This window comes from Triturus cristatus, chromosome 1_1 (assembly GCF_964204655.1).
Source record: "Triturus cristatus chromosome 1_1, aTriCri1.1, whole genome shotgun sequence".
Taxonomy (NCBI): Eukaryota; Metazoa; Chordata; class Amphibia; order Caudata; family Salamandridae; genus Triturus; species Triturus cristatus.
Window position 1 is genome coordinate 4,057,809 of NC_140579.1, and position 72,089 is coordinate 4,129,897.

General features: G+C 51.4%; 1 protein-coding gene across 6 annotated transcripts; it reads right to left on the bottom strand.

The window, feature by feature from the left end:
- Nucleotides 1–8,865: 8,865 nt before the first annotated feature.
- LOC146869058 (G protein-coupled receptor 4-like) lies at nt 8,866–40,338 on the bottom strand. Of its 6 annotated transcripts, none has more exons than XM_085653263.1 (3): nt 40,267–40,307; nt 13,907–14,012; nt 8,866–11,213 (listed from the first exon to the last, which is right to left on the bottom strand). In XM_085653263.1, the coding sequence occupies exon 3, from the start codon at nt 11,011–11,013 to the stop codon at nt 10,057–10,059; it is 957 nt and encodes a 318-aa protein (XP_085509389.1). In that variant the 5' UTR covers nt 11,014–11,213; nt 13,907–14,012; nt 40,267–40,307; the 3' UTR covers nt 8,866–10,056. The 6 variants fall into 6 exon arrangements, with proteins under 6 accessions (XP_085509389.1, XP_085509408.1, XP_085509398.1 ...); XM_085653282.1 differs by lacking the exon at nt 40,267–40,307 and adding an exon at nt 38,916–39,017; XM_085653272.1 differs by lacking the exon at nt 40,267–40,307 and adding an exon at nt 14,429–14,549.
- Nucleotides 40,339–72,089: the final 31,751 nt, after the last annotated feature.

Below are 72,089 nucleotides of genomic sequence, written 5' to 3' on the forward strand. Positions count from 1 at the left end.
CAGTCACACCGTTTTTTTACTGATAAAGAGGTCACAATCTATAATGTATGGAAATTGGGTTTAGGAAATAAGTATGCCTTCATTTCTATTGATTGTATCAACATCTTTGTTTTCATTACACTTCAGAATTGCACGAAAGATGCATCATTTGAGCTCACCGCACTGCTGTGAAAGTCTGAAGCATTTATGTTTTAGTATGTGATAGAAAAATGACAAACACACACATGCATTTACACACACATATGAACATATACAAACACACACAGACATGCATAAACATATGCATATACATGCACACCAACACACCAACCCCACATACACATATAAACAAGCACGCACACCAACATACTCAAACACATATACATACACACAAACATGCATACACAGACATAGGTATACACACAAACATGTGTACACATCCATGAAGACAAATGAACACAATGACACACCCATACTTGCACACCAACACACACATGCATACACAAACATATACACATACAAACACACACACATGCATACACACAGATATATACATATAGACACACACACTATGCACACACACGCATCTCCCATACTGTCTCAGGGGAAGAGTTGGTGTCAGCTGTCTCCTAGAGGGAGATCTCGCATGAGACAGTAAGACTCAGAGACATGTGGCGGTGGGGAGAGACAGACATGCCTCCCTTTCATTGTGTTGTTGCAAGATGGGGACTATCTTCTGCCACTGGTGCATTCAGATAAGCGGCAGGAAGTTCGCCGGACACATGCACTGGTTTCAATTTCGAGAAAGTGGGGTGAACGTTTCACAGATCGGGAGTGTGTGTCAACACGTGTTTCTCCTTCACGGCAAGGCCAATCAGTACATTTTGTTTAACCGTGTGGTCATGAATCCTTTAATTGCATAAGTGAGCGGGTATGGATGTAAACAAAAATTTAACACTAATACCACATTTTCTGTCACTCTTGTGAACAGGTTTGCTGTGAATGTATGAATGAGAATGGCGTTTTAGAATACATTGCATGGAAAAGGGTCAACATGGTGTATACGTGTTTTTGGGTGTTTTTTTTATTTTATTTATTTTTTATAACATGGTTAACGTCATGATATACCGGATTCGGATGCTTCATTGCAGATCAGTTGTTTGGCCCGTGGTTATTTACGAGTTTGGAAAATACTTTTGTATTGTTTCGATTCTTTTTGTATCTGCCCTATCTATTGGCTGCGTCCTTACTCTCTCCCATCTTCTCTCTCCACCTCTTTGCTACATGTTCTCTCGTAATGTTTTCATTTTCCCCAACTATCCTCTTTACTCTCTCTAATTCTTTTTTTGCTCCTTTTCTGTCTCTGTCCCTTCTCTCCTCTTTCTCTCCCCACCTGTCCCTTCTCTAACCCCACTCCTCTTCCTCTGCCCGCCCCCCCATCCCTCTCTCTCGCAGTACTGCAGCATAGGCAGCACCAGGTCTCTGATGCCTTCTCAGTGTTGGCCCTGGGGGTGGATGAGGTAAGTCAGCCCCCCAAGTGAATCCCATTATCAACAGATAGTGAACCTCTATTTACATACAAGTACGGAGCGGTCTCGGGTGACGGCTGATGCGAACAGTGATCTGCTCTCTGTCCCGGCAGGGCCTGTGGGGTGGGGGCGTTACCTTACACTAGGAGAGGAAGTAAAAGTGATATCCTCCCCTCCCCCCAGTCCACCACTGTCTATCCTCATCCTCCACCCCTCTCTCTCTCCTCCACTTCTGAATCCCTTTCATCTCAGTCTCTCCTTACCCTCCACCTCGGTCTCTCCTTACCCTCCACCTCGGTCTCTCCTTACCCTCCACCACGGTCTCTCCTCACTCTCCACATTGGTCTCTCCTCACCCTCCATGTGTCTCTCCTCACCCTCCACACGTCTCTCCTCACCCTCCACACGTCTCTCCTCACCCTCCACGTGTCTCTCCTCACCCTCCACACGTGTCTTCGTCGGACACATGCACTGGTTTCAATTTAGAGAAAGTGGGGTGAACGTTTCACAGATCGGGAGTGTGTGTCAACACGTGTTTCTCCTTCACGGCAAGGCCAATCAGTACATTTTGTTTAACCGTGTGGTCATGAATCCTTTAATTGCATAAGTGAGCGGGTATGGATGTAAACAAAAATTTAACACTAATACCACATTTTCTGTCACTCTTGTGAACAGGTTTGCTGTGAATGTATGAATGAGATTGGCATTTTAGAATACATTGCATGGAAAAGGGGCAACATGGTGTATACGTGTTTTTGGGTGTTTTTTTTATTTTATTTATTTTTTATAACCTGGTTAACGTCATGATATACCGGATTCGGATGCTTCATTGCAGATCAGTTGTTTGGCCCGTGGTTATTTACGAGTTTGGAAAATACTTTTGTATTGTTTCGATTCTTTTTGTATCTGCCCTATCTATTGGCTGCGTCCTTACTCTCTCCCATCTTCTCTCTCCACCTCTTTGCTACATGTTCTCTCGTAATGTTTTCATTTTCCCAAACTCTCCGCTTTACTCTCTCTAATTCTTTTTTTGCTCCTTTTCTGTCTCTGTCCCTTCTCTCCTCTTTCTCTCCCCACCTGTCCCTTCTCTAACCCCACTCCTCTTCCTCTGCCCGCCCCCCCATCCCTCTCTCTCGCAGTACTGCAGCATAGGCAGCACCAGGTCTCTGATGCCTTCTCAGTGTTGGCCCTGGGGGTGGATGAGGTAAGTCAGCCCCCCAAGTGAATCCCATTATCAACAGATAGTGAACCTCTATTTACATACAAGTACGGAGCGGTCTCGGGTGACGGCTGATGCGAACAGTGATCTGCTCTCTGTCCCGGCAGGGCCTGTGGGGTGGGGGCGTTACCTTACACTAGGAGAGGAAGTAAAAGTGATATCCTCCCCTCCCCCCAGTCCACCACTGTCTCTCCTCATCCTCCACCCCTCTCTCTCTCCTCCACTTCTGAATCCCTTTCATCTCAGTCTCTCCTTACCCTCCACCTCGGTCTCTCCTTACCCTCCACCTCGGTCTCTCCTTACCCTCCACCACGGTCTCTCCTCACTCTCCACATTGGTCTCTCCTCACCCTCCATGTGTCTCTCCTCACCCTCCACACGTCTCTCCTCACCCTCCACACGTGTCTCCTCACCCTCCACGTGTCTCTCCTCACCCTCCACACGTGTCTCTCCTCACCCTCCACACGTGTCTCTCCTCACCCTCCACACGTGTCTCTGCTCACCCTCCACACGTGTCTCTGCTCACCCTCCACACGTGTCTCTGCTCACCCTCCACATGTGTCTCTGCTCACCCTCCACACGTGTCTCTGCTCACCCTCCACGTGTCTCTCCTCACCCTCCACACGTCTCTCCTCACCCTCCACATGTCCCTCCACACGTCTCTACTCACCCTCCACACGTCTCTCTCCTCACCCTCCGGGTCTCTCCTCACCCTCCACGTCCCTCCTCACCCTCCACGTCTCTCCTCACCATCCACGTCTCTCCTCACCCTCCACGTGTCTCTCCTCACCCTCCACGTGTCTCTCCTCACCCTCCACGTGTCTCTCCTCACACTCCACGTGTCTCTCCTCACACTCCACGTGTCTCTCCTCACCCTCCACGTGTCTCTCCTCACCCTCCACACGTGTCTCGCCTCACCCTCCACACGTGTCTCTCCTCACCCTCCACACATGTCTCCTCACCCTCCACACGTGTCTCTCCTCACCCTCTGCTGCACGCCGCTGCATGTCACAGTGCTGCATGCCTCACACTGCTGCACGCCGCACACTGCCGCACGCCGCACACTGCTGCACGCGGCACACTGCTGCACTCCACACACTGCTTTTATGCGAGTTTATGCTACTGACATTGTAAATGACAATGCCTTTTATTTGTTTTAAAACCAAAACATAAATAAAAGGCATTGTAATTTTACAAGGCTAATAGCTCAAACTCTTATAAACGCGAGACCTATTGCATTGCAAATGCTTGTTAAGTGAGGGGCACTGTTTTGTTTCATTTGAAATTTAACTTAAGATTCCTTTTTAAGAAAAGAATACCAATTGATTATTCATATTCTTTTCTATCTTTCGGCATGTGCTTGGAGTGTTTGTTTCTTTCTTTGCTTTATCGATTCACTTGATGCTAAATGTTTTTACATTGTTTGACTGGCATTTGTGTGTAATTTTTTGCACTTGAAATTTCCATTTGTTAATGTATAGACACGTAAAGGTCTCAAATTTGGACCGTGGTATAAAACAAGCAATGGAAGTGTTGGTCCAGCCTCGTATTTTATTGAAGCTGATGTTCTAGTACTGCTTTTTAGAAATGATACATGTCTAAAAAGGCACCAATCAAGTCCATCAACAGCCACCAAAACCCTTCAAATGTGCCCAAACGTGGTCGTAACTGACTCTTCTCAAAAAATTTAAAGTCTAGAAGTTCATTTCAAATTTGTAATATGTTACTTAGAGCTACTTGTTGTGTTTAGTTCTCAAATAAAATAGAATTGTGTTTATTATTCCAAAATTATGATGCAAAATATTGAGCATCTTCCAATAAATATTCAGAAAATATGTTTCTTAAATGCTTCAATGGCAGCTGCTTAGGCAGGTCGCTCCCCTCGCCGCACAGCACCACCAGGTTTGTTGCGCCCTTGAGCCCTGCTGCCGCTCTGCCGTGAGATCGAGGCCCTCCTCCACCCGCAGGCTACCACCTGCAGGCTACCACCTGCGCCTTATTCCTGATGGCCAGTGGTAGGCCGCAGGTTTGCTTGCTTGCTTGGTTTGTTGCCCACATTGTATTGTAATTGTGCCCGTATTATTTTGCAATTGTATTCTGTACTCGTGTGTCGCCCCTTAATTTCCCCTATCTCTGCTGTGCCCCTCTTTTTCCCTTCTGTACCCTCTGCCGATACCGCTTTCCCGCCGCTGCGTCCCCGCCCCCCCGCTCCCATTCGTCCGCTTCCTCCCACCTCCCAGCTGTCCTCGATCCCACCTCCCCCTTCTTATGGCGTCTGCTGCGCGGTGAAGGCAGCGATCCCTTGACCCTGCTTAGGCAGGTCGCTCCCCATGCTGCACAGCACCACCAGTGTGTTGAGCCCTTGAGCCCTGCTGCTGCTCTGCCGTGAGATCGAGGCCCTCCTCCACCCGCAGGGTACCACCTGCGCCTCATACCTGGTGGCCAGTGGTAGGCCGCAGGTTTGCTTGCTGGCTTGGTTTGTTGCCCGCATTGTATTGTAATTGTGCCCGTATTGTTTTGAAATTGTAATCTGTACTCGTTTTTCGCCCCTTTATTTCCCCCATCTCTGCTGTGCCCCTCTTTTTCCCTTCTGTACCCTCTGCCGATCCTGCTTTCCCGCTGCTGCGTTCCCTGCGTCCCCGCCACCCCGCTCCCATTCGTCCGCTCCCTCCCACCTCCCCTTCTTATGGCGGCCATGCCGCTGGCGTGCCCCTGGTGCGCCTAAGGCAAGCCCGTCTGCGCCTGGACCGCGCCCAGCGCAGAACCCCTGGCCCCTGCGAACGCCATGACACCCGTTTCTGCTACAACTCCAGCACCCTACACGCACTCAATGCCGGCCAATCACGCACCTGCTGCCTGGCTGTCCCGAAGCGCACCCAAGGACCCTTCTCCTGGCGAAACTGCAGCTTCAGCAGCATCCGACCCGCCAACGCACCGACCAGGAAAGAACCCAACTACCTCAGCTGCATGCTTCTCAACACCCGCTCCGCCCGCAAACACGCCATTGAACTCTGGGACCTACTCTACTCTACCTTCCCAGACGTCGCCTCCCTGATGAAGACCTGGCTGAACCCCTCCTCAGCACCCAACATCGCCATAGCCATCCCGGAGGGCTACAGGATCCCCCGCAGGGACTGCACCAACAGAGTAGATGGAGGAATTGCCATCATCCACAGAAACACCCTCAGAGTCTCGACCAACACCGACGGCACCCTCAGCACTGCCGAACACCCGCACTTCCAGATCCACACCGAACCCAACACCACCCTCAGAGGAACCCTCGTCTACAGACCCCCCCGGACCCTGACCACAGTTCAGTGACTCCATCACCGACTTAGTCAGCACACACGCCCTAGCCTCCACAGACTACATCCTCCTCGGGGACCTGAACTTCCACCAGGAGAACAACAATGACACCAACTCCACCACCCTGATCGACAACCTAGGCAACCTCGGACTCAGACAACTTGTCACAACACCCACCCACTCCGCCGGCCACACATTTTACCCCATCTTCTCCGCCAGCCCCACGTCCCCTTCAACCACACCACCGAACTCCACTGGGCCGACCACCACTGCATCCACTTCACCTTCAAGAAGCCCACCGCGCACCACCGCACCCAACAGATGCCTCGCCGCTGCTGGAGCAAAGTCACCGAAGACCAGATAACCACCAACCTCGCCCGGAGCCCACCCGCCGACACTGCCGCCCGCAACCTCAGACAGTGGATCGACGACTGTGCCAACACCCTCGCTACGTTCAAGAAACCCCCCAACAATCACACCAGCAATAAAGCCAGCTGGTTCACAGAAGACCTCCAGGCCTCCAAGCAAACCTGCCGAAAACTGGAGAAGAACTGGCTCCGCGAACAAACACCGGACACCTACGCTGCCCACAAGAACACCACCCACAGACACCATCACCTCATCAGATCCGCCAAAAGGGCATCCTTCAAAGACCGCCTAGACAACAACGCACACAACAGCAAAGAGCTCTTCAACATCGTGAAGGAACTCTCCAACCCCAGCTCCAACACCAACGACATTCCACCTTCGAAAGACCTGTGCGACTCGCTGGCCACCTTCTTCCACTGCAAGATCGCAGACATCCATGACAGCTTCAATGCCTCGACCGCCCCAACAACCACTAACATCGTGAAGGAACTCTCCAACCCCAGCTCCAACACCAACAACATTCCACCTTCGCAAGACCTGTGCGACTCGCTGGCCACCTTCTTCCACTGCAAGATCGCAGCCATCCATGACGGCTTCAATGCCTCGACCGCCCCAACAACCACTAAGACCTCCGGCCTAACGACCACCACCCGCACCAACCGCATACTCTCCTGTACCAACATCAACGACACCATCAAGCTCATGAACACCATCCACTCCGAATCTCCGTCAGACCCATGCCCACACCACATCTTCAACAAAGCCAGCACAGCCATCGCACCCCATCTCCGGAAAGTCATCAACATCTCCTTCGAGACAGCAACCTTCCCGGAGAGCTGGAAGCACGCCGAGATCAATGCTCTACTCAAGAAACCCAAGGCGGACCTCAAGGACCTCAAGAACTTCCGGCCCATCTCCCTGCTCCTGTTCCCGGCGAAGGTCATCGAGAAGACCGTCAACAAACAACTGACCCGCTACCTTGATGAGAACAGCATCCTGGACCCTTCCCAGTCCGGGTTCTGCAGCAACCACAGCACCGAAGCTGCCCTCATCGCCGCCAAATATGACATCAGGGCCCTGCTGGACAATGGAGAAACAGCGGCCCTCATCCTCCTGGACCGGTCAGCCGCCTTCAACACGGTCTGCCACCGCACACCAAGAACACGCCTACAGGACGCCGGGATCCAAGAGAAGGCCCTGGACTTGACCACCTCCTTACTCTCTGGCAGAACACAGAGCGTCCGCCTCCCCTCCCTTCTGCTCCGAAGCCACTGAGATCATCTGCGGCGTACCCCAGAGCTCAGCCCTATGCTGTTTAACATCTACATGGCACCGCTCGCCCACGTCGCCCGACTGCACGACCTCAACATCTCCTACGCCGATGACACCCAACTGATCCTCTCCCTCACCAAAGACCCCCACACCACCAAAACCAACCTCCACAAAGGAATGAAGGTCGTCGTGGAATGGATGAGGAACAGCCGACTGAAGCTGAACTCTGACAAGACGGAGGTCCTCATCCTCGGATCCACCCCTTCGGTCTGGGACGACTCCTGGTGGCCGACTGCACTGGGAACTGCTCCAACACCCACCGACCATGCATGCAAACTAGGAGTCATCCTCGACTCCACCCTCTCCATGACTAAGCAGGTCAACGCCGTCTCTTCCCCCTGCTTCAACACCCTCTGCATGCTCCTACACCGAAACGAGAAGAACGGTCACCTAGGCCCTCATCAGCAGCAGGTTGGACTACGGAAATGCCCTCTACGCAGGAGCCTCGGCCAAATTCCTGAGACGGCTTTAACGCATCCAGAACACCTCGGCACGCCTGATCCTCGACATCCCTGGCCGCAGCCACATCACACTCCACCTGAGAGACCTGCACTGGCTCCCCGTCAACAAGAGGATAACCTTCAAGCTCCTCACCCACGCACGCAGGGCACTCCACAACACCGGACCAGTGTACATCAGACGACTCAGCTTCTACACCCCCCCCCCCGCCAGCTCCGCATCCGAAGAACGACCTCCGGCGGCAGATCATTCTCCCACTTCGCCACCAAGACCTGGAACACCCTCCCCATCCACCTATGGCAGACCCAAGACCTGCTGACCTTCAGAAGACTCATCAAGACCTGGCTTTCAAGCAGTAGCAGCACCCCCCAGCGCCTTGAGACCCTCACGGGTATGTAGCGCGCTTTATAAATGACATGATTGATTGATTGTAATCCATGAGGCAGATTTCTGGACATATACTCTGCTGTTTGCTTTGCTTTTCCTCAAAAGGTATTTTGAAGGGTTAATATTCTGTATTGAACAGCTGTGAGTATATGGAAATAATTCCTTCTGAATGTGGTGAAAGGCAATGTTAATTTAGCATAAAGACAACAATAACATCTTAAAGTGTCACAGCTTTCCTGGCTGTTAAACATACAATTGTTTTCTATAGGAAAAATTGTATTTTCACCATTGTGGTTATTACATTATATGAAATGATTCTATTGTTTTTCTTAAGAGTTCTCTCTACCATATTTTTATTTTTGAAGTTTTGCTAAGTTGTTTTGGCAGTTGTTCTACAAACAAGTATGTTGGCACAGCACTCTCAAAACAATACTACTGTGAGCTCTAGTTGCCCTTTTTTATCATACTTATTTCTCTTTTTATTCCAGTTTTTGCCTATGTTCAGGATAGCGGTATGCTAAATTCCCGTACCTTATGTTGTTGCTTATCCTCTTCAGTTTTCTTAGAAGTACATTTAGCATTCGCACAAAATTTTTGCAATGTTATAATTTTCTCAATAATTTTTTTTGCATAAATAAGTTAAGATTCATCTTTGTTTGAAATTATATCTATGCATTTAAAATTTAATTTACACAAATATACAAATATTTAATAGCCTATCACATGTTTTCAAATATTTTCTTTGGCTGTCTTTGATATAGTGAGATACGTTACTGTCACCTGATTTCTTTACTTGGCACAACCTCATCCATTTTTCTTCCATTAGCTGTGACAACTGTTTACTCACCTGTCTAATTGACAGTTTAGATTGTTCAACACTTCAATTAAAAATAAAATCTTACATTGTGGTTTTTATTAGTAATTTATTCTTGTCATTTGTTTAATTAAAAAGGTAAATGTATTATTTCTTTGATTTTTATTCTGATCCTTTTTCATAAAGGTTTTTCTTTTCACAATGTAATATACCCTTTCCGGTGATTTGTATTACAATTAAACTCTTATGTACAATTCATGTTAGATTACATTTGTGGAAAGATGTCACCTAGAATCTCTGAAACTATACCAGGGTGCTTTGTGGTACATATATACCACAACACACTCTGTTATACTGCCATGGAGAGCTACACTACTTGTACTCTAAATTGCCGAAACCGAGCCCTCAATCCAGCCCATTGCAGAGATTTAGGATTTCACTCTTTAAGCATTTACACAACTTTTACAATGAACAGAAGCAGAAATAATGCCTACTTTCTCTTAGGACACAAACACCCAATTCTAAATGCAAAAAACTATTCATCCTTTAACAGGTTGAAAATGACTTCAGTTCATTAGAACAGATAAATAAACTACAGAAATAATAGAAAAAAGTAATAATAATAAGTGCAGTGTGTGAAGAGTCTTTGTTTTAGGATAGTCCTTCACCTCTCCTTCCAATACAGAAACAGTCTGGCAGCCAGTTGAAGGGGTTTGTAAGCGTCTACAGTCGCATCTTTGCTGAGCAGGACATATACCAATGGGTTCACAATGTTCCCCAGGGTTGTCAAACCAAGGGCGATCTGGATGTACAGTAATATAGATGCCTCGAGCCTGCAGAGCTCTCCTTGGTTGTTCATATAGATGATTTCCATGAGGTGCTTGTAGAAGCTGGCGACCTGGTAGGGCCCCATGATCAAGAAAAATGTGACAACAGTTAAGATTGTCAAAACAAAGATCCTTTTTTTCTCCTCCGGCGGAATGGACTTCACCTTTCTCAGCTTCAAAAGGATGCTACTGTAAAAAACCACCATTAGGAGTGATGGAACAACAAAAGAAAGCCATACTGTGGATAACTTAAAGATGGAATAGTTCTTTCCAGTGGGATAGCCCTCATAGCACAATGTGGAGTTCTTGTGAACAGGGTCGTTCCTCAAGATAATGTAGGCAAGGGCGCACACCAGAGCTACTAACACCCAGGCACAAACACTGATTTGAGCAGCTCTCAGCAGAGTGTTCCAGCTGCGGTACCTCATCACGTGGACCACACCAATGTACCTTTCCAAGGCTATGAGGCAAAGAAAGCCTTGCTTGGTATAGAGGTTGGTGACAAAGCCCAGGCCCACAGAAGCACAGGCGGCTGAGCCCAGATCCCAGACGCGACTATGTTGGAAGTAGTGAATCCAGAAGGGCAGTGTGATGAGTTGCAGGAGTTCCGCCAGGGCCATGTTGGTCATGTATACAAAGAGCACTATTTTCCTTCGGATCCCTGAGATGAGGACCCACAACGCAAGGCAGTTGAGTGGAAGTCCGATTGCCAAAACCAAAGAGTACAGGCTGCTTAGAAACACATCAGCAATGGCAAAATCCAAGTCACAGGAGGTCACGTTTAAAGTATTCATGCTTTAAATGTCAGCACAGATGCGATGTAGCTTGTAGTTCTGTATGTACTGATTGAAGTTCTGCAAGGCTTCTTTTTAAAGTGGATGCTTTTAAGTGCAGTCTGCCAACGCAATACCGCTGGGGGTTCTTATTTTACAATCTCATGCAAGCTTTCCCTTGATAGTGTTTAATTATGAGAACTTTTCCCCAATGAAGGGATCTGCATAAAAGAAGGAAAAAGGAGAAACATTAACTGCCTTTGAAACACTTTGTACAGATGCATTCACCATCAACCCATGTGAGCATCCAAAACAAATAATGTACAGATGTTCTCATCACCAAGAGTAAACATTTCTCATTCCCATAAGAAACATGACCTGTAAATGAAATCAGCTTTCCACTAAGTCTCACTGAATTTGATAAAGACTATAATGATGCTTTGGCTACGAAACGTCTGGAAATGTATATTAAAGCCTTAACTCTCTGTATCCAAACTTTGGTCTCATCACTCTGCTTCTTAAACAAACCATATGCTGACCAGTGATCCTATCGCCTGTTCACTCCAATAAGTACCAGTAATAGGCTGCTGGCAAGAACGATACTAACTCCAGTAAAAGCCAAAATTGATCTTTCCGGATCAGCCTCATTTGATTCCGGGATTCGCAACACAGTAAATGTACCATGCACAAGATCGGTGTAGGGAATTATTCTCTCACTTTTGAAATTCCTAAATAGTGCCACACTTGCAGGATTCAGGACTTTTGGAGTGATTTACAAACCTCTCACACTGTAGAGGAGGGCTAGATAGGGTTGTCACCAATCCACTCATTTTTGCTGTGTCCATACTGCCCCTTAGCTTGCTCAGTGTGCAACAAGCATATATACAGAGGTATTAAATCCATCGGCATGAATCAATATTATAATCATATACTGATACTCTGTAATGGACTCTTGAAAACACTGATAATACACTCCCCAATGTGGGTAAACATGAAAAGTTAAGAATTACAAGTTATCTCTTCCCAGAAGCAACAGACTAGCAGAAATACCCTACAAAATGGGGTATGGTCCACTCATAGGTCTAGTGACATTACTATCAGAAGAATTCCAGAGGCACCCTTGAAGTGCTGAAAGTCATGGTACCCACCTGGGTTTTATTACATGTAGCCTTGATGGTTAGACTCCTGAATCAAAGGGATTCCTCTTCCCTCAACCCGTTGCCAACATCCTTGGTTAATTATTTAGGGGCCTACGCTCTGCTCCCCTTTCCCTCACTTTCATTGAAATCCGCTGATCCTTCTTCGTGATCTGAGTGACCTTGCGTTTCGGGATCATGAGACCTGTCACTGATGGCTCAATGCGCTAAATAGTGAATTCACTATTAAGAGCACCTCTGCCTTTGGTTTTAGGGTGGACAATTCCTTAAGGGTTTACTATGTTCTATAGGGTGATACAACTCATGATGATCATAGGTATAGCATAGCTTAGTTGCTACTAGAACAAATACTGTGACAAATGATCCAGAAGTCTGTAATGCTTCCCCACATAACCTTGATTTACTCCTTGGAACCCACATCATCGTGACCTTACATCGGAATCTGCATTTGTCATTCTTAGGGTAGGTATACAGTCCTGAGGAAACCTGTTAATTAATAATAGATTATTCTTTATATTTCTATGTGTTGTTTTTGGAACACACTAATGCAACCAGTGGAAGCTGCAGAGTAGAGGATAGCCAAGGAAGAAAGAACCATATACCAGGTTGACAAGTCATTCAAGTACAAGTTGTTGGTGGAAAACGTAGGTTTCAGGTATTTGTTATACTAAGTGATGTCTAACAATGCTAAGGGGCCAATTACGAGGGGGGCGTGGCTAACCGCCGAGAATGGCAGCCGCACACTGACGGAGCTACAGTGCGAGATCCGCTTAATCCAGTAATTACTATGAAACCTGGGGGCAATTTCTACCATTTGCATCCCCTTTTCGCACCGAGATGCTGTGGACAACACTTGGTCTGAGTGTCGACCCCGGAAATCCAAATCTGACTGGTGGAGCCGTGAGCGAGTTTCCCAACGAGCTGCGTAGCCCGGTGGGACAACTGTGCGCGGCCTTCCTTGGCCAACCTGACTGCCACCCTGAACCGCCGGCTTTCATCAACATGGTCTGTCAGTCCGCGAGGAATGCGCAGAGATCTACCCATGCCCAACACTACCGCCCATGCCATGGGAGAGCCTTGAAACGGAAAACAGAGGCCATCGGCTGGGCCCGTGTTCGGCTTGGGCCTGGGCTTAACAACTATCGTGGAAGCGGAGGAGAGCGGAGGGCTCCCTGAGACGGCACTGGGTATCGGAACATCGGCGCTGCTTGGAGTTTGGACAGAGGCAATCTCTAATCTGGCTAGCGGATTGCTTGGATTGCTGCCAGGACTGCCCTTCTCCCCGATTACACAGTGAGGACACGGAAGAGGCCTAACTAAGCCATCGCTGGCACTGAACGGAGGCCGGTGGGAAAAAACCTTGACTGGGTCTTCGCATAAATTGGGCCGGTCTCCAGCAAATATCATGGATATAGAGGTGATCGGGGGGCCCCCTGGCGCGATCCTGTGACCTGGTGTGCTGATACTGCCTGTGGCTCAAGGGGGGGGGGGTGCCCCCCGGTCTTACGGAGGCCTTCGGGCCATTCATTCTGGCCCTGCATTTGCTTCTCTCCCTGCCTACATACCAGAACACTGGGGAAGCCTATCTGCGCCACACTCATTGAGGGGTGAGCTTTGTCTCTTACCCTTCGGCTGTGTCATTTCTTGGGGTTGAGGTTGGTTGGTGCACCCCTCCCACCATTGTCATTGCTGTATCCGGTGCCTGCAGATCCCCCTTTCAGTTTACTGAACACACACACACCAATAGAGGAGCTTACCTTGTGAACTGAGTGATACCGAGCCACACTGAACTGCTCCTGGGGCCTTTGCTCATGCTGCAATCGCAGTCAGGAAAACGGCAAAATATATACCTTGGCTGGGCATCTAAAAAAAGATTTGTTTTACTCTTTTTAGGACTCCTACAAATACAGTGTATACTCCATACTCTATGTTGTACAACATGGGGCCATTTCCATCTATGCAATAGTAACTGATATTTGTCCTGATACATTGCATTCGCTTTGATTTAAAACTTGCGGTTGAGCGAACACTTGAACACCGCAGATACGACCCCCTTTCCCCAATATCGTGTAGACGGAGATTATCGGTCGTGGACCTCTTACTCAGTGAGCCGCTGCCCTCGATCACGAGGCCCAGAAACAGTGGGCCAGTAACTACGCCGATTTCTAAATTGAACAATTTCACACAATCGCAAATGTAAATTGGCTTCTATCGATGGCTTAAACAACAAGTCAGTCACTCTACCCTGTGGCTATACCCTACGTGGCTCTCCCTCTCACCTCAAGTTCACCACACGTACTGGAATGGGGCACACAAAAGGAAACATTCTGATATGCCATCAGCGGAAGTGCCAACCCAGGGGGTCTCCGACTCAGCCTCTCAATCATCCTCCATAAGCTGTGTCCCACCGATATATTTACCAACTGTTCCTGATAAGCTGGATCAAATTCTGCAGGAAATAAGAGACTCACGTCAATCCATTGAACACCAAATTGGCATACTACTAGAAATAGCACCACAACATAAAGACCATGCGTATCAAATATTGCAAATGCAAAAACAACTGGCCACCCTTCTCGATAGAGCCGATGATGCAGAAGGTACAGCCAGACGTAATAATGTTCGCATCATTGGAATGCCGGAGGGTTCTGAGGGCACAAACGTGACCCAATTTGTGATAAAATGGCTGAAAGAGCACATAGCCCCAGAAGGCCACTCTGCCTATTTCTGTGTGGAAAGAGCACACCGGATCCCTATGGGCAGACCGACAGCAGGAATGCTGCCCAGACCACTAATAGCCCGTATCCTGAACCTTACAGACCATGATTTTCTGCTGCAAAAGGCTAGAGAAAATGCTCCAATACAATTCGAGGACACTCTAATCTCTCTCTACCCAGACTATACTGTACAAGTGCAACGCCAAAGGGCATCCTACCAGCCACTTAAGCGGAAATTCCAGGCTCTCAATTGAAATATGCCCTATTGTTTGCAGCATGACTAAAAATTATATACAATCAAAATCCCACTTTTTTTAATGCCCTGAGACAGCAAATGACTGGCTGAAGTCCACTCTTCCCTCTCAGACTCTGGACAATATTGATCCGCAACTACGACATGTCCCAACAGGGTCAAATAAACCTGGACCCCGACGCAACAGATCAACACAAAAACTCCCCACCAAGAAACCATCACCGGAACGGGCTCCACTAGAACAGGAATTAGCATTGGCGGCGGCCGCCTCAATGCGCAACCCTACCAAGATAACATCTCTGGAACAATCAGATGATAATCTGGTGCCTAATCAGGAGTTATTGCAGAGTTATCGGCATTTTATCCCAGCCAAAGTCGCGATAAATTTATCACCCCATTCACAAGCTGGTGGTAACAGCCCATATCACCAGATTACCTGCGATAGCATCCGCAAAAAACATCGCCACAGATGACCCCGGCAACTATCGCTAATGAGATGCAGAGTAGGCGTTCCCGAGCAAAAAGCTGTGACAACACCACAACTCAACATTCTCAACAACCAGCCAGATCGGCGATAAGACCACAAAACAGGCAATAAGGCATGTTTGCAGCAGGAAACTAACACCTACTCTGACCTGGTGCAAAGTCAGACGACAGCCTGCACCAGAAAAGGGAGCCCAGCACAGAGCCACACTTGAAGACCAACAGATGATATGGAGCCAAAGATAATGCGACTTGGACACCCTAGAGTGCCACAACAGCCACCGCCACCACCCCCAGGACCGCCACCCCCCCCAGACTCCACCCCACCCCCCCCAGACCACCACAGAGGCAGCGGAGACAGACAGCGGACCTTCAGGAAACGCACCAGCCTCACTGACCTAACACCAGACAATGTCATCGCCCACTACAGGCTCAAAGGGACAACCATCCTCCGCATCCTGACCATCATTGCCCACAGGCTAACGGTACCAACACAGCGGACAACCAACATCCCACCGCAGACATAGCTGCTGGCTGTGCTGCACCTATTGGCCTCTGGTACCTCCCAACCAACAACCGCCAGAGTCGGAGGAGTCTCACAGTCAGCCCTATCCAAGTTCCTCACACCTGTCCTGGATGCCATCATCAGCTTGGTACCCCAGTACCTATACGTCCCCCACACAGCACAGGAACAGCTGGAGACCAAGAAAGGCTTCTACGCCATAGCTGTATTCCCGCACATGTTGGGGCAATCGATTGCACACATGTCCTACTTGTGCCCCCTGCCGACACTGCACACAATTACCGCAACAGAATGCACATGCATTCCATCAATTTGCAGGCAATAGTGGACCACCGGGGAATCTTCACCAATGTCGTCGCCAACTACCCAGGCAGTGTGCATGATTCATACATCTTCCAACAGTCCATTATCAACCGGTGCTTCTAGGAAGACACCTACGGAAATGACCTGCTCGTTGGTAAGTACAAACTGAACACACCACACCCCCAACTCCACAATCATGCAACTTACAACTCTGGCAATGCACACGTCACAGACTCACATACAACATGCCAAGCAACATGCCCACCCACCAGACACGACAGCACAACTTACTGTGGCAAACTGGGCTAGCCATGTACATGAACCAACAGCATGGCACCTCAGCCACACAATAGTGGAATGGGGGGAGAGGTGGGAACCAGGCATGTGCAAAGGAGTGACCCATGAATGAGAATGTACACAATGCTAAGTGTGGCGGAGATGTGATGGACAGACTGCAGTATGCATACCACAGACATATCCATGTCTACATGCACTGCTGGTGTTTGGAGTGTAGTGGACAGTGGACACAACCATGTCACCCCAGCCAGTGGGGAAGATTGCGGAAATGTAGCTTGTGACGCCCCCCGCCCCTGAAAGCGAGTGCGGAGTTAGATGGCCTGGCGCCCGCCAGGCCAGCGTAGGGGTGTGAATAAAAAGCACGTAGCTCTGGGCGCGGTTCTCTTCCGGAATGCCCAACGTGTCTGCCAGGGCGGCGCCTTCCACCCTGCCATGAGGCCGACGCCATGAGCGGTGTTGCCTGCGATCCTGTGCACCTGCTGCACCCCGGGCGGCTGGTCCCCAAACCTGTCTTGCCCGCCCCTGCGCACCCAGGCCTCACTGCTCACCTGCCGATACTGGCGTGTGTCAAAGAGGGCCCACCACGTGCCGGCGCAAGCTCCGAGCCCGAGGCCCACGACCTTGGCAGCCTCCTCAGACCATCACGGCCTCTGAGACACAGGCCCGCAGTACTCCTTTCTCGTTGACGTACTCCACCGGCCTACACTGCGGTCAAGTAGGTCACACATTTGGAACCGAGTCTTGATTATGCAATGGCAGAGCACACACTTTATGGCAGAGTTTATATCACTATACTCCCTTCGATGTGGTGCCACCAAGTCTGTGCAGAGCATTTCAACCATACGTGTCTGTGGTCCCTCGCTGACTACCGCCTTTGGGCCCCACTGCGGGCCAGTAGGTCACACGTTTGGAACGGAGTCTTGATTTCTCAATGGCAGAGTCCATATCATTGTACGTCAGGAGAGGAGTAAGACGAAGACGCGGTTCAGTCCGGAGCAAAAAAGGATCATCGTTGCAAAGGTGTCCGAACACTACCAGAAACTGCTCTGGTGTCACTGATTGGGTTTCACGCGAGCCAACGACACGTGGCTGTGGGCCCCTGTTGACCGCTGCCTCGTGCCTTCACTGCGGTTGAGTAGGTCACACATTTGGAACTCAGTCGGGATTTATTTATGGCAGATTTTATATCATTGTACAGGCCTCATCAGACTATCTCCTTTCAGCTCCAGTGCCACTAAGTCTGTTCCCCGACATCCATGGACACTTTCTGGTTGAACTTTGGTGGTAACTAGTCTATGGACTGGGGGTTGTCTTCATCATCATGTTGTTGATACTGACTTTGTGGCAAGAACGAGGCTGTAGCATGCCACTCCTCCATTTGCCACTTCCGGCAGGCTTCTGCCCTCTGTATCATGTCCCAGAGGATACCTTCCACTGTCCCCCTCAACCCTCCTCTACATTTACCTTTGACATCGATGAGGACCCCGCTCACCTCGCGTGGCCCTACCTCAGTGCACCGCAAGTCCCCGTGGAGGTGTGCCTGTGCCAGCCGCAGTGCATCCGGGGCCATTAACTATGTACAGCTCAAGTTATGGACCCTGTCTGATAGCATATTGGATGGTCTCTGGGTCGATGGCCTGGGGGTCATCAAGGCCATGTGTCTGTGACCCTGCGCTGTCCGCTGCCTCCGGACTCAACTGCGGTCCACCTGGGCTCCCACATCAAATCTAGTCCTGACCTACTCGGACGTTGCATCACACCAGGATGCACATGCCACCACCGCCAGGACCAACTCCAAACAGGTGCCAGAGTCAGAAGTGTCTTACTGCCAAACTATCAGAGTCACTCACACCGGTCATGGGTGCCATCATTAGCTTGATACCCTGCTCAGCTCTTCAGGTGCCACTAACTCAGTGCACCACATCTCATGGACCATTCTGGTTGCATATTGGGTGAACACTGTACTTTCTCTGGCTACCACCATGATGCTTCACAGTTGTTTCTGTTATGCTGGTGTTTTCTGTTTCCGCTTTAATTGTGATCACTGGTCAAGTTGTTGCCAGCACCAACGACTCCATGAGGGCTGGCTTACACTCACCCCACACACATTCAGCACAGGCATCACTGTACATGTGACCCTTGCAATAAAGGTGTCGAGCGCACGTGCCCGTAGCCAGTTCAACAAACTGAGTGTGTCCATGTGCTCATAATGTATGCTTTAGGGCCCCGGGTCCTACAACATTACATTGTGCCGTGTACAGCTGATGCAGCCATGTCACCGCAGGCAGCGGGTGAGACCTTGCACATGTAGCTTTGTTGTCCCCCACTCAATACGTAAGAGGAGTGAACTGGGCCGGCGTGTGCCAGTCCAGCGTGGGGGTGTAGATGATTATCCCGTGGCTCTGGGTGTGGTTCAGTACTGGAAATGCGCAAAGGCATGTGTCTCTGTCGCAGTGTGGGTCTCCATTGGGGAGTGTAAGTTGTCCCTGATGGGACTCAGACACCCACGTATGTGGTCTAGTTCTGCTTCCATGAGGTCGAGCCCCACTCACACCTGTTTGGCTACCCCCTTCTGGCATGTCTGACACATGCCCTTGGAATGCGATGTATGCTTCGGTGGGATGCTGGGAGCCAGCCGTGGTGGTAGGTGCATCCAGCTGTGTGGTCTGTGCAGGAGGTGCCGTATCCTCAATGCAGCTGGGCTGCCCTGCTCCTGGAAGTCAATTGCCTGAGATGTCCATGAACTGTTGTAGGGCGTCGGTGTCGAAAGTGTGGCAGTCCTCTTCAGCATCACTGTAGAGTTGTCTGGTCTGCTCTGCTAGGAGTGTTGATTGTCCCTCTGCAATGTAAAGGGGAGATGCTGGTTGACAGTGTGTTCCATGTATGTTGACACATTGCACATGTTTACATACAGACTGCACAACAATGTACATTGTGACTGTTTGGAGCTGACTATTTCATGCTGAACAGTGGACATTTGAACTACATCAGGGATGTGAGGTTGTACACGTACACTCATCTCACAGTTTCCTGCTATGCCAGATGTGATTTACTAGTTTCTACGCACAAGCGGAACCAATTGTGTCCTTTGTTCTGCAGTGTAAGTGTTGCACTGTGTACCACATTGTCGGCACTGTGAATGTGCTGTTATTGCTGTGTGTGTGTGATGCATTGTGGGAGAGTCGCCCATGCAGATGTGATTTTGCTGCCCCTTATCCCTTGGAGGCGGTGTGCCTTTGACTTTTGTGCTTTTAAGGTGCTGTGATGTTGGCGATTTGTGTTCTTGGACGGTTTGGTACTCTTGTGCATTGTTTGCAGAAATATTGTTGATGTCAGTGGTTGTTTGTGCACGTGGATGTGTCAGTATGACCCGTCCTTTACGGATATGGTCCACACTCAGCCACCTCAGTCTCGTGGCGTGCACAATGTCATGGTGATTGTACTCCAGCCATGCTGATCGTCATGTAGTGTTACTTGCATTGTCAGTGTGGCTCACAAATACGCATCTTTGCTGTGTTTCACATGGGTGCATGTGTGTATTGTGGAATTGGTGATGTGTGGGGTGGGACCCTTTTGGGCACATGGTCGACGGGGGCCTACTTGATGTTTGTATGTGTGCTGCAGTGTACTACGGGGATCAGGGACATGATCCAGTGTCATTGTGGGTGTGCTACACATTGTTGTGCATGGGTGCCATTGTGCCCGTCTCCCCTGGTCGTTACCCTGTTGATGTTGTGTCAGGTCATGTCGAGCTGTGTCCGGACTCCCTACTCATTGCACCGTCCCCACACAGATGACTGTGGCCACCATTTGCTCAGGGTCCTCCTGTGGCGCAGGACTCCCACCTCCAGTCGCCGTTGCTGCCTTCCTGTTGGCGCAGATTTCTGCTTGGTTTGGATTTTCACATCATTCCAGCACATCTTGACCTCCTCAACACTCCGACTGCATTCACGATGGAATGACATTTATCCGTCAGTGTTGCCAATGACACGGTGGAGGTGATGGACAGTTGTCGTTAGTGTTCTGTCACCTCCGTGACGACGATCCGGCTGTCATGCATGCTGTACCACGTCTTCCTTTTCCTCTTCCCCTTGGCCTGCCCAGACCCCGAGGTTCCTTGCTGGTGGTCTGTGGGGCTTGTGGGATTTGCGTTGACCTGGGCACTCGGTCCGGAGGCATCCATGGTGCTACACAGTTTATTTTTTTGGCCTTTTTTTTGTTCTGCTTTTATAGTGCATTTTCCAGCATTACGCGTGGGAATTGCAGGCCTGTCGCTGGTTATCGATGATTTTTGTATTGCGGTTGGCCTCATCGCAACTTTGTTTGCGTTTCGCATTTTTGCGGCATTGCATTGATTTTAACGCAGTCATTTGGCGCGTTATCGTGGGACTATCGCATGGTGCCACGGGGTGAGAATACTCCGTTAACATTGCGTTGTTTTCCCACGATAGACTGCGATGTGCAAAGCTGCGTTAAGCAAATTTTGCGGTGATTGTCACACGGTCTTGAGAATATGCCCCATATTTGGTTAACAACAATGGAACATCACACAACAACTGTTATAATTAAGGACCTGACCGAACATGCCAGAGGTAAGTAAGATACTATCAGTGTATTACTATTTAGTTTTTTTCTCCCCAGATTTCTGCTAAATTTTTTATCTTGTTATAGGGTCCCGCCATGAGTATAGCTCTGTTTGGAACTGCCAAGTCATGTACGGCATAGGACCCACCCCCCCTGCAGTTATTGCATTGCAGTTTCTTGAAGATTTATGGGTTCCTGGCTCACCCTATCTCATACATTGTAATATATTCCTCGTGCCTCCCCTGGGTATTTTCTTATATCTGTCTGATATTGAATGGCTGTGTTGGGTAAATACAAAGTGCTAACGTGGAATGTACGGGGAATGGGATCAGTCTACAAACGTCATAGAATTTACACCCAACTAAATAGACGAAAAGTGCAAATAGCCCTTATTCAAGAAACATCTAACCAATTCAAAAGTGACCAAAATGCGTAAAAAATGGAAAGGCCAAATATTTAATACAACCTATTCTGCCTTTGCAAGAGGATCACTCATTTGGATCAGACATGGGGTACCATTTGTTCTTGTGGAACAGCATATAGACACGGCAGGGCGTTATGTATTGCTACAGGGCAGACTAGATGGCATTCCTATAGTTCTTGGTAGTGTATATGCACAAAATTATGAACAAAATGCCTGCCTCACTACCCTAAACACAGTTTTAGCCAACTGGGGCGTATATCAATGGGTCCTTGGTGGGGATTATAACTATTTCAGATTTCCACTTAGATCGTTCTCCCCCCCCCCCCCAGTTCGGGGAGCTGTGTCTACTAAAAAACACAGAGTTTCTACAGGCTTGGGCTGCGAGCTGGACACTACAATATGCGTGGCACCTGCAACATCCTACTAGTCGAGAATATTCATTCTATTCCCCCCGCATCAATTGCACACTAGACTAGACACGATATTTTGCTCCATGTCTTTGGTATCCAGGATTTCCAAATCCACATCTTGGAAAACACTCTCCGACCACAATCCGCTTGAACTAACTCTTGAATGGGGGACGGTGCCCACCCCGATCCTGACATGTAGGCTATGGCCTCAAACCCTAGAAGACACAGTTTTCCGGGATAAAATAGGCACTGCCATTACTAATTATTTTACAGAAAACAATAATTCTGCATCTTCTCACTTAGTGGAGTGGGATGCTGTTAAACAGTGATCAGGGGCACGGCAATAGGGGCAACTGAGGAGCCCGGCAGGAAACACAAAAACCTTACCATAGTAGAGGACACCCTTAATAATTTAGAGAACAACGCTATTACTGACCCGAATAAACAAGTACAGCTACAAGAAGCCAGAATCAAACACGCTGAACTTCTTGAGCAACTTCGCCTAATAGATTATAGCTCATACACTCAATACAGTCATAAGGAAGCAGATAAATCAGGTACCCTTTTAGCACGTCTCATACGCAATGCTCCCCCCCCCCCGTCCCAAAACCGGAAATAATTCTCCCAGATGGTACTGTTGTGCTTACTCAAGCAGAGATCACTCTTGCATTCTGCACCTATTACAAACAACTATACAGCGCCCCAGCTATTACATCACATGAATACATAGAAGCCTTTTTGGACACTCTCACGTACCCAAAACAGACAACTGACGCTCAATCAGAATTAGAAAGCCCCTATAACCAAAACTGACGTAAAAGAAGCATTAAAGACCTTCCAAATAATAAGACTCCGGGTCTGGATGGGCACCCAACTGAATTGTATTCAGCATATGCTGATAAACTGGCCCCATGCCTAGAGAACCTATATAAAACAGCTTATGAGAGGCGCACTCTTCCATGGACCACTATGCAAGCGCTAGTTACTTCTCTCCCCAAACCAAATAGAGACCCCTGTGATATGTCGGATTACCGGCCCCTATCATTATTATCCACTGAGTATAAAATACTCGGTAAAATATTAGCCAAGCGGCTTCTTCCCGATCTCCCAAAACTAATCCACATTGATCAATGTGGATTTGTGCCTGGCCGCAGTACCTCCCTAAATATTAGACATTTCCATTATATAATGGAAACTGCATGGGACTTCTCCTGTAAAACCGGGTGTATCTCCCTTGACCTGCAACAAGCATTCAATACACGCAATTGGACATATATGCTGGCAGCTATGGAAAAATTTGGCATCCCAAGAGGTTATTTACAATGGGTTGAATTACTATATACCGCCTCCACAGCACAGACCTTTCTGGCTCTCATATATCCCACCCATATTCAGTAGCAAGGGGAACTAGGCAAGGATGCCCCTTGTCACCACTGTTATTTGTCCTGCCTCTAGAACCCCTGCTCATTAAGCTCTGCAAAGAGGCCACAGATATGGGGATTATAATAAGAAATTCCATACATATAGTGTCTGCCTATGCCGACAACCTTATACTTTTCTTAAAAGATATTACTACAGATTTAGAACCTATCCCATCTATATTCCAACAATTTGAACTGGGGTCAGGGTTAGCAGTCAACGCAAATCAATCAGATGCTTTCTATATGAGAAAAGGAACCTAGACCCCATTAAATTTGGCAATTTTACTCTATCGACAGCTCCACAAACTTTTAAGTATTTGGGCATACAAATATTTAGATCTTCCCACAACCTAATAGATGGAAATCTGTTGAGGATCCTTGCGGGTGCAGATCTCTTTTTGGACCTCGTTACCTTTGTCCGTGATGGGCAGAGTGGCCGTCTCCAAAATGGGAATGCTCCCTCGACATTTATATTTTTTCACTAATCTACTGATAATAACCCCAGCCAAAATCTTTCGTATTCTGGATACCCTCCTATCAGAACTTATTTGGGGTACGGGTCGTAGGAGGTTGAGTCTGGATAAACTGCAGTTGTGCCCTGAAGAAGGAGGTCTGGGCACTCCGGACTTTCAGGCATATTGCATGTCTAGTCAACTACAATGGCTATCGTACTGGCTAGCAGGGCGACATACACAAAATTGGTTTTACACCACAGCTTCTTAATCAGGGTACTCTTCATGCGTTATTGCTCCCAAACGCTAAGATTCCGCCCACAGTTTCCCCCTGCTGAAAACAGCCCTATCATACCGAAGACAGTCACTCCAATACACTAAAAGAGTCTCCCCATACTCTCCCAATATCCCCCTGCTTGGGATACCTACCGCCACTGGAGTAATTTTGAAACGTGCTGTGTCGCAATAGACACAAGAAGGAGTGACGACGATTGGAACACTGTTTATAGAAGGTACACTAGCAGACCACGATAATTTCACTCGCACTCAAGGGCTTCCTCGGACACTGTTTCTCCTCCATGCCACTATCTCTCATTACATTAAACGGTCTGGGCTCCTGAAGGGACTGAACCTCCTACCCATGAGCTAGTCCATGCAGTGCATCTAATGGGAGAGGGACGTCACCTTACTCGTTGGTTTATACAGGGGCATTAGGGCACACTCGGGAATACCACTAACCCCTCTCCGGACGAAATGGACTATAGAGTTGGGCAAGGACCTAACAGACAAAGAGTGGGCATCCATACTAGAATTCCCTAAGAAAGTGTCTAGAAACGCTGATTTTAAATATATACAATACATGATTTTGCATAGGGCATATCTCACACCACACCGCCTTAATAATATCTACCTGAATGCACAACTCTGGTCCTAGATGTCAGGAGGCAGATGCTGACCTATTCCATATGTTATGGGATTGCCCGCGGTTACGGGGATTTGGGCACACGATACGGTACAGGGTGCAAGAAATCACTGACACGAATGTCTGGGTGACAGCGGACAGTTGTCTATTGGGTCAACACAAGTGTCCACAGAGGCAGAAAGTCCATTACAGATTTGCTGACATGACTATTCTACGGGCAAAACGTGCCATCACCATGCGATGGAAATCTGTTTCTCCTCCTACACCACTTCCCTGGCATGCAGAAATGATCCGTTGGGGCAGCGCAGGAAGTGCCACTATGAGACAAGAAGAATTTTGTCTACGTAAAATACCCATCTCTATGCAGTGGGATCAGAAGTTGAAAGCCCTGAAAGCTATAGACCCTTTGCCCACTCCAGCGTCTCAGGGAGCACCCACACCCCCCACATCCATACTAGCTAACTCGACCGAACCCTTATAATGCCATATCTTTCCCAATCTCTTAATACCTAGGAGCATATAAATGTATATTACTAGTACAACTGTATGGTTTTTAAGCGAGAGAATATAACCGGTCATGATTGTGATTACATAGGAATCCAGAGAACCGGGGGGAGGGGGAGGGGTATTTTTCAGTTTAAGGAATACTAGCCTATAGTTCATTGCATAAGCACGAGTTTCTATAATATGTGGTTGTTTATCCACAAATGTAATCCTAATTTACTATACTTACTACTCCGTTGTACTGTACAACGTTATAATGCAGTTTTGCTCATATAAACGCTTACAGCCTGGTTGTATTATCCTATCACAAGAACTCCGGTTCCACAGTATGTTTTTATTCACAGCAGTGTATCTCATATGCTATAAGAAATTAATAAACTCAATAAAATTGTAGTTAAAAAAAAAAAAAAAAGGGGCCGAATAAGAGTCTGGCAATTCTCAGACCGCCAGACTAGTGTTGGGGGGGTGGTGGTGGTGGTCTTGCCACCACCACATTAAAACCCTAGTGGTGGTGCTGCCTTGGGACTGCTGACACCACCAGGGAACCACGATTCCCAGGCAGTGGCGTGGTGGTCCAGATGCATCTATATACTTGGTGGGATCGCCGTGGTCCCGCCAAGCATATTAGTAGTTTCCTCTCTGCCAGAGTTTTCATGGAGGTTCTGTTTCAATGAAACACCCGCATGGAGAGAAAACCAAGGGGGCCCTAAAGGACCCCCTTGTGCATCATGCCCTGTAGATGCCCACAGGGTGGCACAGAAGGTCCAGCACAGCGTGGACTTTTCAGTCCATGCCGTGCTGGAACTGTTTTTGACGTTCCCATGGCGGTGCCTAGTTTATAGGCACCGCCATGGGCACACCAAAGGAATCGTCCACTAATGACTAAAAAAGTCATTATACGGCGGGCGGTTCTCATGCGGGTTTGGAGGTGCGGCGGCAGAGCGGTCCCACCTCAGCACCATCAAACCCGTAATTGGCCCCCAAGAGGCACTGAACGGGTGCTTTAGCTCATACTGTCCAGTAATCTCCCCAATATCATTTGAATCTCTAAACTCAAAGTGGTTTACTGCTTTAAGCCCTTGTATGACCTTTCACGTCCATATTTGCTTAAATAACTTGTTGTTTCAATGTTTATGTCTTTCTGTGGATGCCACCCTCACATGCATGGTGTGTGTGTGTGTGTGTGTGTGTGTGTGTGTGTGTGTGTGTGTGTACGCGCTTTCGTAACCTGGTGCCACTATTTGAATAACGGAGCCGCCGTGAGGGAAATGGCATACTGGTGTCATTTTGCCCTGAACTCTGTATCCTTGCCGTGAGAGGAACGGCCGCAACTGGACCCCACTTCCCAGACTCCCTAGCTCCGGGCGCCTGCGTAGTTGTCATCAGGCAGCGCCCGGGCTCTACATAAGGGACGCCAACGAACCGCAGCGCGGGACGCGCTTTCTAAACCTGGTGCCACTATTTGAATAACCGGAGCCGCCGTGAGGGAAACGGCGTACTGGTGTCATTTTGCCCTGAACTCTGTATCCTTGCCGTGAGGGGAACGGCCACAACTGGACTCCACTTCCCAGACTCCCTAGCTCCGGGCGCCTGCATAGTTGTCATCAGGCAGCGCCCGGGCTCTACATAAGGGACGCCAACGAACCGCCGCGCGGGACGCGCACGGGCCGCGCCCGGACAAAGCCCGGGCCAAGGGCAGGCCCGTCCTAGCCCGTCAGAGCCAGGAAGAGGCAGGGCAGGGCCTGTCCACTAAGCTGTTGGGTGTGGCAGAGCGCTGTGTTTCAGAGAAGGTGGGCGGCGTAGCAATTGCATCATTGATGAACTTATTGTTTATTTTTTTTTTTATGTTGTAATTGTCAGCTGCGTATCGCCTTAGGTTCTTGTGTCGCCACAGAGGAAGGTGGGCTGTTTTTGTGTAGGGTGGATATTGGTTTTGCTTTAACATGACTAAAAGAAGGGCTGTTGATAAGGTGGGGGGGACATTAGACGATTATTTAATTAGGGCTGAGTCTGCACTGAATCTTGAGATCCAAGCCGTGGAACGTAGACTCTCTTTAGATCCCGCTTCTTCTTCACTACCATGCGCCCAGATACAGAAAGACCCACTCGCTTCTGGTAATCCCAATATAGTTGTTGGCACCACTACCCCCCCAATGCTTATTTCTCCAGATTCGGGGTCATTGGATACTTCCCAGGCTTGTGTTAGTACCCAGAGTCCTCCTAGGGTTACAACAAGAGGGAGGTTGGCTCATAACAGCAAACAAAAAAGAGGTTTCTAGCAAAAATAGGAGAGGCCAAGGGATTAGTAAGCTATCTGTTGTGACGCTCCAACCCGAGCCTAGTGGGACCTCCGTAAAAGGGAAGTGTCCTGATTGTAAAACCAATTCCTTGTCTCAGGTTGCGATCCAACCTCTCCTGGATTCGCCTATTTGTTAGTCTTAAAGACCATTTAGCTTGCCTCTTAGAACCCGTCCTTCATAAACTGGATCTTATGGCCGGAAGGTTGGATACGCTAGAAGCCAGACTCCTTGGCGATAAGATCTCTGTAATAGGGCCTCCCTTACAGTCAAACGGGGTGATGTCTGTCGGTGTGACCAACGAGGTTTGTAATGCTAGACCACCTAAGTCTGTGGGGGTCTTGCCAGCTATTCCTCCTATAGGGGAAGAGAAGGGTTATGACCCAGGTTTGGAAGTGGTTACTGCTAGGGGCAACAACTATTGTGACAAGCAAAGTCGCCCTCCCCTGGGTAATAGGGTTGGTAATGAGGAGGTGGGAGCAGGGGTTTTTATTACTCTTCCCAACTTACACCTCCCTCCGCAAGCCTCCCCCTACTCCATAGTCTTGGCTACTGTTCCACCCCTCTTGGAAGGAACCTACGAACATTGGTCAAACCTTAAGAATAAATCCCTGCATTACTTGGGTACTAAAATAGGGAATAGTAAGGCCTTGTTCGATGATTTTAAAATGGTTAGGCGCATTAACTGGATTGGCCAGTCTTACAAGTCCCTTCCTGGGGATTGTGTGGTGTTGAGCTTTAGGTCCCCGGCACTGGTCGAATATATATTGGAAGCCGCTTCTCACCAACCTCCAACATTTAACTCGATTAAAATTCTCCCACTAGGCTTTTTTTATAAGCCAGGGTGTATTCAATCTATGGGGGATAATCGTGCTTTTTCGAGCTTTCCAGTAAGGTGTAATCAGCCCATAGTGACCTCCAATCGCTTGGATATCCTCTCAACATTGGAGGACAATGATTGACGTAGGGCTAGCTTTGCTTGTCCCCTACTGACAGATCCTGGGGTTTCGGGTCTCTCTTGTCATCAGAGCCCGGATACTACTATGTTACTACCTCCTAGTGTTACTCCTTGCACGTCTAACCCCTCTGTTTCTATACAGCCCTTTTCTGTTAAATTGATTGACCCCCTGGTTGTGCCAGGTCAGGTGGTGGAAATTGGCCTTGTTAAATCGCCCCTGAAGTTTGGTTCATGGAATATTGCAGGGTTGGGATCCAGGCTAGACATTCCTGATTGGGCCACTTTTATTGACGATTTTGAGATATGGACATTCCAAGAGACCTGGGCAATGGTGCCCCATTTCCATATAGGTTTCTTGAATTTTTTTAAACCTGTTGTCAAGGGCCACAGGGGTAGACCGATGGGTGGATTAACCACTTGGGTCCGTCAATGTGAGGGTGTCTCTGTGGCAGAGGTCCCAATCGATAGTCCAGACATTTTGATCATCAGGGTCCAATCTCTCAATGGCCTTAATCTCCTTATAATAAACATTTATGTGAGGGGCCTCCCGGGAGGCAAATGTTCGCCCACTTGTCTCCTTTTGGAGGACTATTTAGGGCTCGAATCGAAATCCACCAATAAGATAGTGGCTGGAGACTTTAATGTCTGCTTTGAGCCCTTGGGTGTTGATAGTGGGGATCTTACAGAGATGAAGACTCTCTCTGGGGTGTTCCCCAGTTGGAGCTGGAACCTGTAAGAAAATGGACACAAGCGGCCCTGTTCATGAAAGGTTTATGTTTAAACCAGGGAATGAGAGCAGTTAATGGGCGAACAAAATCGGATAGGCTGGGGAGGATGACCATTGACAATGGCAGAACTGGGAGTCGAATCGACTATATTTTAGTCAATTTGGAGTTGTGGTCGCTTATTGATGATATGGTGGTAGCAAGTAGAGTAGAGAGTGACCACAACGCACTGGTCCTTTGTATTAATGATAATAGCTTTACTGACCCTCTTACTACTCCCGATGCCCGTACTTCTATGGATGTTATTCTTACAAACGATCTAAGAAGGGTGAGCTGGCCGAAAATCGCCACTTGTGAGGCTTCTCGGGCAGCTATCAGGAATTTGGTCAGCAATACCATGGCAACTCTCAACCAGTTGAAGTCCCAAGATCTGATTAAGGCTAACATACAGGATATTCACAACGTGCTCTTTACCGAACTTAAATCATTCTTTGTTAGAACTCCATCTTCTATCGGTAAAGGCAAAGAGTTGCGATCCTGCACTTGGTTTAACAAGGACTGCAGACTGGCCCAAAGTGCCTTGATACAGGCCATTAAATCCAGTTCTCCCACCACCATTCAAAAATGTAGAACTGCATATAAATCTGCCCAACCTAAGGCCAAGCAAAATTGGGATGAGTACCGCTGGAGGGACCTATATCAGGCTTGTCATGACCGTAATATGGTCCAATTCTGGCATCTTCTCAAATGGGGCAACTGCCCCTCGGATATCCAGCCCACCACTTATGTTGAGCCACAGCAGTGGGTTGCGTATTTCGAGGAGCAGTTCAAGGTTAGCGATAGGGTGGTTAATAATATTTGTCCATTTTATGTTGAAAACCCCTTGGAATTTTCCCCCTGTGAGGTTAAGTCTGTTTTAAAATGTATTAGGAGTGGTAAGGCCCCGGGCCCCGACTGCATCCCTGCTGATTTATTCATCCAAGAGCAAGATGTATGGATCCCGTACTTGACTGTGCTAGCAAACTTCCTTGCGGGTGGTGCTGCTGTCCCTGACTCATGGCTCGGGGCAGAGATATTGCCGATTTATAAGAAAGGCGATCGCTCTGCCCCGGCCAATTATCGACCAATTAGCCTTATTGACGCAGTACAAAAAAATATAGCCCGCCTTGTACTGGGTCGTATACAATCCTGGATGACTGACTAATGTGTTGTCCCCTCTTCAGGCGGGGTTTCGTTCACATATTGGGACCCTGGACCAAGCATTTAGGGCTGCACTCCTTTATTGGAAGGAGGTTTTTTTGGGGGTGGTAAGCTTTATGCGGCCTTCGTGGACCTACGGTCCGCGTTTGACCTTGTGCCGAGGGTCAAGTTATGGGAAGCACTTTTGGAGATGGGCATGCCCAAAGAATTGGTGTCCTTCCTGGTTACCATTCACGATAATACGTATGCCCGTGTTCGATGGGGCAAACCAGGGGAGGTGACGGACAGATTTAAAGTATCCAAAGGAGTTCGCCAAGGGTGTGTGCTTGCTCCCACTCTGTTCTCACTATTCATTAATAGGGTTATAAACTATTTCTCCAACCATCCAACTGATGCTCCCTCTTTGGCTGGAATGAAGATTCCCCTACTCATGTTCGCAGACGATACTCTTCTGATTTCGAAGACGAGACAGGGCTTGCAGTTAGCCCAGTCTCGCTTCGAGGTTTTTTGTCGCGAACATGAGTTGGAAATTAATGTTGGGAAGACCAAGTTCATGGTTTTTCGAGCCCCAGGCGCATTAATGTGCGGGTGCTTGGGTGGTGTCAGTTTGGATCAAACGGCTGTGTTTACTTATCTAGGGGTTACCTTTAGCGAGACTTGCAGCTGGTCAAACCAGCTGGATCTTCTCGCTCTTAAACATGCCCAATTAGGTGGAGCTTTGTTGAAAGAGCATAAACATTCTTTAACAAAACCAATAGCTCCCCTAATGAAGATTTATGGCTCCAAGATTCTTCCTGCCATTTTATATGGTGCTGAAATTTGGGGCTTTAGTAACCTGTCCAAATTGATGACTGCCCAGAACAAATTTCTCCGGTCAGCAATAGGGCTTCCGCAATCAACACCGCGTATTCCATTATTATATGACTTGGGAATCCAGCCTCTAGAGGACTTGGCAGGGTATAGACCCCTGGCGTTTTGGCGACGCCTGTGGACTACTCCCGAATTATCTATCTATGCTAAAGCACTCTTGGAGGTCAAAGGGCTGGAGGGTTCGCATAGGATATCATGGTTGTCTGGTATTAAAACCCTGTTGACAGACCTAGGGATGGGTGACCTTTGGGCCAACCGAGACACTGCAGATTTCCCAACGAAAAATGTTTTAAGGGACGCTTATTGGTGTATGATTAAGAACAGGAGATTTGCCTCCCTTACGGGCACCTCCACGACTGCTACATTTTTCGCTCTTAAAGACGAGTCTGTTTATGAAGGTTACTGGGACACCATTATGAAACATCTTGATCGTAAACTGTACCATCAGTTTAGAGTGGGCGCCCTACCACTGCGAGGTCTCACTAAAAGCTGGAGTCCTCGTGGTAGTGATAAGTGCCCCTTTTGTGTGGATATGATCGAATCTATGGATCATTTTCTTTTTTGCTGTCCATCCTACCTTCTTCCTCGACGTGTTTGGCTTCGTCCCGTCTGCAGATTAATGAGCACCCGTTCTGCACAGGTTGCCAGTAGAATTTTGAAAACAGACACATCAAAACCTGTTGTAATAGGTGTTGCCAAATTCATTAGTTGGGCGTGGATTCTTAGGGCACGGAAACTTAATTCTTGATGTGTGTCCCACACGGTTTCAGTTGCTTTTAAACTAGCGCCATCACTATGGACTTTTAGGTTAGACTGGCGTGTGTTTTATTAAATTCTACTATGCTTAGTCATTATGTCTTAATCATTTGACTACTATGAAATATTTTACATGATTTTAATATTTTTATCTTGTACTGTAATATGATATTGTATTTTATATGAACTTTCTTTTTCTAATATGTATAGTATGTCTTTTATGATGTTAATCGAATAAAGACTTATTGACTGACTGACTATGTGCACACGCATCCCCCTCTGTCAGGCAATGTCATTATAAGACCCAGAGAACACAGATCCTCAAATGCAAATCTGCTGAGGCCTCTTCCCTTTAGACTAAAAAGCCTGGAACTAACTGCCAACCTACCTCCGTTTCATTGATGCAGAAGAAACATTAAAAACATATATAAAGACCTTGCTCTTCCTTGCCTCAGATGCACTCGGCCACGCCCTTATTTAAAATGATCCATCTAGGTTTACGTTGGGGTTCACAGTGTCCCATAGCATAGCGCCAATTACGAGGGACAGTGCTCTTTAGAATGCAACATTCATTCAAAGTGAATTGCATATAAACTTCATAGATATCAAATAAAATATATACATAACGTAATACAAAACAGTGTAGGGGGTTATAGCCTTTTTAGAGTGAGCTGCAAAATAGAGCTGTAAAATCTCTCCGCTGAATTACCCATTACACTCTGCATTTTGGTCCGATTTAGAAGGTAACAAACCAACGGGGACATTTTGAATTTTCCCAGTTTTAGTTACTCTTGCTGTTGGCCTGAGTATTGGCTAATGGGACAGTTTGGGCAGTGTCCTTCCTGCAGAGCTAAACATGAGAGCCACCGACTGAACTCACTATTGGCTTACTAGGACACAAACCTAAGAAGGTCTCTCTGCCCCTCACTCCCAGTGAATTTGGAGCTTTAACTTTCATAGAAACTGGGCTGTTGGTTGGTTCAGCTAAATTTGCTCTAAATTAAATTCTTCAACTTAATTATGGCCCCGCGATGGAAACCATGACGGACAGGATAGAGCGATGGCTGAAATTACCTCCGACAATGGCGGGGAGAGTCGCCCTAATTAAAATGGTGGTTGTACTGCAATTGTTATATTTATTTCAAAACATTCCGATACCCTTAAGACTTTTTTCGCCACTCTTCGAACACACTTAATACGGTTAGTATGGAGGGGGGGGGGGGAACAGGCCAGGGTCAGCTGGAAAGTTAGGACACAACCTTATGAAAGAGGTGGGTTTGGTATTCCCAATTTCCGAATTCACTATTTGGTTGCCCAATGCAGTTTCTCTAGACACTGGTTCCAAGCCGACTCTCGTACACCTTATGTTCGCCCAGAAGCGTCCCTTTCTTACCCTACTCCATGGTCTGCTCTGCTGCCAGTGGGTCTAGCTAGGGACCTACAAGATCTTCAAACGCTGTCAACGACTAGCTGGGCCTTGAAGCAATTGTCCCGGACAACCGGGATGCAGCTTCTTTATTCTTCCTTGCTCCCACTATCTGGGAACCTCCTGGTCAGTATTACCTGGGAGAGAGCGGTACAGCGCACTTTGTCTAAATATTATTTGGCTACATTTGGCGATCTGTTCCCGGATGGCCACATATACAGATATTCGCTTTAGAGATGCCACCTTCATGGATCAATTCACGCTTTGCAGATTGCAAAGAGCCCTTAGATCACGGTCACCTCGTTATCCTATAGAGCCCCCGGACTTCCCACCACTGACGTTTCTTATTAAGGACACTGAAGGGGGGCACTTAATGTCCAAAATGTACAAATCCACAATTGCACTACTCCCACCCAGGGACGACAAGACACGTTCGGAGTGGGAAACAGACTTAGGACCACCTAAAACCGACAGAATCTGGGGTTACTGCTACGAACAAACGCGCAAAGTCTCCTTCAATCACAAACATAAAATATTGCATTTTAAGTACATTAGACGGGCATATATTACACCAGTCAGAGTGCACCACATGGACCCCACACACACACACACCTGCCCTAAGTGCAACTCCCAGATGGCTCATTTTGCACACATGACTTGGACATGTGGGGAGATAGCTAAATTCTGGATAGAGGTGTTTAACGATTTATCTCAAATGGTAGAAATCCCCGTCCCACCCTCACCATTAATGGCTTTATTGGGATATGTAAAGACCCTCCCAAGATCTGTATGCCTCTCCTGTGCACTAGCGCTGCTGCTGCTGGCAAAAAGAGAAGTAGCGTTGAAATGGGGAAGCCAGTACTTGCCAAAGGTGAAGGATTGGTTAGCATGTCATATTGTAATACGAACAGTGAGGTGTATGCACAGCTGCGACCCCCGAGGTCACGGCCTTTAGACATATGGCAACCATACAAATACTTACTGGCACTAACCTCTGTGGGCTTGCAGACAGATCTTGACCTACCAGAGGAAAGCCCCTAGAGGAGATGTGAAGGGACTAGTCGAGGTGCAGGGAAGGTTGGGCCAGACATCAGATGTGGTTTCTCTAAAAACTGCATAATGCATCAATTGTAATGTATGTATGTGAATCGACTAACACTACCATGCTGGTTTCCTTTTGTGGTCTGTTTCCCAGAGTCAGAGGGGCACTCAGATGAGAAACCTGAAAACAGCGCACACTGCAAGTGGCAGCCTGATCTAGCCAGGCAGCGGGGAACAGGCAGAGTCCTAAAGTGTGCCCAACTCCTGCTTGTAAACAAGATAGATGTGCTCCACTGAGGAGCCCGGCTGCACAGTGAGAGAAGGAATAACGGGGCATATGTACAAGGAAATGTTGGGGTGCAAAGCTGCACCAAATTTGGCAGCACCGCGCTCTGATATTTCCAAACGCAGGGATGCATTGTATTTACAACAACACAGTGCACCCCTGTGTTTTCCCTAGTGCAGGCGCTAAAATTAGCTGCACCAACGCAAGCACCCTTGCACCATAGTGCAAGGGTGCCTGTGTTGCAGGGAATGATTGTTTATGTGCAGGAATGTGTCCCTTCCTGCACATGATGAATGAATAATGGTGATTTGTTACTTGTACGCGTGCTGCAGAATGCAGCACACATAGAAGTAACAAATAGTCCTTATTTAATGATGGTTTATGTGCAGGAAAGGACACCTTCCTGCACATAAACAATCCTTATGACATTTTGCTCTTTCGCTCATAGAAAAAAGCAAAAACGAGGAGAAACAAAAGTATTTCTCCTCGTTTCGCCATTCTAACGCCTGCTTTTGCATGCCGTTAATTTGACACATCCCTGTAAATCTGGGGCAGCGTCAAAAAGCAACGGGTGTTGCGATGGAGCACCCGCAGCAACACCCATTGCACGCCCCTTTCACGCAAAGTGATGCGTGTAAAAGGCCATACTTACAAGGCAGCGTTAAGCCACGAAAAGTGGCTTACCGCTGCTTTGTAAATATGGAGAAGGGCATAGCGGCACCAGAACATCGCTGAAAGTGACATTCTGGTGGCGCTATTCCCGGAAATGATTCTGGAGATGCCCACCCTTGTGTCCTGACAACGGTAATTACTTGAAGGGTGTGTGGATGGGTGGGAGCAGGAGTGAGGAGGAGGCTAACCAAGGAGAGGAAGGGAGAGGTGTCCAGGAGGACTGCGCCCTCAATGAAGAGCCTGCACAGCAGGGGCGTAATATAGGGTCCCACATCCCCACTCATGCCTTACACTTGTGAGGCTGAACAGGATATACCCGAGTAGGTCAGCGGCATGCCCGAAATGTAAGAGTCAAGATACCTCAATGGGCTATTTGGAGGCAATAGTGACCAGATTACGGCTTGTGTCGGCCACTGGTATAGAGACCTCTAACAAACACTGGCTTCTAGAAAGAACCCCTAAACCCAAGAAGAAAAAATGCAATATAGGTTTGCGGTGTTGGGGTTGCTCCTGGCCAAATGGAGGATTGCAAGACATTGGTAGTCCCTCAAGCGACTCACAATTCAAGCCTGGGAGAGGGATTTGTTGGAGTGGTGAAGAATAAAGGAAGAATGTTACAGCGCATCACTATTCGAAGTATGGAACAATGTGGCCAACGCACTAACTCAACATCTGCAGAATGACGTCATCACCGATGATCAGGAGAAACTCCCCGCAGAGGGAGAAAGGAACTCAGGTCCTGAAGATAACTAACAGATATGGAGATGCGGCGAAGATGGCAGACCCAGAACAGGCCGAGGATGGCATTTTTGGTGGGATGATGGGAGGTTTAATTGAATGAACTGTGATCGATGCAGATGTTCATGCATATATGAGGGACATGGGGGGAGCATAGGGGCTAATCGCAATGATCAGATTAGGATTCCATATATGTTGTATGTTTGCAATCGAACGCCAGTCCATGCACATGTTCATGAAAAAGGCAAATGATGTATAAAGAAGTTTTTAAAAAGTTAGAATGAGCCCGTATGGGATGAGGAGCACAACGCGGAAGCTCTTGAACGGAACGTTTGCCACCATCGGGGGTGGAATGCGTGTTTCTCTTTCCAGCTTGGCTTTTTGTGACAGAGGACACGTTTGCTCATTGATACGTGTACGTAGGGTGACCAACCGTCTGTAAATTTCACGGACAGTCCGTAATTTCGGCCGTCTGTCCGTTGTCCGTGAAGGATTCTTTAACGGACGCCATTTGTCTGTAATTTTAACCGGGCAGCGGTCGCACCACCCTAAAGCCGGCACAGCTTCCACCCACCTCCCTTCTTGACTCCGATGCTGCTGAGGTTGGTGTAACAGACTCGATGCTGCTGAGGTCGTGTGTAACAGACTCCGATGCAGTACCAAAGCTCAGATACCCAGCAGCATTGGAGAGGCACAGCGGGATGGCCACCCTCACACCTTCCGCCCTTGATGAGCTGTTAAGAGGGGCTTGAAGGTGACAGAGGGAGGGGCTGCAGCTTCAGGATCAGGGGCATCTATTCAGATGCAAACAGCCCTGAATGCGTCATGTCTCTGCAATTTAGAGGGGCCTCACACATTCCCTTTCTGCCCAGGGCCCCAAACACCCTAGAACCGGCCCTGATTACACCGAGGCAGCACGGGGTTCTCTTCACAGAGCTTAATTTCGGTCACTAAATTGTAAGCAAACCTCGGTTCTTCAAACATGCAGTCTATAATGTAATAAAACAAAGAAATGGCACAATCGCACCCACACTGATTAACAAAGTATGGAGGACAATCAGTTAAATCAGTTCTCTTGGAGTATCTCCTTTAAGTACTGTACATCACAGTGGGGGATGGCAAAACTAACATTTTGGAAAGAGAGCCTGTCTTCTCCTTGTCTTGTCCAGGAGGGGGTGAGGAGCCCTACCCCACCCTGGAAGAGACCAAGATGATACTAGAACACTTTATGCCCACCCCTGTGCCCACCCTGGTGGATCCTCTTCCCCCTCCTGTGATGGCTCCTGCCGCCCCCCCAGTGATGGCTCCTGTCGCCCCGCCTGTGATGGCTCCTGCCCCCCCCTCCCTGTGATGGCTCCTGACCCCCCTCTGTGGTGGATCCTGTCCCAGTCCTGGAATGGCTCCTGCAGCGAGGGTGAAGTTCTTGATGGGCCTCTTCTCAAAAAGGCTCAGCTCAAAATTAATATGAAAAGGTGGGAGTGTGAGTAAGTGAAGGGATGGGTGGATGCCTGGAGGAATTAGTGAAAGGGTGAATGGATGAATGAAAGATTGAATAGATGGATAATGAGAGAATATGGATGGATTGATGAGTGAGTAGAAGGATGGATGAGAGAAAATGTAAATAGCTGGATGTATGAGTCGGTAGCTGGATGGGTAAAACGGTGGATGGATGAGTGAAAGGATGGATGAGTGAAAAGGTGGATGATGATGAGTGAGTGGATGGACGAGTGAAATGATGGATGGATTGATAAGTGCAAGGGTGAATGGATGGACGGATGAATGAAAGGGTGGATGTAAGGATGGATGAGTGAGTGAAAGGGAGGGTAGGTGGACAAAAGGATGAATAGATGAGTGAAGGAGTGAAAGGATAAATGGATGAGAGAAAGGATGGATGAGTGACAGGGTCAATGGATGGATTCATGAGTGGATGAGTAGATGGGTGGGTGGATGGAAGGAAGGAAGGATGGCTAAGTGAAAGGGTCGATGGAGAGAGAAAGGGAGGATGGATGACTGAAAGGGTGGATGGGTGGAAGGATGAGTGACTGGGTGGATGGATGAGTAAGTGAAAGGATGGCTGGATGGGTGAAAGGCTAAATGGCTGGATGGATGAGTGAATGGATGGGTAGAAGAGTGAATGGATGGGTAGAAGAGTGGATGGATGGGTAGAAGAGTGGATGGATGGGTAGAAGAGTGGATGGATGAGTGTACAGATGGATAGGGTGAAAGGCTGGATGGATGAGTGAAAGGATGGATGAAGGGATGGATGAGTGAAATGATAGATGGAAGGATACCTGATGGATAGGTTTGCAAATGGTTGAATATGTTTGAATATGGCTGGGCTTACTTATATACTATTGCGCGACCTCCTCTGATGTGTCTGTAAAACTTACCTATTGTCCTGAAATTTTGTGCTGAATTTTGACCTCCTGTCCTGAATTTGTGTCCTGAATTTTTACCCTTTGTCCTGAATTTTTACACTCACCGTCCTGAATTTTTACACTCACCGTCCTGAATTTGCACCAATGCCGGTTGGTCACCCTACGTGTACGTCGGAGTCTGTGCAGCCACGTTTTGAGCCTCCGACACCTTGCGAGGAGGCCCTTCTCTGTTCCGCTGCTGGCCGATTCCACCCAATCCCCGCTATTTTTTCCACCCCGTCCCCACGCCCACTCCCGGCCTTCTCCGTGACGGTTGTAAATGAAGGTGAACTCCGCACCGCTTCCTTCCTGTGCTCATTTATGTCTGGGTTGTCTGCCTTCGTTTGCGGCCTGAAAATAGATAGCTCGGGCCGCGATCGAAGCAAATTATAAAGGGGACGATTACCTCTGCACGTACACAGAGAATGTGACAAACTCCTGCAGACAAACGCATGCGTGGTGAGAGTATGGCCCACGGGAGCGCGCGCACACACACACACGTGCAAAACTAATACCGAAAAACGGAGAATGCGAGGGGTGATGGTCTATATAACCTCGTACCGAATATCCCCTCATCCATCCACCCAGCCAAAGAGGGGCGGGGCTCTGCCGCCCCGCAACCAGGCATGCGATGCCCAATGGACTAAAACGGTTCTGCTTCCCCCACGCCTCCCCATCGCATGTCTCAGTCCAGGCTCCTGCACACACAGCTCTTCAGCTCGTGTATTTACTGCTATTGTTTCGCCGGGAGTACTCCCATCTTTGATAAGGGCTGATAGACCGGTCTTGGGGATACGAGTTTGAAAGGGATCTTTCACTCCATGGTTCCTGGAAGTAGAGGGTTTTAAGACCCGGGACTCTGTCTCATCAGGGGCGAACGTTAATATTTCGTGTTGGAGGGGAGTGAGCCCTATCCTATATAATAAGTAGTTATCTTTGTTGTACTTTCGCTAGCCAGTTTCTTCCCGTTGCACCGCATAGATTCTGCCTCCTCAATTCCATTGTTAATTGCGGCTCAGGTGCAGTTCTCTGCTGCGGTTTTCTTTGCATGTCCGATCTTTGGTATTTTATTCTTCCCTGCGTCTGTCTGTAGCCTTTCTCTTGCCCATTTGCGAGAGGGGATAAAGGGTATTCTTTGTTGGTTAATTTTAATGCACTCTAGATTAATTCAACTTTTATTCAAGATTTGGTATAATATGCAAACCTAAAGAAAGGACAGCTCCAAAACGGTAAAAAAAATAAAAAAGAAGAAATATATTATCCCAAAAGTGGAGGAGTGAAAACGGGCGGTTCGGGCAGTCACTTTTACAAGACGAGTTTTACCTCCAATGGTACAAACATAGGTTTTTTTAGATTGAAGCCCAACTCCATCCAATTGTGCAATGGCTCGCGATACACAGGGTTTTAAGTAAGTTCCAGTATCAAGATGTCCACCTACTTATGTCCATGGGAGCCACGGTCAGTGCGGTTCCCAAAAAAAAAAAGCCAAGGGGGGTGACCCCTGCCCTGCCTCTTCCTGTCCCGCACCGCAGGGGCAGCGCTTTATGCATGATGGACACGCCCCCCCCCCCAATCGTCAGCGGCAGGTGCACCCTGGGACAGGAAGTCTTACCAGGGTGGATGGAGAAGGTGAATCAGCCCCCCGCAGGAGCAAATAACACCAGAGCGTCAACTTGTTCAGATAAAAATGGGAACGTAGCTGGTATGTGAATAGCAATTTATGAACAATCCTCAATATGCCTTTTTTTTATTAAAAAAATTCTATCACAATTCTGTTAGCTTTAATAATAATTTAGGAATTATGTTTATTGTTTGGAAATCATTTTGATGCAATATATGCGGAACACTGGAATTATACAGCAGGAAAGCCAAATTACGCGGTAGTGTTGAGTTAAGATCCGCAGATTTACAGCAGATGATGGATTATGTGGCAAATGCAGCAAATTTAAAACTATGCAAAAAATGCCCCAGCCGCACAATCGCATTATTTGGCCAGGATATATTAACTGTTTAAACCTTGAATTTCAAACAGGAACAACTAGGAGCTTTTTGTTGAGTTGCAAGGGTCTTTCCCAGCCTTAATTTAAAACTATCCACCATTTTGGTAAGTGCCTGGCCAGGTGGAAGATAGAGCATGCATGTAAGATGGGCAGAACCAGTGGGAAATGTAAAAGGCAGGGCAGAGCCGACAGTCAAAGATGAGGGCTTGGGGGAGAGCGGTGAACCCATCCTGCTCACAGCACTGGCAGCAAAGATGAGGGCTCGGAGGAGAGCGGTGGACCCATCCTGCTCACAGCACTGGCAGCAAAGATGAGGGCTCGCAGGAGAGCGGTGAACCCATCCTGCTCACAGCACTGGCAGCAAAGATGAGGGCTCGGGGGAGAGCGGTGAACCCATCCTGCTCACAGCACTGGCAGCAAAGATGAGGGCTCGGGGGAGAGCGGTGAACCCATCCTGCTCACAGCACTGGCAGCAAAGATGAGGGCTTGGGGGAGAGCGGTGAACCCATCCTGCTCACAGCACTGGCAGCAAAGATGAGGGCTTGGGGGAGAGCGGTGAACCCATCCTGCTCACAGCACTGGCAGCAAAGATGAGGGCTCGGGGGAGAGCGGTGAACCCATCCTGCTCACAGCACTGGCAGCAAAGATGAGGGCTTGGGGGAGAGCGGTGAACCCATCCTGCTCACAGCACTGGCAGCAAAGATGAGGGCTTGGGGGAGAGCGGTGAACCCATCCTGCTCACAGCACTGGCAGCAAAGATGAGGGCTTGGGGGAGAGCGGTGAACCCATCCTGCTCACAGCACTGGCAGCAAAGATGAGGGCTCGCAGGAGAGCGGTGAACCCATCCTGCTCACAGCACTGGCAGCAAAGATGAGGGCTCGCAGGAGAGCGGTGAACCCATCCTGCTCACAGCACTGGCAGCAAAGATGAGGGCTCGGGGGAGAGCGGTGAACCCATCCTGCTCACAGCACTGGCAGCAAAGATGAGGGCTTGGGGGAGAGCGGTGAACCCATCCTGCTCACAGCACTGGCAGCAAAGATGAGGGCTCGGGGGAGAGCGGTGAACCCATCCTGCTCACAGCACTGGCAGCAAAGATGAGGGCTCGGAGGAGAGCGGTGAACCCATCCTGCTCACAGCACTGGCAGCAAAGATGAGGGCTTGGGGGAGAGCGGTGAACCCATCCTGCTCACAGCACTGGCAGCAAAGATGAGGGCTCGCAGGAGAGCGGTGAACCCATCCTGCTCACAGCACTGGCAGCAAAGATGAGGGCTCGCGGGAGAGCGGTGAACCCATCCTGCTCACAGCACTGGCAGCAAAGATGAGGGCTCGGGGGAGAGCGGTGAACCCATCCTGCTCACAGCACTGGCAGCAAAGATGAGGGCTTGGGGGAGAGCGGTGAACCCATCCTGCTCACAGCACTGGCAGCAAAGATGAGGGCTCGGGGGAGAGCGGTGAACCCATCCTGCTCACAGCACTGGCAGCAAAGATGAGGGCTCGGAGGAGAGCGGTGAACCCATCCTGCTCACAGCACTGGCAGCAAAGATGAGGGCTCGCAGGAGAGCGGTGGACCCATCCTGCTCACAGCACTGGCAGCAAAGATGAGGGCTCGCAGGAGAGCGGTGAACCCATCCTGCTCACAGCACTGGCAGCAAAGATGAGGGCTCGGGGGAGAGCGGTGAACCCATCCTGCTCACAGCACTGGCAGCAAAGATGGAGTCTCCACTGTTTGATGTGCTCTTAACTTGAAGAGGATCCGCAGAAACTGGCAGGTCCAGCATCAGAAGCTGAAGCAAAGTTGAAATGACATCTGAGTCCTCAGGAGGCACTTTGAGGGCGCGGACGACAGCATCTCATTCCTGAATACTGGGCCGAAGAGGCAGAAGGAAAAGCCACGAGGACCAGCGTTCAGATGGGGGCCTCAATAAATGAACTAAGAGCTTGAGCACTGAACTTTCTTTGGAAGGCTCACGGATCTGCCAGTGCACACGGTGCCAATGTGTGCCACACGATTGTGGGTCCTTTCACACGATCACCCAGCGGGGAGTCGAAATCACACTGTGGCAGGAAAGATAAGCTGGAAAGCCCTGCAAAGAGTGGATTTAGAGCTGGTCTTTTGAGGCTGTAAGCAGCCAATGTCCATTAAGGGATGTGAAAACACCCCAAAACGTCAGTGGTAGCCTCAACAACCCTTGTATTTTGGCATGGGGAGGGTGCGTTGGTGGAGGGCAGAGTGCTTCTCAGGGAGCTCTTGGCCCAAGGCCACGCCCCCTCCTCACACAGATAACTTTGTTTATAGGTCTGCAGATATGGGGTTCCTAAGCACGACACTTGCAACCAATTTCCTGACCAAGTTCTCCTCAGTTGAACAGGCACACAGGACCATAGTATCGATACTGCCATCCGGACAGCCAGTGTAGGAAAGTAGGATCTGCTTGACTGGTTACCCCCACTTTTTGCTGGTGTCATAGCTGTTTTTCGACTAGACTGATTGGGATCCTGCTAATCAGGACCCCAGTCACTGCGCTTTTTCCCTAAATTGGGTTTGATTTTGATTTATTCCTATTTGGCTAACTGGGTCACCTGGGTAAGTCCCTAGTATATGGTGCTACAGTACCTAGGGATGGGCACCCCAGGGGTCCCCCGTGGGCTATAGCATGTGTTGTGCCACCCACAAGGGACCCTCCAAACTACGACTACAGGCCTGCCATTGCAGCCTGTGTGAGACGGTGCATGCGCCTCTCAGTCGAGATATGTTTCCTTATCTCTCCCATCACTACACTTGGAAACCTGTAAGCCACCCCTCTAGCAGGCCTTTCAGTCCCGAAGGCAGGGTGCTCGGTTACGAGTGTGGGGGTGGCCCTGCATGATCGGGCCACCCCTACACACCCCAAAGTCCATTGTCCAGGCTTTGTAAGTGAGGCAGCCATTACGATTTAGAGAGGCCCTTCATCATTACGCGAGGACCATCTCTAAACTGGCTGAAACGAATCTGGACATGTTTGGTATCAAACATGTTGGAATCATACCCCAACACCGTATCCGGGGTTGGAGGCATGATTCCATCTACGGTAGGGCCCCTCCGGGGAGACCTCCATGATCCCGGGACCAACCTTACTGAACCTGACAGGGCTGCTGCGGACCACAGACTGCTCTCCACAGCTACCACTTAGAGAGCTTTTCACGGTTATCTAAACCACTAAAAACACCATAAGGGTTGCCTGGACCGGTGCAGGGTGCTACACTTGAACAAGTGTGCACCATATACTGAGCCAGCCGCTCACAGCCAGCCAGACCTATATTCTGCCAACTGTTAAACAACAGCCTAAGAGACACCATCCTGCTGTGTGCAGGCGAGACGGCTCCAGCACTGTCACACAGTGGGTAGGCGTGACTTTCCTTCCTGTTATGCTCCTTGATGAGGCCTTGCGAAGCGCTAGGGCGAGACTGTGCGCACCATGCACAGCATGATTCACAGGGTGCCAGGAACTGTAATCATGGTCGTGCTATGAAACGGGCCATGCCCGTGCTGTGACAAAACACCTGGCTTCCGGTTGACAGGTAGTGGCAGGCAGACGTGCCTAGGCTGGTGTTTGGAACCTCCCATGTATGGCCTTTGCTGCTATAGATCGATGAACATTATGGTCCATTAAACAATGTACAGGAGATGTTTTAGTACAGTTTGCACCCTGAACAATTATGTCAAGATGTTATCAAATATAATGATCATGGAAAGGGAGTCGCAGTGAAGAAAAGCAACTGCCCAGGGTCACACAGTTTAGTCATTCTAGGTAGCCAGGTTCTTTGGGTCAGGGCATCACAAAAGCTTCAGACTGGCCTGGATGGCCCATACCCAGCTGTTGATGCAAAAGTACTGTTATTTCCCGATTATACTCCAAGGGTTCAACAATGGAGCACAACCTCAGACGCTCCACCTGATTGATTGACTGATTGAACCTATCTGGAAGTTAAGAAACAACTCCCTGAATTACACCTCAAGTACAAGCGAACCTGAAAGTCTTGCACAATAGGAAATCTCACTTCTTCACTGATACATGGAAATGCGCTGAAGGACTGACGGAGTCCAGGAGCCCTCTCTACCGGTCATCCCAGAACAGACAGATCTAGGCGGCAACCAGGAGAAAAACCCAAAAGGTTGAAAGACCGTCTGCTATTCTGCACACGCTGAGAGGGCTGCCGCAGCGATGGTCCCGCTTCATGAATGGGGGGCTAAGAGGGCTGCCGCAGCGATGGAGGCGCTCCATGAATGGGGGGCTGAGAGGGCTGCCTCAGCGATGGACCCGCTTCATGAATGGGGGGCTAAGAGGCCTGCCGCAGCGATGGAGGCGCTCCATGAATGGGGGGCTGAGAGGGCTGCCTCAGCGATGGACCCGCTTCATGAATGGGGGCTGAGAGGGCTGCCGCAGCGATGAAGGCGCTCCATGAATGGGGGGGCTGAGAGGGCTGCCGCAGCGATGGAGGCACTCCATGAATGGGGGGCTGAGAGGGCTGCCGCAGCGATGGAGGCGCTCCATGAATGGGGGGGCTGAGAGACCTGCCGCAGCGATGGGCCCGCTTCATGAATGGGTGGGCTGGGAGGACTGCCGCAGCGATGGAGGCGCTCCATGAATGGGGGGCTGGGAGGGCTGCGGCAGCAATGGAGGCGCTCCATGAATGGGGGGCTGAGAGGGCAGCCGCAGCGATGGAGGCGCTCCATGAATGGGGGGCTGAGAGGGCAGCCGCAGCGATGGAGGCGCTCCATGAATGGGGGGCTGAGAGGCTGCCGCAGCGATGGAGGCGCTTCATGAATGGGGGGGCTGGGAGGGCTGCCGCAGCAATGGAGGCGCTCCATGAATGGGGGGCTGAGAGGGCAGCCGCAGCGATGGAGGCGCGCCACAAATGGGGGGACTGAGAGGGCTGCTGCAGCGATGGAGGCGCTCCATGAATGGGGGGCTGAGAGGGCTGCCGAAGCGATGGAGGCGCTCCATGAATGGGGGGGCTGGGAGGGCTGCCGCAGCGATGGAGGCGCTCCATGAATGGGGGGGCTGGGAGGGCAGCCGCAGCGATGGAGGCGCTCCATGAATGGGGGGCTGAGAGGGCAGCCGCAGCGATGGAGGCGCTCCATGAATGGGGGGGCTGGGAGGGCTGCCGCAGCAATGGAGGTGCTCCATGAATGGGGGGCTGAGAGGGCTGCCGCATCGACAGAGGCGTCACTAGGGTTGGTGTCACCCAGTGCGGTAACTCATGGTGTCACCCCCACATCCCCCTGTGTCTCATACCTACGTACTCTTCCGTGCACCGTACCTCCACATTTTCCCTGTGCCCCCTACCTCTGCACTCCCCACTCGTTGTACCTGTTCTGGGGTACAATTTGACCCCGCGGGACCCCCTACAGTGAGCCCCCACGAGACCCTCTACAGTGAGCCCCCTCTCCTCTGAACACGCCCACTCCTGCCACCTGTGGAGTGGGAAGGGGGGGCTCGAGAGTAGTCTACTCCTTGCTAACAGCCATTGACTTTAAGCCACCTGCACCACATTAAAACCATGTCTCCACTCCCGGCCTTTTAGGATATCTAGACTATTTACCCTCACTGCCCCTACCTAGAATGTCCAACGTGGTCTCCCCGGCTGGCACTTGCACTTACCCAAGAGATGGGGACTCACGGGCTGCGGCTGAGTACGGTTCTGCTGATTCTCCTCGCCCGCTCTCGTCTCCGCTCCACTGGCTCACCGCCCGCAGATTGTGCTGCCATTTCCCCCCTCCGCTTTCAAACACCGGAGGTGCCTCTGGCGCGGTGCATCATGGGAGACGAGGTCACGCCCCTCGGGTGACAGAGCGATGGCTTGCGTGCAACCCACACGAGCTACAGGCTGCAGGGCCTGGTACACACCAGTTTAACTCACACTTGTGTCCAAAATATATGTGGAAAAAAAACGTATATTAGTTATGGTGTCACAGAACTAATAGGGCCACTAGAGAGAACAGGTGTAGACATTGTAAAGGCCGGCACAGGAGACGCCGGTGGCATTTCTTCAGGGGAATGCGGCGGCCAACTTGACTGGCTCAGACGAGACATAATCACCTTAAAATGTACAACGGAAGTTTACCTTTTTATCAAAAATACCACGAGCAATGTAATCTTTACGTGTATTTAGAATTAATTCTTATTAGAGAATGATGCATGTCGGCGCACATTAATAATTTAAAACAACGCCCTGACTTTTTTTTTTAAAGTCAAGACAACTTTCTTTTCTTGACAAGAATCCCTTCTCGTATCATTTTAATGTCTTCGGAAACGCAGCCCTCGTTTTATTTTCTGACCTACCGCCGCAGTATGGTCTCGTCTCATATTCTAACATGGCTGCTTCGTTGCATGCCCTTCACGTATAGACTCAGGTCCCACCCACACTTATAAGCGTATTTCTGACGCACTAAAGCAGCTGCAAGGGTTGAGCCAGGCATTGAGCAGTGCCGAAGGAAGTGAGTAATGAATGAAAAATGTCCTAGTTTAGGGCCGTGCAGGCTGGTCCGCGGGCGGGGCGGGGGTCCCATTAATTTGCATTTTGGTCGGTGTCACGGTGTCACCCCATGTAATGGTGTCACCCGCTGCGGTCCGCACCCGCCGCACCCCCCTAGTGATGCCACTGCGCAGCGATGGAGGCGCGCCACAAATGGGGGGACTGAGAGGGCAGCCGCAGCGATGGAGGCGCTCCATGAATGCGGGAGGTTGAGAGGGCTGCCGAAGCGATGGAGGCGCTCCATGAATGGGGGGGCTGAGAGGGCTGCCGCAGCGATGGAGGCGCTCCATGAATGGGGGGGCTGAGAGGGCTGCCGCAGCGATGGAACCGCTTCATGAATGGGGGGCTAAGAGGGCTGCCGCAGCGATGGAGGCGCACCATGAATGGGGGGACTGAGAGGGCTGCCGCAGCGATGGAGGCGCTCCATGAATGGGGGGCTGAGAGGGCTGCCGCAGCGATGGAGGCGCTCCATGAATGGGGGGGGCTGAGAGGGCTGCCGCAGTGATGGAGGCGCTCCATGAATGGGGGGGGCTGGGAGTGCTGCCGCAGCGATGGAGGCGCTCCATGAGTGGGGGGGCTGAGAGGGCTGCCGCAGCGATGGAGGCGCTCCATGAATGGGGGGACTGAGAGGGCTTCCGCAGCGATGGAGGCGCTCCATAAATGGGTGGGCTGAGAGGGTTGCCGCAGCGATGGAGGCGCTCCATGAATGGGTGGGCTGAGAGGGCTGCCGCAGCGATGGAGGCGCTCCATGAATGGGTGGGCTGAGAGTGCTGCCGCAGCAATGGAGACGCTCCATGAATGCGGGAGGTTGAGAGGGCTGCCGCAGCGATGGAGGCGCTCCATGAATGGGGGAGCTGAGAGGGCTGCCGCAGCGATGGAGGCGCTCCATGAATGGGGGGGCTGAGAGGGCTGCCCCAGCGATGGACCCGCTTCATGAATGGGGGGCTAAGAGGGGTGCCGCAGCGATGGAGGCGCACCATTAATGGGGGGCTAAGAGGGCTGCCGCAGCGATGGAGGCACTCCATGAATGGGGGGGGCTGAGAGGGCTGCTGCAGCAATGGAGGCGCTCCATGAATGGGGGGCTGAGAGGGCTGCCGCAGCGATGGAGGCGATCCATGAATGGGGGGGCTGAGAGGGCTGCCGCAGCGATGGAGGCGCTCCATGAATGGGTGGGCTGAGAGGGCTGCTGCAGCGATGGAGGCGCTCCATGAATGGGGGGCTGAGAGGGCTGCCGCAGCGATGGAGGCGCTCCATGAATGGGGGGGCTGAGAGGGCTGCCACAGTGATGGAGGCGCTCCATGAATGGGGGGGCTGGGAGGGCTGCCGCAGCGATGGAGGCGCTCCATGAGTGGGGAGGCTGAGAGGGCTGCCGCAGCGATGGAGGCGCACCATGAATGGGGGGCTAAGAGGGCTGCCACAGCGATGGAGGCGCTCCATGAATGGGGGGGCTGAGAGGGCTGCTGCAGCAATGGAGGCGCTCCATGAATGGGGGGCTGAGAGGGCTGCCGCAGCGATGGAGGCGCTCCATGAATGGGGGGACTGAGAGGGCTGCCGCAGCGATGGAGGCGCTCCATGAATGGGGGGCTGAGAGGGCTGCCGCAGCGATGGAGGCGCTCCATGAATGGGGGGGGCTGAGAGGGCTGCCGCAGTGATGGAGGCGCTCCATGAATGGGGGGGGCTGGGAGTGCTGCCGCAGCGATGGAGGCGCTCCATGAGTGGGGGGGCTGAGAGGGCTGCCGCAGCGATGGAGGCGCTCCATGAATGGGGGGACTGAGAGGGCTTCCGCAGCGATGGAGGCGCTCCATAAATGGGTGGGCTGAGAGGGTTGCCGCAGCGATGGAGGCGCTCCATGAATGGGTGGGCTGAGAGGGCTGCCGCAGCGATGGAGGCGCTCCATGAATGGGTGGGCTGAGAGTGCTGCCGCAGCGATGGAGACGCTCCATGAATGCGGGAGGTTGAGAGGGCTGCCACAGCGATGGAGGCGCTCCATGAATGGGGGAGCTGAGAGGGCTGCCACAGCGATGGAGGCGCTCCATGAATGGGGGGGCTGAGAGGGCTGCTGCAGCAATGGAGGCGCTCCATGAATGGGGGGCTGAGAGGGCTGCCGCAGCGATGGAGGCGCTCCATGAATGGGGGGACTGAGAGGGCTGCCGCAGCGATGGAGGCGCTCCATGAATGGGGGGGGCTGAGAGGGCTGCCGCAGTGATGGAGGCGCTCCATGAATGGGGGGGGCTGGGAGTGCTGCCGCAGCGATGGAGGCGCTCCATGAGTGGGGGGGCTGAGAGGGCTGCCGCAGCGATGGAGGCGCTCCATGAATGGGGGGACTGAGAGGGCTTCCGCAGCGATGGAGGCGCTCCATAAATGGGTGGGCTGAGAGGGTTGCCGCAGCGATGGAGGCGCTCCATGAATGGGTGGGCTGAGAGGGCTGCCGCAGCGATGGAGGCGCTCCATGAATGGGTGGGCTGAGAGTGCTGCCGCAGCGATGGAGACGCTCCATGAATGCGGGAGGTTGAGAGGGCTGCCGCAGCGATGGAGGCGCTCCATGAATGGGGGAGCTGAGAGGGCTGCCGCAGCGATGGAGGCGCTCCATGAATGGGGGGCTGAGAGGGCTGCCCCAGCGATGGACCCGCTTCATGAATGGGGGGCTAAGAGGGCTGCCGCAGCGATGGAGGCGCACCATGAATGGGGGGCTAAGAGGGCTGCCGCAGCGATGGAGGCACTCCATGAATGGGGGGGGCTGAGAGGGCTGCTGCAGCAATGGAGGCGCTCCATGAATGGGGGGCTGAGAGGGCTGCCGCAGCGATGGAGGCGATCCATGAATGGGGGGGCTGAGAGGGCTGCCGCAGCGATGGAGGCGCTCCATGAATGGGTGGGCTGAGAGGGCTGCTGCAGCGATGGAGGCGCTCCATGAATGGGGGGCTGAGAGGGCTGCCGCAGCGATGGAGGCGCTCCATGAATGGGGGGGCTGAGAGGGCTGCCACAGTGATGGAGGCGCTCCATGAATGGGGGGGCTGGGAGGGCTGCCGCAGCGATGGAGGCGCTCCATGAGTGGGGAGGCTGAGAGGGCTGCCGCAGCAATGGAGGCGCTCCATGAATGGGGGGGGTGAGAGGGCTTCCGCAGCGATGGAGGCGCTCCATGAATGGGGGGCTGAGAGGGCTGCCGCAGCGATGGAGGCGCTCCATGAATGGGAGGGGCTGGGAGGGCAGCCGCAGCAATGGACCCTCTTCATGAATGGGGGGCTGAGGGGCAGCCGCAGCAATGGAGGCGCTCCATGAATGGGGGCTGGGAGGGCTGCCGCAGCGATGGAGACGCTCCATGAATGGGGGGGCTGAGAGGGCTGCCGCAGCGATGGAGGCGCTCCATGAATGGGAGGGCTGCCGCAGCAATGGAGGTGCTCCATAAATGGGTGGGCTGAGAGGGTTGCCGCAGCGATTGAGGCGCTCCATGAATGGGTGGGCTGAGAGGGCTGCCGCAGCGATGGAGGCGCTCAATGAATGGGTGGGCTGAGAGGGCTGCCTCAGCGATGGAGGTGCTCCATGAATGGGTGGGCTGAGAGGGCTGCCACAGCGATGGAGGCGCTCCATGAATGGGAGGGCTGCCGCAGCAATGGAGGCACTCCATGAATGGGTGGGCTGAGAGGGCTGCCGCAGCGATGGAGGCGCTCCATGAATGGGCGGGCTGAGAGGGCTGCCGCAGCGATGGAGGCGCTCCATGAATGGGTGGGCTGAGAGAGCTGCCGCAGCGATGGAGGCGCTCCATGAATGGGGGGCTGAGAGGGCTGCCGCAGCGATGGAGGCGCTCCATGAATGGGGGGGGGGCTGAGACAGCTGCCGCAGCGATGGAGGCGCTCCATGAATGGGGGGCTGAGAGGGCTGCCGCAGCGATGGACCCGCTTCATGAATGGGTGGGCTGGGAGGGCTGCCGCAGCGATGGAGGCGCTCCATGAATGGGGGGCTGAGAGGGCTGCCGCAGCAATGGAGGCGCTCCATGAATGGGGGCTGGGAGGGCTGCCGCAGCGATGGAGGCGCTCCATGAATGGGTGGGCTGTGAGGGCTGCTGCAGCGATGGAGGTGCTCCATGAATGGGGGGGCTGGGAGGGCTGCCGCAGCGATGGAGGTGCTCCATGAATGGGGAGCTGAGAGGCCTGCCGCAGCGATGGAGGCGCTCCATGAATGGGAGGGCTGCCGCAGCAATGGAGGCGCTCCATAAATGGGTGGGCTGAGAGGGTTGCCGCAGCGATGGAGGTGCTCCATGAATGGGTGGGCTGAGAGGGCTGCCGCAGCGATGGAGGCGCTCCATGAATGGGGGGCTGAGAGGCTGCCGCAGCGATGGAGGCGCTTCATGAATGGGGGGGCTGAGAGGGCTGCCGCAGCGATGGAGGCGCTCTATGAATGGGGGGGCTGGGAGGGCTGCCGCAGCAATGGAGGCGCTCCATGAATGGGGGGCTGAGAGGGCAGCCGCAGCGATGGAGGCGCTCCATGAATGGGGGGGGCTGAGAGGGCTGCCGCAGCGATGGAGGCGCGCCACAAATGGGGGGACTGAGAGGGCTGCTGCAGCGATGGAGGCGCTCCATGAATGGGGGGCTGAGAGGGCTGCCGCAGCGATGGAGGCGCTCCATGAATGGGCGGGCTGGGAGGGCTGCCGCAGCGATGGAGGAGCTCTATGAATGGGGGGGCTGGGAGGGCAGCCGCAGCGATGGAGGCGCTCCATGAATGGGGGGCTGAGAGGGCAGCCGCAGCGATGGAGGCGCTCCATGAATGGGGGGGCTGGGAGGGCTGCCGCAGCAATGGAGGTGCTCCATGAATGGGGGGCTGAGAGGACTGCCGCAGCGACAGCGGCGTCACTAGGGTTGGTGTCACCCAGTGCGGTAACTCATGGTGTCACCCCCACATCCCCCTGTGTCTCATACCTACGTACTCCTCCGTGCACCGTACCTCCACATTTTCCCTGTGCCCCCTACCTCTGCACTCCCCACTCGTTGTACCTGTTCTGGGGTACAATTTGACCCCGCGGGACCCCCTACAGTGAGCCCTCACGAGACCCTCTACAGTGAGCCCCCTCTCCTCTGAACATGCCCACTCCTGCCACCTGTGGAGTGGGAAGGGGGGGCTCGAGAGTAGTCTACTCCTTGCTAACAGCCATTGACTTTAAGCGACCTGCACCACATTAAAACCATGTCTCCACTCCCGGCCTTTTAGGATATCTAGACTATTTACCCTCACTGCCCCTACCTAGAATGTCCAACGTGGTCTCCCCGGCTGGCACTTGCACTTACCCAAGGGATGGAGACTCACGGGCTGCGGCTGAGTACGGTCCTGCTGATTCTCCTCGCCCGCTCTCGTCTCCGCTCCACTGGCTCACCGCCCGCAGATTGCGCTGCCATTTCCCCCCTCCGCTTTCAAACACCTGAGGTGCCTCTGGCGCGGTGCATCATGGGAGACGAGGTCACGCCCCTCGGGTGACAGAACGATGGCTTGCGTGCAACCCACACGAGCTACAGGCTGCAGGCCCTGGTACACACCAGTTTAACTCACACTTGTGTCCAAAATATATGTGGAAAAAAAACGTATATTAGTTATGGTGTCACAGAACTAATAGGGCCACTAGAGAGAACAGGTGTAGACATTGTAAAGGCCGGGACAGGAGACGCCGGTGGCATTTCTTCAGGGGAATGCGGCGGCCAACTTGACTGGCTCAGACAAGACATAATCACCTTAAAATGTACAACGGAAGTTTACCTTTTTATCAAAAATACCACGAGCAATGTAATCTTTACGTGTATTTAGAATTAATTCTTATTAGAGAATGATGCATGTCGGCACACGTTAATAATTTAAAACAACGCCCTGACTTTTTTTTAAAAGTCAAGACAACTTTCTTTTCTTGACAAGAATCCCTTCTCGTATCATTTTAATGTCTTCGGAAACGCAGCCCTCGTTTTATTTTCTGACCTACCGCCGCAGTATGGTCTCGTCTCATATTCTAACATGGCTGCTTCTTTGCATGCCCTTCACGTATAGACTCAGGTCCCACCCACACTTATAAGCGTATTTCTGACGCACTAAAGCAGCTGCAAGGGTTGAGCCAGGCATTGAGCAGTGCCGAAGGAAGTGAGTAATTAATGAAAAATGTCCTAGTTTAGGGCCGTGCAGGCTGGTCCGCGGGCGGGGCGGGGGTCCCATTAATTTGCATTTTGGTCGGTGTCACGGTGTCACCCCATGTAATGGTGTCACCCAGTGCGGTCCGCACCCCCCGCACCCCCCTAGTGACGCCACTGCGCAGCGATGGAGGCGCGCCACAAATGGGGGGACTGAGAGGGCAGCCGTAGCGATGGAGGCGCTCCATGAATGCGGGAGGTTGAGAGGGCTGCCGCAGCGATGGAGGCGCTCCATGAATGGGGGGGCTGAGAGGGCTGCCGCAGCGATGGACCCGCTTCATGAATGGGGGGCTAAGAGGGCTGCCGCAGCGATGGAGGCGCACCATGAATGGGGGGCTGAGAGGGCTGCCGCAGCGATGGAGGCGATCCATGAATGGGGGGGCTGAGAGGGCTGCCGCAGCGATGGAGGCGCTCCATGAATGGGTGGGCTGACAGGGCTGCTGCAGCGATGGAGGCGCTCCATGAATGGGGGGCTGAGAGGGCTGCTGCAGCGATGGAGGCGCTCCATGAATGGGGGGGCTGAGAGGGCTGCCGCAGTGATGGAGGCGCTCCATGAATGGGGGGGCTGGGAGGGCTGCCGCAGCGATGGAGGCGCTCCATGAGTGGGGAGGCTGAGAGGGCTGCCGCAGCAATGGAGGCGCTCCATGAATGGGGGGGGCTGAGAGGGCTTCCGCAGCGATGGAGGCGCTCCATGAATGGGGGGCTGAGAGGGCTGCCGCAGCGATGGAGGCGCTCCATGAATGGGAGGGGCTGGGAGGGCAGCCGCAGCGATGGACCCTCTTCATGAATGGGGGGCTGAGGGGCAGCCGCAGCAATGGAGGCGCTCCATGAATGGGGGCTGGGAGGGCTGCCGCAGCGATGGAGACGCTCCATGAATGGGGGGGCTGAGAGGGCTGCCGCAGAGATGGAGGCGCTCCATGAATGGGAGGGCTGCCGCAGCAATGGAGGTGCTCCATAAATGGGTGGGCTGAGAGGGTTGCCGCAGCGATTGAGGCGCTCCATGAATGGGTGGGCTGAGAGGGCTGCCGCAGCGATGGAGGCACTCCATGAATGGGTGGGCTGAGAGGGCTGCCTCAGCGATGGAGGCGCTCCATGAATGGGTGGGCTGAGAGGGCTGCCACAGCGATGGAGGCGCTCCATGAATGGGAGGGCTGCCGCAGCAATGGAGGCACTCCATGAATGGGTGGGCTGAGAGGGCTGCCGCAGCGATGGAGGCGCTCCATGAATGGGCGGGCTGAGAGGGCTGCCGCAGCGATGGAGGCGCTCCATGAATGGGTGGGCTGAGAGGGCTGCCGCAGCGATGGAGGCACTCCATGAATGGGGGGCTGAGAGGGCTGCCGCAGCGATGGAGGCGCTCCATGAATGGGGGGGGGCTGAGACAGCTGCCGCAGCGATGGAGGCGCTCCATGAATGGGGGGCTGAGAGGGCTGCCGCAGCGATGGACCCGCTTCATGAATGGGTGGGCTGGGAGGGCTGCCGCAGCGATGGAGGCGCTCCATGAATGGGGGGCTGAGAGGGCTGCCGCAGCAATGGAGGCGCTCCATGAATGGGGGCTGAGAGGGCTGCCGCAGCAATGGAGGCGCTCCATGAATGGGGGCTGGGAGGGCTGCCGCAGCGATGGAGGCGCTCCATGAATGGGAGGGCTGCCGCAGCAATGGAGGCGCTCCATAAATGGGTGGGCTGAGAGGGTTGCCGCAGCGATGGAGGCGCTCCATGAATGGGTGGGCTGAGAGGGGTGCCGCAGCGATGGAGGCGCTCCATGAATGGGGGGCTGAGAGGCTGCCGCAGCGATGGAGGCGCTTCATGAATGGGGGGCTGAGAGGGCTGCCGCAGGGATGGAGGCGCTCTATGAATGGGGGGGCTGGGAGGGCTGCCGCAGCAATGGAGGCGCTCCATGAATGGGGGGCTGAGAGGGCAGCCGCAGCGATGGAGGCGCTTCATGAATGGGGGGGGCTGAGAGGGCTGCCGCAGCGATGGAGGCGCGCCACAAATGGGGGGACTGAGAGGGCTGCTGCAGCGATGGAGGCGCTCCATGAATGGGTGGGCTGAGAGGGCTGCCACAGCGATGGAGGCGCTCCATGAATGGGAGGGCTGCCGCAGCAATGGAGGCACTCCATGAATGGGTGGGCTGAGAGGGCTGCCGCAGCGATGGAGGCGCTCCATGAATGGGCGGGCTGAGAGGGCTGCCGCAGCGATGGAGGCGCTCCATGAATGGGTGGGCTGAGAGGGCTGCCGCAGCGATGGAGGCGCTCCATGAATGGGGGGCTGAGAGGGCTGCCGCAGCGATGGAGGCGCTCCATGAATGGGGGGGGCTGAGAGGGCTGCCGCAGCGATGGAGGCGCGCCACAAATGGGGGGACTGAGAGGGCTGCTGCAGCGATGGAGGCGCTCCATGAATGGGGGGCTGAGAGGGCTGCCGCAGCGATGGAGGCGCTCAATGAATGGGGGGGCTGGGAGGGCTGCCGCAGCGATGGAGGTGCTCCATGAATGGGGGGGCTGGGAGGGCAGCCGCAGCGATGGAGGCGCTCCATGAATGGGGGGCTGAGAGGGCAGCCGCAGCGATGGAGGCGCTCCATGAATGGGGGGGCTGGGAGGGCTGCCGCAGCAATGGAGGTGCTCCATGAATGGGGGGCTGAGAGGGCTGCCGCAGCGACAGCGGCGTCACTAGGGTTGGTGTCACCCAGTGCGGTAACTCATGGTGTCACCCCCACATCCCCCTGTGTCTCATACCTACGTACTCCTCCGTGCACCGTACCTCCACATTTTCCCTGTGCCCCCTACCTCTGCACTCCCCACTCGTTGTACCTGTTCTGGGGTACAATTTGACCCCGCGGGACCCCCTACAGTGAGCCCTCATGAGACCCTCTACAGTGAGCCCCCTCTCCTCTGAACATGCCCACTCCTGCCACCTGTGGAGTGGGAAGGGGGGGCTCGAGAGTAGTCTACTCCTTGCTAACAGCCATTGACTTTAAGCGACCTGCACCACATTAAAACCATGTCTCCACTCCCGGCCTTTTAGGATATCTAGACTATTTACCCTCACTGCCCCTACCTAGAATGTTCAACGTGGTCTCCCCGGCTGGCACTTGCACTTACCCAAGGGATGGAGACTCACGGGCTGCGGCTGAGTACGGTCCTGCTGATTCTCCTCGCCCGCTCTCGTCTCCGCTCCACTGGCTCACCGCCTGCAGATTGCCCTGCCATTTCCCCCCTCCGCTTTCAAACACCGGAGGTGCCTCTGGCGCGGTGCATCATGGGAGACGAGGTCACGCCCCTCGGGTGACAGAGCGATGGCTTGCGTGCAACCCACACGAGCTACAGGCTGCAGGCCCTGGTACACACCAGTTTAACTCACACTTGTGTCCAAAATATATGTGGAAAAAAAACGTATATTAGTTATGGTGTCACAGAACTAATAGGGCCACTAGAGAGAACAGGTGTAGACATTGTAAAGGCCGGGACAGGAGACGCCGGTGGCATTTCTTCAGGGGAATGCGGCGGCCAACTTGACTGGCTCAGACAAGACATAATCACCTTAAAATGTACAACAGAAGTTTACCTTTTTATCAAAAATACCACGAGCAATGTAATCTTTACGTGTATTTAGAATTAATTCTTATTAGAGAATGATGCATGTCGGCGCACGTTAATAATTTAAAACAACGCCCTGACTTTTTTTTAAAAGTCAAGACAACTTTCTTTTCTTGACAAGAATCCCTTCTCGTATCATTTTAATGTCTTCGGAAACGCAGCCCTCGTTTTATTTTCTGACCTACCGCCGCAGTATGGTCTCGTCTCATATTCTAACATGGCTGCTTCTTTGCATGCCCTTCACGTATAGACTCAGGTCCCACCCACACTTATAAGCGTATTTCTGACGCACTAAAGCAGCTGCAAGGGTTGAGCCAGGCATTGAGCAGTGCCGAAGGAAGTGAGTAATGAATGAAAAATGTCCTAGTTTAGGGCCGTGCAGGCTGGTCCGCGGGCGGGGGTCCCATTAATTTGCATTTTGGTCGGTGTCACGGTGTCACCCCATGTAATGGTGTCACCCGGTGCGGTCCGCACCCCCCGCACCCCCCTAGTGACGCCACTGCGCAGCGATGGAGGCGCGCCGCAAATGGGGGGACTGAGAGGGCAGCCGCAGCGATGGAGGCGCTCCATGAATGCGGGAGGTTGAGAGGGCTGCCGCAGCGATGGAGGCGCTCCGTGAATGGGGGGGCTGAGAGGGCTGCCGCAGCGATGGAGGCGCTCCATGAATGGGGGGGCTGAGAGGGCTGCCGCAGCGATGGACCCGCTTCATGAATGGGGGGCTAAGAGGGCTGCCGCAGCGATGGAGGCGCACCATGAATGGGGGGCTAAGAGGGCTGCCACAGCGATGGAGGCGCTCCATGAATGGGGGGGCTGAGAGGGCTGCTTCAGCAATGGAGGCGCTCCATGAATGGGGGGCTGAGAGGGCTGCCGCAGCGATGGAGGCGCTCCATGAATGGGGGGGCTGAGAGGGCTGCCGCAGCGATGGAGGCGCTCCATGAATGGGTGGGCTGAGAGGGCTGCTGCAGCGATGGAGGCGCTCCATGAATGGGGGGCTGAGAGGGCTGCCGCAGCGATGGAGGCGCTCCATGAATGGGGGGGGCTGAGAGGGCTGCCGCAGTGATGGAGGCGCTCCATGAATGGGGGGGGCTGGGAGGGCTGCCGCAGCGATGGAGGCGCTCCATGAGTGGGGGGGCTGAGAGGGCTGCCGCAGCAATGGAGGCGCTCCATGAATGGGGGGGGCTAAGAGGGCTTCCGCAGCAATGGAGGCGCTCTATGAATGGGGGGCTGAGAGGGCTGCCGCAGCGATGGAGGCGCTCCATGAATGGGAGGGGCTGGGAGGGCAGCCGCAGCGATGGACCCTCTTCATGAATGGGGGGCTGAGGGGGCAGCCGAAGCAATGGAGGCGCTCCATAAATGGGGGCTGGGAGGACTGCCGCAGCGATGGAGGCGCTCCATGAATGGGTGGGCTGAGAGGGCTGCCGCAGCGATGGAGGCGCTCCATGAATGGGTGGGCTGAGAGGGCTGCCACAGCGATGGAGGCGCTCCATGAATGGGAGGGCTGCCGCAGCAATGGAGGCGCTCCATGAATGGGTGGGCTGAGAGGGCTGCCGCAGCGATGGAGGCGCTCCATGAATGGGTGGGCTGAGAGGGCTGCCACAGCGATGGAGGCGCTCCATGAATGGGAGGGCTGAGAGGGCTGCCACAGCGATGGAGGCGCTCCATGAATGGGAGGGCTGCCGCAGCAATGGAGGCGCTCCATGAATGGGTGGGCTGAGAGGGCTGCCGCAGCGATGGAGGCGCTCCATGAATGGGTGGGCTGAGAGTGCTGCCGCAGCGATGGAGACGCTCCATGAATGCGGGAGGTTGAGAGGGCTGCCGCAGCGATGGAGGCGCTCCATGAATGGGGGAGCTGAGAGGGCTGCCGCAGCGATGGAGGCGCTCCAAGAATGGGGGGGCTGAGAGGGCTGCCGCAGCGATGGACCCGCTTCATGAATGGGGGGCTAAGAGGGCTGCCGCAGCGATGGAGGCGCACCATGAATGGGGGGCTAAGAGGGCTGCCGCAGCGATGGAGGCACTCCATGAATGGGGGGGGGCTGAGAGGGCTGCTGCAGCAATGGAGGCGCTCCATGAATGGGGGGCTGAGAGGGCTGCCGCAGCGATGGAGGCGATCCATGAATGGGGGGGCTGAGAGGGCTGCCGCAGCGATGGAGGCGCTCCATGAATGAGTGGGCTGACAGGGCTGCTGCAGCGATGGAGGCGCTCCATGAATGGGGGGCTGAGAGGGCTGCCGCAGCGATGGAGGCGCTACATGAATGGGGGGGCTGAGAGGGCTGCCGCAGTGATGGAGGCGCTCCATGAATGGGGGGGCTGGGAGGGCTGCCGCAGCGATGGAGGCGCTCCATGAGTGGGGGGGCTGAGAGGGCTGCCGCAGCAATGGAGGCGCTTTATGAATGGGGGGGGCTGAGAGGGCTTCCGCAGCGATGGAGGCGCTCCATGAATGGGGGGCTGAGAGGGCTGCCGCAGCGATGGAGGCGCTCCATGAATGGGAGGGGCTGGGAGGGCAGCCGCAGCGATGGACCCTCTTCATGAATGGGGGGCTGAGGGGCAGCCGCAGCAATGGAGGCGCTCCATGAATGGGGGCTGGGAGGGCTGCTGCAGCGATGGAGACGCTCCATGAATGGGGGGGCTGAGAGGGCTGCCGCAGCGATGGAGGCGCTCCATGAATGAGAGGGCTGCCGCAGCAATGGAGGTGCTCCATAAATGGGTGGGCTGAGAGGGTTGCCGCAGCGATTGAGGCGCTCCATGAATGGGTGGGCTGAGAGGGCTGCCGCAGCGATGGAGGCGCTCCATGAATGGGTGGGCTGAGAGGGCTGCCACAGCGATGGAGGCGCTCCATGAATGGGAGGGCTGCCGCAGCAATGGAGGCACTCCATGAATGGGTGGGCTGAGAGGGCTGCCGCAGCGATGGAGGCGCTCCATGAATGGGCGGGCTGAGAGGGCTGCCGCAGCGATGGAGGCGCTCCATGAATGGGTGGGCTGAGAGGGCTGCCGCAGCGATGGAGGCGCTCCATGAATGGGGGGCTGAGAGGGCTGCCGCAGCGATGGAGGCGCTCCATGAATGGGGGGGGGCTGAGACAGCTGCCGCAGCGATGGAGGCGCTCCATGAATGGGGGGCTGAGAGGGCTGCCGCAGCGATGGACCCGCTTCATGAATGGGTGGGCTGGGAGGGCTGCCGCAGCGATGGAGGCGCTCCATGAATGGGGGGCTGAGAGGGCTGCCGCAGCAATGGAGGCGCTCCATGAATGGGGGCTGGGAGGGCTGCCGCAGCGATGGAGGCGCTCCATGAATGGGTGGGCTGTGAGGGCTGCTGCAGCGATGGAGGTGCTCCATGAATGGGGGGGCTGAGAGGGGTGCCGCAGCGATGGAGGTGCTCCATGAATGGGGAGCTGAGAGGCCTGCCGCAGCGTTGGAGGCGCTCCATGAATGGGAGGGCTGGCGCAGCAATGGAGGCGCTCCATAAATGGGTGGGCTGAGAGGGTTGCCACAGCGATGGAGGCGCTCCATGAATGGGTGGGCTGAGAGGGCTGCCGCAGCGATGGAGGCGCTCCATGAATGGGGGGCTGAGAGGCTGCCGCAGCGATGGAGGCGCTTCATGAATGGGTGGGCTGAGAGGGCTGCCGCAGCGATGGAGGCGCTCTATGAATGGGGGGGCTGGGAGGGCTGCCGCAGCAATTGAGGCGCTCCATGAATGGGGGGCTGAGAGGGCAGCCGCAGCGATGGAGGCGCTCCATGAATGGGGGGGCTGAGAGGGCTGCCGCAGCGATGGAGGCGTGCCACAAATGGGGGGACTGAGAGGGCTGCTGCAGCGATGGAGGCGCTCCATGAATGGGGGGCTGAGAGGGCTGCCGCAGCGATGGAGGCGCTCCATGAATGGGGGGGCTGGGAGGGCTGCCGCAGCGATGGAGGTGCTCCATGAATGGGGGGGCTGGGAGGGCAGCCGCAGCGATGGAGGCGCTCCATGAATGGGGGGCTGAGAGGGCAGCCGCAGCGATGTAGGCGCTCCATGAATGGGGGGGCTGGGAGGGCTGCCGCAGCAATGGAGGTGCTCCATGAATGGGGGGCTGAGAGGGCTGCCGCAGCGACAGCGGCGTCACTAGGGTTGGTGTCACCCAGTGCGGTAACTCATGGTGTCACCCCCACATCCCCCTGTGTCTCCTCTGAACATGCCCACTCCTGCCACCTGTGGAGTGGGAAGGGGGGGCTCGAGAGTAGTCTACTCCTTGCTAACAGCCATTGACTTTAAGCGACCTGCACCACATTAAAACCATGTCTCCACTCCCGGCCTTTTAGGATATCTAGACTATTTACCCTCACTGCCCCTACCTAGAATGTTCAACGTGGTCTCCCCGGCTGGCACTTGCACTTACCCAAGGGATGGAGACTCACGGGCTGCGGCTGAGTACGGTCCTGCTGATTCTCCTCGCCCGCTCTCGTCTCCGCTCCACTGGCTCACCGCCCGCAGATTGCCCTGCCATTTCCCCCCTCCGCTTTCAAACACCGGAGGTGCCTCTGGCGCGGTGCATCATGGGAGACGAGGTCACGCCCCTCGGGTGACAGAGCGATGGCTTGCGTGCAACCCACACGAGCTACAGGCTGCAGGCCCTGGTACACACCAGTTTAACTCACACTTGTGTCCAAAATATATGTGGAAAAAAAACGTATATTAGTTATGGTGTCACAGAACTAATAGGGCCACTAGAGAGAACAGGTGTAGACATTGTAAAGGCCGGGACAGGAGACGCCGGTGGCATTTCTTCAGGGGAATGCGGCGGCCAACTTGACTGGCTCAGACAAGACATAATCACCTTAAAATGTACAACGGAAGTTTACCTTTTTATCAAAAATACCACGAGCAATGTAATCTTTACGTGTATTTAGAATTAATTCTTATTAGAGAATGATGCATGTCGGCGCACGTTAATAATTTAAAACAACGCCCTGACTTTTTTTTAAAAGTCAAGACAACTTTCTTTTCTTGACAAGAATCCCTTCTCGTATCATTTTAATGTCTTCGGAAACGCAGCCCTCGTTTTATTTTCTGACCTACCGCCGCAGTATGGTCTCGTCTCATATTCTAACATGGCTGCTTCTTTGCATGCCCTTCACGTATAGACTCAGGTCCCACCCACACTTATAAGCGTATTTCTGATGCACTAAAGCAGCTGCAAGGGTTGAGCCAGGCATTGAGCAGTGCCGAAGGAAGTGAGTAATGAATGAAAAATGTCCTAGTTGAGGGCCGTGCAGGCTGGTCCGCGGGCGGGGCGGGGGTCCCATTAATTTGCATTTTGGTCGGTGTCACGGTGTAACCCCATGTAATGGTGTCACCCGGTGCGGTCCGCACCCCCCGCACCCCCCTAGTGACGCCACTGCGCAGCGATGGAGGCGCGCCACAAATGGGGGGACTGAGAGGGCAGCCGCAGCGATGGAGGCGCTCCATGAATGCAGGAGGTTGAGAGGGCTGCCGCAGCGATGGAGGCGCTCCATGAATGGGGGGGCTGAGAGGGCTGCCGCAGCGATGGAGGCGCTCCATGAATGGGGGGGCTGAGAGGGCTGCCGCAGCGATGGACCCGCTTCATGAATGGGGGGCTAAGAGGGCTGCCGCAGCGATGGAGGCGCACCATGAATGGGGGGCTAAGAGGGCTGCCACAGCGATGGAGGCGCTCCATGAATGGGGGGGCTGAGAGGGCTGCTTCAGCAATGGAGGCGCTCCATGAATGGGGGGCTGAGAGGGCTGCCGCAGCGATGGAGGCGCTCCATGAATGGGGGGGCTGAGAGGGCTGCCGCAGCGATGGAGGCGCAATGTGGAAATATGGATTTTTATGATCAGTTATGTCCCCTATCTTGGACCCCAACGGTTTCATGTATAAATCACAAGTACATGTATGTTCCCTCCAGTTCCAGTTATGAAGACGCAAACACATGTGCGTCCACCGTCAACATGTCCTCTTTCAGATCCGCCATGAATGGGCCGGATATTCTATTCCTAAGTATGAAAGGCCACCGGCTTTATATGGTTCATTTATCCCATTTTACAGTCCAGGCGAGTAGGCCCTGATTCTGCCATTAAGCCTTTTCCTGCCTTCTGCCTCTGAAAGCTCCAGTCTGAGCTCGCATCTGTATCCATGAACTTTGTCCTACTCCCTGCGCGGCTAACGGTGCCTGACTCGGCCTGTCGGCCTGTCTGCCTGCCAAAAACTGTATTTCTCCTTCAAGATTATCTGCTCTGCTCCGCTCCTCATCCGATGCATTCCTGTCTAACAGTTTAGGTAAACATTCCTCTAGCTACCGTGCAAAAGGGCCCGGCTCCTCTGTCTTTATGCAAGTAATTCATAGCCCTGTTACTATGGAAGATTTCTGCCCTCGCATCTAGTGTAGACACTTAGACGCTTGTACACGCACTAACAGTCAGTATAGTCAGTATAGAATAAGATTCTATCCTAAGAGACCTCTCTTTTTGGATAACACAGTTCTTTAAACATAGGATATTAGATATGATTTGGGATTAGGTTGACATAACCCCAGACTTCTGTCTCCACATGTAGAGCTAAATGTCAAGTCCCATTCACCCCCTAGTTGCACGTCAATCACACGTCATGCTGCTGCGCGCGCATCTCTGCCAAGTATTTCTGCTGACATTGCGAAATTCTTTCATGGAACCACCCATTTGTGACATCATACCTAATGACGTTCTTTAGTTACGCCTAGTTACACCCATTTTAGTTACGCATGTATGTTTTTATCTCTGTTATCAACTGTTACGCCTCCTGCATCTGTTTCACTATAATGCCTCTTCTATAAATATGATTATCTGTCAATAAAGTATTGTCCTTCACTTCCTGAACCTTCGTGGTGATGGAATATGAAGCCCACAAATTCGAAATTGTGTTTTGGAATAAAGCCCGTTCCGAACCTCTAATACCACGGATTCTGCCTCTTATTTTACTGAGCTATTCTTATTAATTTTCCGCATCAAATTAAGTTCCGGTAATTAAATTATTTACCACATATATGGCGCCCGAATAGGGACACTTTCTCATCTCACGCGCCGGAGGTGCGTTGCAGGCCCGGTCTCCTGCCACAGCTGGACGGACAACAACGCGTACCCACAGGATTTCCTGTATCTCCCTCCTGCCGAGCGGGGGTAACTGAGGCTGCGATCAACACCCAGACGAGGCGGTGAGAAGTGCGAAGTATCCCGACCAGAGCCTAGCTGAGAGAGCAAGATCCGAGGTATACAGAGGCCCACCAGGTTCCGAAGTTCCGAAGTTTCGAGTCGAGTCCAGTCTGGTCCAAGTCCAAGTTCAGTTCAGTTCCGAGGCCTTCCGTTCCGAGCTACCCGGTGAGTACCATTGCCGGGGAGGCGTTCTGACGTGCACATAGGTTGTGCCGGTCAAGACGGGTTTGGGTACACAAATCCGGTCTGCACTGTTTCAGCAGTGTATCTGTACTGTTTAGCAGTATATCAAGTATGTCTAGTATATAATTCAGAATTACCTAGTTAGTGCCGAGTATTATGCTTAGTGACTAGTTCCCTAAATGGCCATCATTGTTGTTCATCAAATGTTAAATGTTAAAATGTTTTAAATACGTTCTGCATATTGTGGTGTGAATGACTGTTCATTATTGTGTTTTGTTGTATTAAACGTGTTCAAAATTAGGTATCAGATCAGTTCTCAATATGCCGCTCTTTTCGAGATTAAGACAGATCAAAACTAGAAAAGGGGTACTCGAAGAAGCTGTTCCCATTCCTCCTAGGGACACTCCAGGGTACTTCATGTATCATAAACATGGCCTAGACGCCATATTATTTCTTGATTTATGGGTAGACTACACCAAGGAATTACCAGAAAGTCAGAGGTGGCCCGCAGCTGGGACCTGGGATGCAGATTGCATCATGAAAATAGAGGAAGAATTATGGAAAAAGAAAGCTAGACAATCACAGAAAGATGCCATTGAATTATGGCGTAAATAATCATATAGACGTACAGAAAAAGCACTCAGACAGGAAGAGAAAAGTAAGGAGAATTCAAATAAAGTCAGAGAAAAGCTATTAATTGAAGAAGGACCCCGAGCAAAATCAGAACAAGTAGACAGACAAAGAAATGCCCTTATGAATGGCATGTATCCTCTTCTGGCCGAAGGGTTACCTAAGGCTACTCCCGAGATACCAAAAGACTTGCCACCTCCATTGTTTCTGATAAAAGCACATCCCAAAGGGCATCCCAGAACCGCAGAAGATGTTTTTCTCTCCTCTTATTTAGACGACGCAGCTCCCGAGTATGCTAATACTGCACCACATAGACCGCCTGCCGAGGGGGTTCAACGCCAAGACCCTCCGTCTATACCTCCGCAACAACAAACTCCGACACAAGTTCCGGCAAGCACATCTGTTTCTACAGCTGTACCCACACCTATGGTTGCTATATCACGTTCAACGAATCCTTTCACGTCCAGCACCCCAGGTGGTGCTACAGGAGGTACAGCAAACATTTTTTCCACGCCACCCAGAGTAAATAAACTTTCCTTTCAAGAATTAGCCCACCAACGTACGCCCAAACTAGTAACTCCCGACATGCTTAAGGAACTTCTAGTAGATTGTAGATATGACCCTGTGCCCGGCAAAGAGGACGAAATGCTGCTGGCATCATTACGTATCCGACGAGCTGCAATATATTTAGGGAGGCTACCAGGAATGACTACACATTTAGAAAACATATATCACTTTGTCCAGTCAGGACGAGATTCTGAAAGTATTAATAGAGCCATGGAGTACCAGAAAGTGGAAATACAGGGGGAACTGTTACGTTTCCTCATAAATTGTGTGATCAGAAATCAAGACCGATCAGGGGTAAATCCAGAAGAAATGCGAATTCTTACCGCATGGAGTCGGAATATATCAGAGGGGAGACATGATAAACGATTAAGTATAGTAGCTATGTGCCGAAAGATCCGCAAAGAAGTAGAACGAATACACGAAGAAAGATTAGCGGTAGACCAGCCTGAACAAAACGAGGAGGAGGAGGAAGAATTAGAACTGCCCACAGGACAGTTAGAAACAATGGCCTATGTAGGTAGAGGGAGATCTTGTAATAATACTAGATGCTTTACTGATCCGATACGTCCGATACGTCCAGATAATAACAGAAATTTCCAAACACATATAATAAATATAAGGTCCCCCGAACATTCGTTCCAAGCCGCTGACAAATTACTCCGAGAACGAAGGGGTTATCATATACTCGATTCTATGGACGAACAAGAATTAGCCAGGTCAGCCGTTCACTGGGTTGACAGTCCCGGAAAATATAGTGATGATACACTAGCACATACGTTTTTGAACCTCACCCCAGATGAACAGCGTTTAGCTGGTATCTATATGATTCAACAACTCCTTATATTATATAAAAGCCAACGCTCCGATCCTGGTCCCCTACCTGATATATTGACTGAATTACTCACGAATAAATGGAGAGGTTCAGGTACTGAGTTAATTAGAGAAATACTAGAATCCAGAAAGCAGTACATTCTTTTTGTATGCCCCGAACATGTCTCACTACCCATCAAGGAAAGAACGACGTATTATATGGATAGACAGAATCCCTTACGCGAAGTACACCCAATAAAAGGTGATGACAATCGGTTTAAACGTGTGTTCGTATACACACCCATATCTAAAATGGAACTATTAGAAATGAAGAAAGTGGTACCCAGTCATGACAAAGACCCAGCGGGTTTCCACCGTGAAATTAAAGACATGTTGCTCATGGGAGAGTATACCTATCCCGACATTATGAAAATATTAAAGGTATTAATGCCTGCGGGCATTTACGAAAAACTCAAAGAAAAGGATTGGGAGGTGGGAGACCAAAAAATAGATTGGACAGCATTAGAAAACGAAGAAACAGCTCGAGGTCCAGGTTTAGGGCTCGGGGAAAAGACCAGAATACTACCAGGTTTATTAGTACAGGTACTGCCACGTTTATTAACTACGAAAAAGGAAGACTGGGGTGCAATCTCAGCCTGTAAACAAAAGCAAGACGAAGACACTAGTGATTTTTATGCCCGATTCGAAAAATGTTTTGGTATAAATAGTGGAATAAAAGCAAGTAGCAAATCGTATCCACATCTGTTTGTGACAAAATTAGTTGAAAATGCCTTGCCCCAAGTTAAGAATAGAGTATTGAAATTCAAGAGTACCTGGCAAGGTAACACTCCGTCACAAATGTTACAAATGCTACAGTACCATCACAATAGAATTAGAGAGGAACAAGAACATGAACAAAGACGCATGAAAGACACGAAAATGAAAATGCTAGTTTCTCAGACAGTTCCAGCTGACGGTCATAAAAAGGGTATGACACAGTCCAGTGTTTCAGCAGGTCCTGTAAAAGGGACATGCAACTATTGTAAACAGCCAGGTCATTATGTACACGATTGTCCAGTTTTAAAACATAATATCGCCATAGGTAATACAAAAGAAAGACCACGGCCACTTAGACAGGATCAGAACCAACAAGGAGCCCCGCAGCATGCACAGTCCATGCCGGCTCCGCAACAATCTATGCCAGCTCCACCACCGCAGCCTATTGCTGCCACACAGACAACGACACAACAGATGTATCAGACCGCACAGTATGACTATCCCGATTATCAACGATACTCATGAAACAGCCTAGAGAGGGAAGTCGGCTTACCCCTTATTGAGGTCCCTGTAGATCAAGAAGGACCTTATGTACACAGTGAACTATTAGGCCAAGATAGAAAATTTTTACTTGATACAGGGGCAAGCCGAACAACCATAAAACGTAGTGAAGTTCCAGGGGCACCCCTCTCAGGCTCACAGAATATTTCCCTTGGTTTTTCAGGAAAACCTATCATTAACGAAGTATCACAGCCTCTTCCCCTTACGATTGGTCCCTTGACACGAACTACAGATTTATTGCTTACTAAATCATGTCCAGAAAACCTGTTAGGTATAAAAACATTGAAAGCTCTAGGAGCTATAATATGTTGTTCTCCGGAAGGAGTAAGATTGTTTTTACGTGATTTCAAAGGGCACTATGTGTCCCGAGACATGGATAACCGACTGCAGACTGTACCCACACATTTATGGGCACAAGGCCCTACAGATGTTGGTTGCATGAATATTACACCATATCGAGTCACACTAAAGACAGGAGTGGTACTACCACGAATGCGACAATACAAGTTACCCCCAGATGCTGTAGTGGCTTTACTGCAAATCATTGACGAGCTTATTACCCAAGGAGTGGTTGTGGAAACCGACTCCAAGGTATGCAATTCCCCGATAATTCCGATTCTTAAACGAACTGATCCAAAAGCCCCGCCAGTATATCGATTGGTTATTGATCTGCGCGAATTAAATAAATGTATTGTACCACAATACCCCGTAGTCCCAGACATTTCTTCATTACTGACAGCCATTGATTCCGAAGCAACATTCTTTACTGTAATTGATCTCAAGAATGCCTTTTTCAGCGTCCCAATAGATCCGGAAAGCCAATACTTGTTCGGATTTAGTTTAAATGGACGAAGCTTTAAATTCACACGCGCACCTCAAGGATTCACAGAAAGCCCCAGCATCTATAGCCAAGCACTGAAACGAGAACTTGACAGTATCCACATGCCAGTCAACACTGCCCTGCTCCAATATGTCGATGATCTGCTGATCACCGCTAGAAGCGAACCTGAATGTGAAAAAGCCTCACTGACGGTTTTACAATTTTTGGCCGAAAAGGGGCACAAGGTGTCCCCTTCTAAGCTGCAATTCTGTGTCCAGCGAGTTGTTTACCTTGGTCACTCGCTGTCCAAGGAGGGAAGGCAGCTTACACCCGATCGCATTCAGTTAATTGCTAACATGCCAATACCCAAGACACAAAAGGAGGTGCGGGCTTTTATAGGCCTCACTTCATATTGTAGGCAGTGGATCCCTCAGTATGCATTTCTAGCAAAACCACTCATTCAGTTGACAACACAGGAGGCAGCCACATCGACTGTCCTCCCTTGGACTCAGGAACATACACAAGCTTTTGAAAACCTAAAGAAAGCTTTATGTCAAGCACCTGTTTTAGCAACACCATGTTACAATAAACAGTTTACACTCTTTGTTACAGAACGCGAAGGTACTGCCTTGTCAGTACTCACACAGGAACAAGCAGGATCACACAAACCATGTGCTTATTTTTCTAGTACATTAGATCCCGTAGCTCAGGCTCTGCCTGCGTGCCTGAAATCAGTGGCAGCGACAGCTTTAGCAATCAGACAAAGCGATGCCATAGTGTTAGGACATCCATTGACAGTACAAGTACCACACGCAGTAGAGGTTCTCTTGAACCGAACGCAAACACAACACTTGACTATAGCAAGACTCACCGGTTACGAATTAACATTGTTTCAGCCACACATAGAAATCAGACGTTGTAGTACATTAAATCCTGCCACACTGTTACCAGTAAACGGAACAGACCCACTAGCTCATGATTGTATTGAAGTTATTACTATCACGACGAAACCTAGACAAGACTTGACAGACGTCCCATTGTCAGACCCAGACCTGACGTTGTATGTAGATGGTTCATGTATGAGAACAAGGACAGGAGAGTTAGTGGCCGCGTATGCAGTCACAACAGTCACTGAAGTCATTGAAACAAATTGCATAAATACCTTGTCAGCTCAAGCAGCAGAGCTCATCGCTCTGACACAAGCCTGTATTCAAGCCACAAATAAGAAAGTCAACATATACACTGATTCACGTTATGCATTCGGAGTTGTACATGACTTCGGCGTGCTGTGGCGAGAGAGAGGTTATTTAACTTCTCACGGTGCCCACATTCAGCACGGACCCCTCATTCATGCCTTATTAGATGCAATACATCTACCCACTGCAATATCAATTATGAAATGTAAAGCTCATACGAAAGTTACTGATATCATTTCCCAAGGCAATGATCTAGCTGACAGAACAGCTAAACAGACTGCTCAAACTCACACATCTGACATGACAAAGACAATAGTTCCGACACCAACACATTACATGATGGTTAAGGATCCCGCTCTTGACGTAATTGACATACAGACACATGCTACACCAGATGAAATAAAGAAATGGACTGAATTAGGAGGGATCCAAACGGATCAAGGATGGATGACGAAGGAAAAATCTGTATGGTTCCTTCCTGATTCTATGGTTCAAGTTATCATTAATACAATACATAGTCCAGCACACCTAGGAGAAAAAGCTATGCTAGACAGCATTCAACACATTTGGTTCAACAAACATTTACGAGCAGCAGCTAAACAAAAAGTTCGTACCTGTATGATCTGTTGTCAGTTTAACCCAGGTAAAAGCATTCCCGTAGAACAGGGTGGATTTCAGCCTCCTGAGCACCCTTTTGAAGTCCTCCAGATGGATTATATCCAGATGGAACGATGTCGAGGATTCAAATATGTTCTTGTAGTTGTCTGTGCTCTTTCCCGTTGGACAGAAGCATACCCGGTCTCAGATTACACTGCCCCGACTACTGCCAAACAGTTGGTTCGAGAATTCTTCCCACGGTACGGTTTACCACGTGTTGTCTACTCAGATAACGGCCAGCCGTTCTCATCCGAACTAATGAAACACGTTTCACTTTTGTTAGGCTATCAATGGAGATTTCACTGTGTCCGACACCCCGAGGCAGCAGGTCTCGTGGAACGACATAATCAAACTCTGAAAATTAGATTGTCCAAAATATGTAGGGAGAAAGGTGTCGATTGGGTAGTAGCCTTACCAGTCGCACTCTTTTACATGAGAATGGTAGCGCACTCTCGAACAGGGCTATCCCCTTATGAGGTGATCTTCGGTAGACCACCAAATATGTGGGGGACGCCTATACCACGCAAAATAACTGATGTTGACTGTAATATGCTGACAGATTACTTGGCTTCCTTGATGTCTGCACTACAATCTTGTCGTTCACAGGTAGCTGCAGCCTTTCCCGACAACACCGAGGTGAAACCCCATGACGTAGTTCCCGGGGACCTGGTGTTAGTGAGGAATTTTGACCGGAAGACTCAGCTGGATCCTAGGTGGAAATCGCCTCAACTTGTACTGCTCACCACGAGGACAGCCGTGAAGATCGAAGGTCGCAAAGGTTGGATACATTCAAGTCACATCAAGAAATTTCATGGACTACCGTCTGATGTAAACGATACACCTCGCGTGTCTTCACCGATTGACTCAAAGCTTCCTTTGGTTGAACTAAGCAATAAGGAACTATACAAACTAAAACTACGGTCTAATAAGTCAGACAATTTGATTGTTTAAGTCCTCTCCAAGGTGAATCGGTCGAATTTGTCTCTGACATGTATCCCCTAGACCTGAATAGAGAAAGAAAGAGAAAGATGCAGTTGAAACAACATGCGTACTGTAAATCACTGCGTAGTCATTGCACAGTGACGTTATTAATTTTGTTTTTCTTAAGTCTTTTAATAATCGTTGCAAGTATATTGTTGCACGTATATTATCCTATTTCTAAACATGTTTACAATGTTACTGCTGAACATTCTTTTAGTGAATTACCCCCGCATGAGTTGTCCTATAGATTTGCGCTGCGCAATAACACTTTTATTAGTATGTTACATCATTCCCATCAGACTAGCAATGCTACAAATTGTTGGATATGTGGCCGACTCCCTCCCTATCAGAACTATAAGGGAATTCTGCCTCTCTTTCCATATCCGTTCACACACAATGGCTCCTGTGGAGCATGGTTCAGTTTAATTAATTCCCTAGATTCGAATTCTGCAGTTTATCAAGATAACTGGGTATGGGGAAACCTGAACTTAGTTTTGCTTAAAGTCTGCTACCCTAACAAGGAGGGACTTCCCAAAAGAACAGGAACTGATCTAGAAAATGAAGTATACGGATTAGGTAATTTCACGCTTAATCTCATGATCCTGAATGTTGAATCCGAAGCTGCACCAATTTTGCCCGCT

Coding starts and splice junctions, on each gene's coding strand:
- LOC146869058 (XM_085653294.1), bottom strand. CDS start 11,013: ATGAATACTTTAAACGTGACCTCCTGTGACTTGGATTTTGCCATTGCT.